Source organism: Glycine soja, chromosome 10, assembly GCF_004193775.1.
Source record: "Glycine soja cultivar W05 chromosome 10, ASM419377v2, whole genome shotgun sequence".
NCBI classification, from domain to species: Eukaryota; Viridiplantae; Streptophyta; class Magnoliopsida; order Fabales; family Fabaceae; genus Glycine; species Glycine soja.
In genome coordinates this window covers 16,661,520-16,733,608 of record NC_041011.1, presented here as the reverse complement: position 1 = coordinate 16,733,608, position 72,089 = coordinate 16,661,520, and the positions used below count along the sequence as shown (strand labels likewise).

The window sequence follows — 72,089 nt, the reverse complement described above, 5'->3', positions numbered from 1 at the left end:
TTTTTTCTCATTTCTTATTATTTTATTATAAACTATGCCACATGTCTCCATTTGAGTGGAGCAAGAAGGGCCCACTTTCCCTTTTGATTGTGACCCATACTCAGCCACAAAAGTGAGGAAAATCTGGCCTTTGAAACGCTAAAATCCTGCCTCGGTTTGCATGTCGTTTCTCTGGTTCCAGTTCCTCGTGTTTCTCTGCGTCCGTCGGGGCCAGTTTTTGAAAGTACGCAACATATATATCAAAACGCTCAGAATAAAACCCCGAGCATGGTTCAGAGGTTGGTTTCGTTAAATTCTAAGTTGCACGCAAAACGATGATTTTTAAACTAATTAATTAAGAATTAACCCACAACCTCCCAGTTATGGATTTCTCTTCCTTAATTAGCCTAACCCGCGTATCTTGCCCCCACTACTCCTATTTCTACCAAGAACATATATGCATATACACTGAATAATACGTATATATATATAATCATTCAAAATACATCGTTTCCAAAAATTTCGGGTAGAAATTTCCAGGATGTTACACTAGGCCTACAAGCTCCAATGGAGCTTGCATCATGTGGTATCAAGAGCATCTTCATCTAGGTGATGTTCTTTTGCTTCCTCTATCTTTTTGTTCGGTGAATTCTCTTTAAATCCTTGTTTTTCATCTTATTCTCCATGTATATCCTCCATTATCTTGTGGTTTGGTGCTGTTTAGAGTAGATTCAAAAAAAAAAACCGATTAAATCTTAGATCTACACTAGTTCTTGCATTTCTATGGTTCAAATTTTGTAGATCTACTCTTGAATCTTGTTTTTGTGTTGATTTTAGGTTCTATCGATTTTCATTCATAATATTCTTGTGCTGAACCTTTAGATCTAAATTTTGTTCCAAAATATTGATTAGAAAAAAAAAATACAAAAATCTAAGTGTAAATCACTTAATCCATGTTGTCTTAGAGTCATATTTAGTCATAGTAATTGTCACATTATGTTCTAAGTTTGTGTTGAATTTTATTTTGTTGATTGAATTCTAGATACATTTGTTCATGTATTCTTGTCATTCTTAGCCTATCTTTTGAATTTTGAGTCTAATTCATGCATGATATTTAGTTCATAACATGTTCTAAATCAATTCCTAGAAGTAGTCTTGTTCTTGAACTTTTTTTTTTTTTTTGCTTTTTAAGTTTCCTACATGATGCCTATGATGAAGTTGAGTTGTGGTGCTGAGTTGTGGCTGGATTTGTGAATCAAAATAAGTCTTAAGCTCTCTTTAATTGTGTTATTCAAGATAATTGAGCATAAGCAAACACAAATTGTAACTATCCAAGCCTTAAGCAACATAAACACTACTCTTGATTTCTAGGCTGAAATCGCTGGTGCTGGCAGCTTGAACATACGAACTTGTATAAATTACTGGGAACTGGTCACTACGTTTTTTGAGCTGAAACTCTTACTGAATTTTCTAGACATCTGGACCAAAATTATAAAAAAAAAGAAACAAGCGATTTGGATTAAAGGAAAAAATAAGAAAAATCTCACAAGTTGGCAGAAAAATCAGTGTCCAAGAAAAAAAAAAGAAAAGTGAAAGGAAAGTGTGCTTGTTGTTTTGGCTCAAAATTTGTTCTATAATTGGTGTCTATTTTATACCAATCCTAGTTCTGAAATTTCAATTGAAAATTATTGTGAAAACAAGTGCCAAAACTAGAGGTTTCTTGAGTCTTTTTTTTTAGAGTTTTTCTACTCTACTCTAGAGCCATTCTAGGTTTCTCTTTGAGTCCTAGCTTGCTTTTTTGTGCTTTTCATTGCTTTAATGGTTGAATAATCCTTGGAAATTTGTCTTGTTAAAACTCTATTGGTTTAGCTTTCATTTAATTTTTTTTTTGGTCTTTGGTTATTGCTTGTCTCTTTGTTTCCTTGCTTGTGAGTTGCCATATAGGGAATTGGAAAGGAGGATTGGTGCCATATCTTGAAGAATTTGAGTCAAGAAGCAAGGGGCCAACCACCTTAAGAGCTATTGGACTAAGAAGCACTCCAAATTGAGTGAAACACTAAAGAGAGAATAGCCACCACAATTGAGGACTTTTTTCTTTGTAATTTTGTAATTGGCAATTTGCTTTGCTTTTAAATTTTGTAACAAAAAGGCCTTTCATTGGAAGTAAGTTGGGCGCCTCCGCTAGGTCACCCTACTTCCATTTGTGTGTAATAATTTTAGGCAATTTCCCCTTAGGATAGTGAGTGTTTTGTTGGGAACCTTAAATGAGGTCATCCAAACACTCTTAGGATCCGCCTAGTTTGCATTTCTTGCACTTTAATTTCTTGCTTATTTTCATAGCTTATTTCCTTTACCCTCCATTGTCAAACCGCCTAGATAGCTTGCCTTTTACCAATTAGTTTTTACCTTATCTTTCACACCTCTTTTAGTGTTATTTTGGCTAGTTTCAACCATAGTTTCTTTTACCTTTTGTTTTCAAACCCCCAACAAGAAAGAACCATAACTTAGGAACCAACATGAGTCTTCATTCTTCATCTAGTGTTAATGGTGAGGGTTCTACTCCTAAGGACCCCTTGTATAAGATATTAGATGAGTTGAGATCCCTTAAGTTGTGGAAAGAAAAACAAGAGAGAAAAGAAAAATGTAAAAAAAGAGTGGAAGAAATAAGTTAAGATGAAAGAGAGAAAATAAGAGGAAGAAAGAAGAAAAATAATGAAAGAAATGAAAAGAGAAAAACATGCCTCCTATAGTAGTCATGACTCTTGCAAGAGTTTAAGTGAAGAACTTAGCGACTATTATAGAGGGCGTCATAGTTCACATACTAAACATCACTCCCAAAGAAGAGAAAAGGATAGAAGGCCTCAAGAGGTTAACATTAGCCTCCCATATTTCCACGGAAAAGATAATGTTGAGGCCTACTTAGATTGGGAAATGAAGGTTGAACAACTCTTTGCTTGCCATCATATTAGCGAAGAGAGAAAAGTTCCATTGGCTACCCTTAGCTTTCAAGGGTATGCCCTCTATTGGTGGACTTCCCTTGTTAAAGAATGATGGATTCATGGGGATCCTCCAGTAGAGTAATGACCTTAAGAGTGCCCTTAGGAAGAGGCACATTCCCTTCTACTATGAAAGGGAGCTTATGGACAAGCTCCAAAGGCTTAGACAAGGGAGTATGAGTGTTAAAGAATATAGACAACAAATGGAACTACTCCTTTTAAGAGCTGGACTTAGCGAGGAGGAAAGAACAAGCATAGCTAGGTTCCTTAGTGGGCTTAATATGGAAGTGAGGGACAAGGTTGAACTCCTTCCATATAGGGACCTAGATGAGCTAGTCCAACTTTGTATAAGAGTGGAGCAACAACTTAAAAGAAAGCCATCTTCAAAATCTTATGGCTCTCACTCATATCCAAGGAAGGACCAAGCCCATGGAATTTTAGGGGCTGCACCTTCAAAACCCAAGGAAGATAAGGGTAAGACCATAGAGAAATACACCCCTAAGACTAGTTCCCAAGAAAGGACTAGCAACATTAAATGCTTCAAATGTCTTGGGAGAGGTCACATTGCCTCTCAATGCCCCACAAAGAAAACCATGATCATGAGGGGTCAAGACATTTATAGTAGTCAAGAGGAGACTACTTCTTGCCCTTCCTCTAGTGGAAGTGAAGATGAAGTAAGAGGAGAAGAGTCTAGTGAGGAAGTCTACCCCCATGAAGAAGGTGACCTCTTAATGGTTAGAAAGCTCCTTGGAGGTCAATCTTGTGATCTATCTGAATCCCAAAGAGAGAACATCTTTCATACAAGATGCAAAATTTTAGATAAAACTTGTTCTCTCATTGTGGATAGTGGATCTTGTTGCAATTGTTGTAGCACAAGATTAGTTTCCAAGTTGAACCTCACTATCATTCCCCACCCAAAACCTTATAAACTTCAATGGCTCAATGAGCAAGGGGAAATGATAGTTAACCAACAAGTGAAGGTACCTTTCTCCATTGGGACATATAAGGATGAAGTTAATTGTGATATAGTTCCCATGGAGGCAGGACATATTCTTTTAGAAAGGTCGTGGCAATTTGATAGGAAGATCATTTATAATGGCCTAACTAATGAGATTACCCTCACCCATCTTGGCACTAAATTTGTGTTGCATCCTCAAACACCTTCACAGGTGGCCAAAGATCAACTAACTATGAAAGATAAGAGGGATGAGGAAGAAAAATTAGAAAAACAAAAGAAAAAGAAGGATAGTAAGGCCTTGTCTTCAAAGGCCAGGGGGAAGGAAAAAGAGGGAAAGGATTCCTCCAAGAAGATTGTTAAGAAGGAAAATCATTTTGCAACAAAAGGTGATATTAAAAGAGCACTCCTTCTTAAACAATCTTTCTACCTTCTCCTATCAAGGGAAACACTTAGCACTGCCACAATTCCTACATTTGAGACCTTACCCCCAAAGGTCCAAGAACTCTTACATGAATTTGGTGATATATTTCCCAAAGAGATACCCCCTGGGCTACCTCCTTTAAGGGGAATAGAACACCAAATAGATTTAGTCCCAGGAGCAAGCCTTCCTAATAGGCCAGCCTATAGGACTAACCCTCAAGAGACTAAGGAGATAGAGTCTCAGGTTAAAGAATTGTTGGAGAAGGGCTGGGTCCAAGAGAGCCTAAGCCCATGTGCTGCGCCAGTGTTGTTGGTGCCCAAAAAGGATGGTACATGGAGAATGTGTACAGATTGCAGGGCCATCAACAACATCACTGTAAAGTATAGGCACCCCATTCCTAGACTTGATGATTTGCTTGATGAGTTGCATGGTGCCAATATCTTTTCAAAAATTGATCTTAAAAGTGGTTATCACCAAATCAGGATGAAAAAGGGTGATGAGTGGAAAACTGCTTTCAAGACCAAGTTTGGTTTGTATGAATGGCTAGTGATGCCTTTTGGGCTCACTAATGCACCAAGCACCTTTATGAGGCTTATGCATCATGTCTTAAGGGATTTCATAGGTAGATTTGTAGTTGTTTATTTTGATGATATTTTAGTGTATAGTAGGAGCCTAGATGATCACTTAGGACATCTCAGACAAGTTCTTTCAGTCCTTAGGAAAAACACCCTCTATGCAAATATAGAGAAGTGTACCTTTTGTGTAGATAATATAGTTTTCTTAGGTTTTGTAGTTGGTAGAAATGGGGTCCAAGTGGACCCTCAGAAAATCAAGGCCATCCAAGAATGGCCCACCCCAAAAAGTGTGGGAGATATTAGGAGCTTCCATGGGTTAGCAAGCTTCTATAGAAGGTTCGTTCCTAATTTCTCTACAATTGCATCACCTCTCAATGAGCTGGTGAAAAAGAATGTGGCATTTACCTGGGGTGAAAAACAAGAGCAAGCCTTTGCTTTGCTCAAAGAAAAGCTTACTAAGGCACCTGTTCTAGCTCTTCCTGACTTTTCTAAAACTTTTGAGCTAGAATGTGATGCCTCTGGAGTGGGAGTTGGAGCTGTATTGTTACAAGGTGGGCACCCTATTGCTTATTTTAGTGAAAAACTTCATAGTGCCACCCTTAACTACCCCACCTATGATAAAGAGCTTTATGCCTTAATAAGAGCCCTCCAAACTTGGGAACATTACCTTGTTTCCAAGGAATTTGTCATTCATAGTGATCATCAATCACTTAAGTACATTAGAGGGCAAAGCAAGTTAAACAAGAGGCATGCAAAATGGGTAGAGTACCTAGAGCAATTTCCATATGTTATCAAATACAAAAAGGGAAAAACAAATGTGGTAGCTGATGCCCTCTTTAGGAGACACACATTGTTTTGCTCCCTAGGAGCTCAAATTTTAGGATTTGATAATATTAGGGACTTGTATGCTTTAGATGAACATTTCTCTCCCATTTATGAGAGTTGTGGGAAAAAGGCCCAAGATGGATTCTATTTGGCTGAGGGGTATTTGTTCAAAGAGGGAAAACTTTGCATACCCCAAGGATCCATTAGGAAATTACTTGTGAAAGAGAGCCATGAGGGTGGGCTCATGGGCCACTTTGGGATAGACAAGACCCTTGTCTTACTCAAAGAAAAGTTTTATTGGCCTCATATGAAGAAAGATGTCCATAAGCATTGCACTAGGTGTGTGGCTTGTTTACAAGCCAAGTCTAGGGTGATGCCTCATGGGCTATACACACCCTTACCCATCCCATCTGCACCTTGGGTAGACATTAGTATGGACTTTGTCCTTGGGCTTCCTAGAACCCAAAGAGGTGTAGACTCTATCTTTGTGGTGGTGGATAGGTTTAGCAAGATGGCACACTTTATACCATGCCACAAGGTGGATGATGCTTCCCACATCTCAAAACTCTTTTTCAAGGAAGTTGTGAGACTCCATGGTTTGCCTAGGACCATTGTGTCAGATAGAGATGCTAAGTTCCTTAGCCACTTCTGGAAAACCTTATGGGCTAAGCTAGGAACTAAACTTCTTTTCTCTATCACTTGTCATCCACAAACTGATGGGCAAACAGAGGTAGTGAATAGGTCTTTATCCACCCTTTTAAGGGCTCTTCTGAAAGGCAATCATAAGTCTTGGGATGAGTATCTTCCTCATGTAGAATTTGCCTACAACAAGGGGGTTCATAGAACCACCAAGCAGCCCCCTTTTGAGGTTGTCTATGGGTTCAATCCCCTAACACCATTAGACCTCATTCCCCTCCCACTGGACACTTCTTTTATACATAAAGAAGGGGAATCTAGGTCAGAATTTGTAAAGAAGTTGCATGAGAGGGTTAAGAACCAAATAGAGAACCAAACAAAGGTGTATTCAACTAAAGGCAATAGAGGAAGAAAAGAGCTAGTTCTTAATGAGGGTGACTGGGTTTGGCTCCATCTTAGGAAGGATACATTCCCTACTAAAAGGAAATCCAAGCTTAGCCCTAGAGGGGATGGACCTTTTCAGGATTTGGAGAGGATCAATAACAATGCCTATAGGTTGGACCTCCCAGAAGAGTATGGAGTTAGCACCACTTTTAACATTTCTGATTTAACTCCTTTTGCAGGTGGAGCTGATATTGAGGAGGAGGAACTAACAGATTTGAGGTCAAATCCTCTTCAAGGGGAAGGGGATGATGCAATCCTCCCTAGGAAGGGACCAATCACTAGAACCATGAGCAAGAGGCTCCAAGAAGATTGATTGGGCTAGAGCTGCTGAAGAAGGCCCTAGGGTTCTCATGAACCTTAGGGTAGATTTCTGAGCCCATGGGCCAAGGTTGGGTCCAATTATCTTTGTACATATTAGACTAGGATGTCATTATATTTGGTCCTTGTATTTAGGGCTCCATATTGTAGGTAGGGTACCCTAGAAATATAGGATTTTTCAGCCCTCGTATTTTTGGGCACCTAGACTAGTTTTTGTATTAGGGGTAGTTTTGTAATTTCACATTCACTAAGTGGATATTTGATGTGTGTGGTTGGAAATAAATTTAATTGAATTGGTAGAAGCCCAATCCAATTAAATTTTAGAGGGGGAGTGAGCATTTGCTTACTACACCCCATTGCCACATCATATAGTCACACTTTGTGCATGTCCTTCATGCTTTTCATGCCTCATGACACCTAAGCACACTTAATGGAGAATCTTGGAATTGATCTTGGATTAGTGGGCTGAACCATAACTAAAATTCACTAATCATAATTAGTGAAATTTTGGCTCCAAAGTTTGGCTCTACAAATTCAATTTCAAATTCAAGTGAAATTTGAAATTCCCTCCAATTTTGTGTGACACTTAGGCTATAAATAGAGGTCATGTGTGTGCATTTTTTTGGAACTTTGATCATTTGAATATTAACTTCAGATTTCAGAGCTCTTTTTTAGCACAAAATTTCGTTCTCTTCTCTCCCTCTCCCTTCATTCATCTCCTTCTTCCTCCAAGCTCTTATCCATGGCCTCCTATGGTGGTGAGCTTCTTCTAGACTCATCTTCTCCTTGAAGTGGCGTCTCCTCTCTCTCTTCCTTCTCCATTCCGCTGCCATTTATCTTCCAAGAAGCAAAGGAATCCATTGATGAAGAAGATCCTAGGCCTACAAGCTCCAATGGAGCTTGCATCAAAGGGCACCAATTAAGAGGGTTCCAATGTGGCCCCACAAGCCGACACAGGCTTTGATAAACACTGTTTCCAGAGCGTGGAACATCAGTAGAGTTTCGAGGCCATCAAGGGATGGTCATTCCTCAGACAGAGACAGAGTCAACTGTGGGATGATGAATTTCCGCACTTCCTTGGAGGAGGTGGAGCCATACAGCCAGGATCGCCAAACTTGTGATTTATCCTTTATTACTACTTTCAGTTATTTTCTTATTTTGTTATTTCCCTTGTGATCTGACATTATCTACTTCCAATTATTATGTCCATTGTGATTGAACTGAACATGTTGTTATTTGTCACATTGTGAGTAATTTACCGCTTTTGGCATATGGTCGTACTTACTTTACGATGATTTGTCCGAAACGGAAAAATGTGTGCAAGTATGGTGTACTTTCGTTCGCACGCCTTTTTTCAATAAAATGTAATCTTGGGTATCAACTGTGCCCAGGTTATGAGCTGTTTTTAATCTTTTGAAAAAAAAAGGCCGAAACAAAAAACAACAAAAACAAATAAGGACAAAAAATATATTTTTTTGACTAAAAAGCCTAGACTCTTTCGAAAGGAAATAAACTCCAGCTCTTTCTTTGAAAAGGATTCACCGATCAAAACACAAAATGGTTTTGTTGAAAAAATGTGTATACACCTGAAGGGTGAATGCTGTGAAAATTTTCCTGAACACCCAAAATGGACTCGGATGAATGCATGAATTGATAAAAGAGCATGTTTTGGAAACATTGGGTTGACTTAAATAGGGAAAATGAATCCTGAGCCCTAGTGTCACATGACCATAAAAACTTGATGCTTGAGTGTCCACATATGTGCATGCATGACCAATTTTGCATAAAATTTCTGAATCATCATTATTGCATATGTGTCATGGAAATAATGTGGGACATCCCCTTTATCCCTGAACCACTGGCCAAACCAACACCTTGGCATACATCATGTCCGGCCGTTCTACATGCCTTGAGCCAAAATCCCAACTCACCATAAACCTTGACCCAGGATGAGAATTTCTATCCTTGCCTTCAGAAGAAGGAACGGTGGGGTCTCCTAAGAAAGAAGGGTCACTCATTGTTGAGCTGCTAACACGTTTCAAAAATAAAAAAGAGAGAAGAAAGTTCTCGATCAAAGATCGGAAGAAAACAAAAGGAAAAATAAAGTTCCCGATCAAAGATCGGAAGAAAACAAAAGAAATGTACAGAAGGGTCTTCGGATCAGACAAATATCCAAACAATACGGAATATTCACAACCAAATAAGGAAAGAAAGGAAACCACGACTTGAAGTGGTCCTTTCCCTTTGATTGCCAACTCAAATCCTGTGTGCTGACGACTTTCTCGTCCCACGCTAAACAAAAACAGAAAAAGGGAAAGGCCAAAACACTCAGATCCAAATTTCCCACCAAAACACACCATTCCCAAAAAAGTCCTATTGATCCATGATCATGCATGTAATCTTTGATTTGATAGGAAATGATTTGCAAAATCAAGTCATGACATATCTATGGTTCGGAATTAGGATAAAACACTTACCTGTGTGAGATTGATACACTTCAAGTGATTTTCTTCTATTTTGTTGGACCCAGTGTTTCCTCTAAATGGTTGTTTAGAAATGAAATGCTAACATCCAAAATCTCATTTATGGTTATGAGAAAATGTCATCAGCGTTCTCTCCTCCCCCAATAGACACATTGTTTTTCACCAAAAATTATATGTTGCTCTGATCAGTTAGAGGTTTTGTTTCTTTACTAAAGCATGTTCGCATTTTAGTGAAAGAACACTGAGACTATTTTAGTCTCACAAATTCAAGAACTACGTAGGTCTGAGTTCCTCATCACGAATTGAGGATACGTAGGAGCAAAAGCCTCGCTTTTGTCGACCACCCCACCTTTTGCTATCATGACCTGTGGGTCCGGTGGCAAGCGGAGACGCCCTATAGGGTAACCCGTACACACTCGTTTGCTATTCGTCAGACTCAAGAGTCCGGTAGCACGCAGAGACCAATGTGGTCATCTGCACCTTTCCTGGAGATGTCAGCGTCTTCCGGTCGAGACTGCGAAAAAGTCTCGTTTGCTATCCGTTAGAATCAAGGGTCCGGTAGCATGCAGTGACTAACGTCGTCATCTGCACCTTTCCCGGATATGTCAGCGTCTTTCGGCCAAGACTGCGAAAATGTCTCGTTTGCTATCCGTCAGACTTAAGGGTCCGATAGCATGCAGTAACTAATATCGTCATTTGCACCTTTCCCGAAGATGTCAGCGTCTTCTGGCCGAGACCGTGAAAAAGTGTCATTTCTACCGTCAGACTTAAGGGTCCAGTAGCATGCGGAGATACCTTCAGGTTATCCGCACCTTTCGTCAACTAGAGGCAAGCGAGCCCGTTGACACGCAGAGACCAATGTGGTCATCTGCACCCTTCCCAAAGATGTCAGCGTCTTCTGGCCGAGACTGTGAAAAAGTCTCATTTCGGTCGTCAAACTCAAGGGTCCGGTAGCATGCAGTGACTAACATCGTCATCTGCACCTTTCCCGGATATGTCAGCGTCTTTCGGCCAAGACTGCGATCGTTTGCTATCCGTCAGACTTAAGGGTCCGATAGCATGCAGTAACTAATATCGTCATTTGCACCTTTCCCGAAGATGTCAGCGTCTTCTGGCCGAGACCGTGAAAAAGTGTCATTTCTACCGTCAGACTTAAGGGTCCAGTAGCATGCGGAGATACCTTAGGGTTATCCGCACCTTTCGTCAGCTAGAAGCAAGCGAGCCCGTTGACATCCAGAGACCAATGTGGTCATCTACACCCTTCCCGAAGTTGTCGAAGTCTTCCGGCCAAGACCGCAAAAAAGTCTCAATTTCGCTATCATGATCCAAGGGTCAGGTAGCACGCGAACACACCTTATGGTTATCCGCACCTTTCATCAGCCAGAGACAAGCGAGCCCGATGACACGCAGAGACCAATGTGGTCATCTGCACCCTTCCCGGAGATGTCAGCGTCTTCCGGCGAGACTACAAAAAAGTCTCATTTCTGCCATCAGACTCAAGTGTCTGGTAGCATGCAGAGACACCCTATACGGTAATCTGCACGCATTTCGAAGACAAAAATGTCTTCAGCCATTGCATGCCTTCAAAAGGCGACAATGACCCTCATTTACATTTCGAAGACAAAAATGTCTTCAGTCATTGCATGCCTTCAAAGGCGACAATGTCTCCATTTGTATTTCGAAGACAACAATGTCTTCACCTCAAAAACTTATATATCCTTTTCCCCTGTGCTTTGTAGGACTCGACGTCCTTTGTTTGTACGCTTTTTTTTTAAAAAAAAGGGAGAGTTAAAATGAAAATGAAAATGAATTAAACGAGAAAAGAAGGAATTTCAATATCTTCATGCCTTCACGGGTTTTACTGCTTGGATTTGCGCTAGTAGCCAGTCGGGTAAAAATTCAGCTCGAACGAAATTAGTGTCTTATCTTTACTTCCATTTTATCTCTAATAAAAGATAAGTAAAGAGGGACAACTGTCATAACCTAATTTGATCCGGGGACCATTGTTTGTCGGCATGCGACCTTCGTTTGACCACCTCCAAATGTTTAACACCCATCGTTGTGGAGTCCATAAAGTTTCGAGATGTGTCGGGAAGAAACTGATCAAAAACACGAAAACAGGAAAGTAATTAGCAAAGTGGGGTGTGTGTAAATAAACTATCATACCCTAATTTTGTCCGAGGACCATTGTTGATCGCTTCGGAAGGCTTAACACTCATCACGGCGGAATCTGTAAAGTTTCGTAAGATTTCAGAAAGAAAACAGCCAAAAACATAAAAATGGGGGGTGAACTTATCAAGATAGGGGTGTAAATAGAAATTCGAATCTAGGCCTTTCCGGAACATTTTGGAAGTTGGGTTGCTTAAGGAGGAAGCAACTGGGCGGCAAGCTCCTCCACGTTTTGTTGAAAAATGGTTTCTGGGGATTCCGGGGATTCTATGGCTTCCGTAAAATTTCTGAAAACCTTGGGTAAGCATATTTTACTTAATAATTATGAAAGGGAAGAGAAAAAAAGAGGAAAATCAAATCTGAAACACTTCCGTAAGGTTTCCTTAACTTTTCCGTAGAGTACAAAAAGGGGGGGTGAACTTAGTAATTAGGGTGCACTCAGAAATCTTCCTCAAGAAGCCTCTGGGCAGCAAGCACCTCCCTTTTTCCCTATAAATAGGGGAAAGGAGGGGTTGTTTCAAAAAGGTTCATGACCCCTAGGTCATGCATTTCGACTATTTTGGGTAAAAAAAACACGTTTTTGTGAAGAAAAATCGAGTCGAAGTCCTTCCGTAACGCTTTCGAGGCGTTTCCGTGAGCAAATCTGTGAAGATTTTCCTCCGTTCTTCACCGTTCTTCATCCTTTCTTCGTTCTTCAACCGGTAAGTGTTCGAATCCGAGACTTTCAATTCATTTCTTGTTTTGTTTGCTTTCATCTTCATCTCGTTCACTTTTGATTTTCTTTTCTTCCATCTTTAACGTGTTTTAACCGTTTATTTAAGTTATTATCTCGCCTAATAAATGATAAAATGAATTTCTACCAATCATTTGTGTTGTAATGCCGTTTAATCATTATTAAAGCAAAATCTAACTGATCGTTCACGCTGTAACCTCGGTTAAATAAAAAAAAAATAATAATAAAATAATCAAAATATCTTGAAAAATAATAATATAATAATCAAAATATCTTTGAATAAAATAATCAAAAAAATCAATCAAACGTTTTTCTTTGGAAGTTTCCTTGAATGAATTGACTAACAACCAAAGTGAAACTAAGGCTAAAGTCAACTCACAAATCAAGCTTTGTCCGCAAAAGTCACTTAAAACCGTTTTAAGGTCCAACGCCTTAAACAGTCCTCTTTACTTTTATCGATTAACATGGACCGTTCAAAAGCATAAAATCAACCCATAACTTTACCGCTTTTGCAAGAACTACGTAGGTCTGATTTCCTCATCGCAATTGAGGATATGTAGGAGCAAAAGCCCCGTTTTTGTCAACCACCCCAAGAGATTGTTAATGGTCCAACGCCTTAACGTTTCTCTCCTTTCAAAACCAATTTCACAATCAAGAGATCACTAATGGTCCAATGCCTTAATGTTTCTCTCCTTTCAAAAGAATCAAAAGATCATTTAATGGTCCAACCCCTTAAATGATTTTTTCGGTTAAAATCTATCTCGCAGAAAAAGATCAAAACAACTTAACCAACGTTTAGTTCTAAAAGAACTACGTAGGTCTGATTTCCTCATCGCAATTGAGGATACGTAGGAGCGAGGGAAACACCCTTGTCGACCACAAAAAGATAAAAAAAGTTATAAAAAGACCCATAAAAGTTGTTAGACCACACCTTCCCCGTGCATAAAAACAACTCCCGAACCTTTCACACTTAAAGTTGTTAGACCACACCTTTTCGATTTTTTTGGCGTTTTTCTTAAATAAACGTTAGTGGCGACTCCGTGCGCCTTCCTCCCTTGGAAGACGAACCCATGAGCCCTCGCATCGCCCTCCCATCGAAGGGTAGGTTGCGACAGACTCTTGTTCCCAAACCTAAAACCAAGAGCATCATTGGAACAAAATGGATATTCAGAAATAAACTGGATGAACAAGGAAATGTGGTAAGAAACAAATCTAGGTTTGTAGCTCAAGGCTATAACCAACAAGATGGAATTTATTTCACTAAAACCTTTGCTCCTGTTGCTAGAGTTGCATCTATAAGAATCATGTTTGTCTTTGTTGCTCCTAAAAGCATAAAGCTTTTTCAAATGGATGTTAAAAGTTTTTTTTAAATGGATTTATTGAAGAGTAAGTGTATGCCAGACAACCTCCTGGCTTTGGATATCATACACTTCTAGACCATGTTTTCAAACTTCAAAAAACTTTGCATGGTATGAAACAGGCACCTCGTGCTTGGTATGCCAGACTGAGCTCTTTCCTCTTATAAAATGGTTTATTGAGAGGCAAAGTAGATACAACTCTCTTTAGAAGAGAAGTTGGTAAGGATTTCATTATAGTTTAGATATATGTTGATGATATTATCTTTGAAGCTACTAATGAATCTCTATGCAAGGGCTTCTTTGATCTTATGAAGAGTGAGTTTGAAATGAACATGCTGGGAGAAGTTAAGTTCTTTATGGGGCTTCAGATCAAGCAAGAAATCAAAGGAATCTACACATTCACCAGTAGAAATACACTAAGGAACTTTTGGGGAAGTTTAAAATAGAAGATGCTAAGCCTATGAAAACTCATATGCATGCTTCCACTCCTCTGAGCAAAGACGAATAAGGTAAACCAATGGATCAAACAATCTACAAAGGTATGATCGAATCTCTTCTGTATCTAACCTTAAGTAGACCTGATATTATGCATAATGTATGTCTGTGTGGTAGATTTTAGTTTGATCCTTCTGAATCACATATAAAAGTTGTAAAAAAAGATATGATGATATCTAGTAGGTACCACTAACCAATGTTTGTTTTATAAAAAGAATCAAGATTTCGGGTTAGTAGGATACTAGGATGCAAACTATGCAAGAGACAAAGTAGAAAGAAAAAGCACGAGTGGAGGATGTCAATACATTGGACCTGGCCTGATATCTTGGGAAATCAAGAAACATTGCTTCATTGCTTTATCTACAGCTGAAGCTGAATATGTGTCTGCTACAAGCTGTTGTTCACAACTATTATAGGTAAAGTTTCAGCTGGAAGATTACTCTAGTTTTGAAAACAATATACCACTATATTGTGACAACACTAGTGTAATCAACCTACCTAAAAATCCCATACAACATTCAAAGGCTAATCATATTGAGATAAAATATCATTGCATTCATGATTATGTGCAAAATGGTGTTTTTTATATAAAGTTAAAGACACAAATCATCAATGGGTTGATATCTTCACTAAGTCTTTGTGTGAATAACACTTTGTTTATAAAAGGAAACATTTAAATATGACTAGTTTATCATATTAATGAAATATTTCTTTTTAGATGATCGCATCGTCTTAATTTCTTATCATTAATCTGTTGGACTAATGTTTATTGAAGTATATAGACAAAAGAGGAAACATGTTCACAAAGACAAACGTTTCAATATTTAATAGGATTTGAGCCGTTACATCAATCTCTCTTTCCTCTCCTTTCTGAAAAAATATAAAAGGAAAACACGGGAACTTGTAGAAGTTCTTGGAACTTTTTGAGCTCTCATAAGTATTTGTGTTTGCGCAAATCATCATTTGAGAACTTATAAAACTTTAAAACTTTCTCTGGTTTCCTTCTCTTCAAAAATCTGTGAACAATGACACCTCCAAGGAAGAACAAGTCCCCGACATTCCCATCATCAACAACATTGTAGATCCCATTCAAGTTTTCATTGAAGACGGGTTTATCCTTAGGAAGTGCATAAACTTTCAAAATCTGAAGGAAGAAGGCTTTGATATGAAGGGACTCCTTGACAGGGTTGGCTGGACACGCTTTTTGGAGAAGTTCAGTACTTGACATTATGGTCATATGCCCTCTTTTCGGGGAACAACAAGACAAGATGGAGTCAACATCAAGGGGATTGTTGCTGAGGCTCAGGTGGTGATCTCTCCTATCACCATTGTTGTTGCGTCTAGATGTGCTCTGAATGGTCTAACAATGAGCAAAGGCTAGGAGAAGGAGATAACCCAAAAAACCGTGGACAAGCTGCTTTATGGAAAGCCTCACCCAAACGAAGGTGACAAGAAGGCTCACAACCAACACCTAAGCCTGCTTCACCCCCTCCCAGCAAGCACAAAGTTGTTGCCATTACCAAGGCCAAGCAATGCTCTCTTATAGATGCTAAGAGAAGAGCAAGAGCAAAGAAGGCCATGAAAAAAAAGGTACAAGAAGAAGCTGCAAAGAAGGCTTTCACCCTTAAAGGACATGATTCAAAAGATATTTCTGAAGAAGTCATTATTGAATCTTTGGAGACCTCGACAAGGGAAGAGGAGCTAAGACAGGCAGTTGCTAGTGATCAAGTACCTGATGAAGTGAGGCTTGAAGCTGTCAAACCTGCATATGAAAAAGAGCTACAGAAGGCAAAGTTTGATACCAGAGTGTAATTAGCCTTGGAAACAAGTGCTAAAATATTTTTTGTAGTGTCTACTGAAAGAGACTCATAGCTCCAACCAATTATTGTACAAGAAGAAATAGCTGAAGAAGAAAGAGAGGCTCTAGATGCTACAATACTTTAGTCTGTCATTAAAGTGTCATTGCAAGGGTCTGATGTTGCTACTAATTCAAACTTTATTAAAACAGACCCTGGAGTTGCACCTTTGCACTCTCATCCAGTCGCAATTGATGATGAACTTGTTGCTAATGCTCTGCTTTCTCAACCTATGCCAGAAGTAGACATCTCAAGACTGGAAAGCATCTATGGAGCTACTGAGTCTGTGTCCTTTGATACAATAAAGGTAAGATTGGAAATCAGGAAGAATGAAGATTATTGTTGTACCTCAACTCTTAACTGATATTTTCAACAAATTGCATCAACGTCTGAGCAGACTAAACAAAGACTCAACTGATTGGTTGTTGCCCTCAAGATCTCAACCTCAGACTAAACCTAAGCTAGTGCCTGTTTCAAACGGAAACGTTAGACTTTACCATGGCTTCAGGGGATACAAATTGTCTGAAGGGAAAACAAGCAACCAATCATGGAGAGAGAAGATGGATATAGGCACCCAATGCTTAAACCCAGAGATGCAAAAGATTGAGCTTCAAAAGTTAAATCTAGTTAAACTATGGAAAGGTGTGCAAGGGATTGATCATTTCTCTTATTCATCTATTGAGACCCATAGAGAAGAAAAGGTCCATGCTCTATCCAATTACATTGGAAGAGCAAGTCATATAAGGGAATTTACCTCTCCTCCAAACCTCCTCAACAACATCATCTTCGAACACACACCATTTGAGAGGAAGGTCTACCCTCCAAGTGCTATAGTCTGGAGAAGAAGGGAGGTTGCCTTTGATGAAATGCCTTTCTCCACTCCTCTAGACTTACAACAATTTCTCGATCTAAGCGTCTAACTTGAAGATCCTAAGCTAAGTCCAACCTTCTTAGAGTAGAAGTTCTCAGACTATGGCCCGTAGTTGTGTTTGTGCCTCAACTAGTATAAGGAAAGAAGTAGGGCAAGGCAAGCTTCCTTCAGATGACTACAATGACTAAATGTGCATCTACCTTTCATGTTAGGCTCTCAATTTCTATGTCTTGCATCCTCTAGAACTAAGTTCGAATTAGTAGTGGACAAGCTAGTTTTGATTCCTAAGGCAAACTTCTACAAGGACAAGGAGAATATGATTGAAGATGATGAAGATGCACCCCCAACATGCTATGTTAAAGCAAGACCAAACAGGCTCTTCAAACATTAAGTAGTTGCTCTGCATTAAAAATGGAAACTTACAAGCAAGGATTGGCAAGCTCTACAAAGGTATTATAGACTTGGAGCCCATTTCTCTGGTCTGGAACTTGAGAAGAAGCCACCACCAAATGGATTTCATCATAAGACAGGTTGCTGCTATCAAACAATCAATCAATCACAATCCTTTTGTGGTTGATTCACCATCCAATCACATCTGTTAATGGAAGAGAGACTTTGTTGCTATGTCTGAGTGCAATTTCTCTTTTACTGTTGAGCTTCCATACTCCACTTTCATTCATCACATATAACCTATCATTGAATAAGTTAATTTTGATGATGAGGTCCTTGCTGCTGCTGATATGGCCACAGAAGTCTACAACAACCCTCCTTTATCTCGAGAGTATGTTAGATTTCTTAACACAATTCTGCTCAAAACATAAGAGGGGCTTGCTGAAGCTCTTCATGATTGGGCTCATTGATCGAGGCCGTACCCGAATCAAATAAACATGAAAATGCAGTAACTAGGAAGTGATCCTAGGTCGTTTCCCAACGAGCAGTGACAAGCCAAATGTTCATAATATACTTGCAGTAACAGTAACGATGGGGGGGGGGTTGGTTGTTTGGTAATTAAAGAGCAGAACAAATAAAATGGAATACGAAACTACTAATATTAAAAACGGGTTGTTTCCTCTGATTCAGAAGCCACTCTCTTATCCTGGGTTATGGAGAATTCGTCCCTAACAGTCAACCACTTAATCCAACCCTATTTCAATTTACTAAGCGAAAATCAACTTAGGGTTTTCAATACGTGATTAGGCACCACATACACCAGTTAGCCCTTCGTCCATTAAGCATGAACGCAAGTTAGGCTCAGAGGCAATTAATCGAACACGAAGCGTGCACTGATTAATATTCACGAAATTGGGATAACTGGTGAAGGGAAAACTGTCAGGAAACCACATTACAAACGAAACCTCAAAGAGAGTTGGGCTTCGTCCTCAAAAGGAAACAACACCAGAAAATCTAGCCTTCCATGGATTCAAACAGAAAACGCAAATGAAGAATCAAGCAGAAACGTAAATGAACAAGAACGTAAATGAACAGAAACGTAAATGAACAGAAACGTAAATGAAAGTAGAAGAAGAAGCAAGAGTGAACTCGTAATTAGAAGTAGAAAACGGAAATTTGCATTAAGAACGAAAGTTGTAACAAGGGAACAGAAAAATGTGAAAACCTAAAACCAAAGCTCTGAATAATGAAAATATCATAGCAGAATAGAATGCCCTGCACGAATCCCAAGGCAGCTATTTAAAAAGAGTCACTCAAAGTCACTGGGCCCTATTACAATACTCTGGCCCAAAACGAAATAAACACTGAACAACATAAAATAAAATTGCGAAATTTCCTAATTAGAAATTAACTAAGGTAAGCGCTGCTTTATTTGCCCTCTTCAAGTCCACAACCAAAATCCGGATTAAGCCCAATGTTTCATTAATTCCTGAAATTAGATTAAAAACATCAAATTAGCTAAATGAGCCCAAATAATAAAACTGCCTAATTAATTGACAATTAAGACCAATCAATAATTAAAATGGTGCAAAAAGGGTTTAGAAAATAGAAGAAAATGATGGCACATCAAAACCCCCCATACTTAGCCTTTTGCACTCCTGGGCAAAATGAAACAAAGAACAAAATCCAAGGATATCAAAGGGAGACAAACAAAAACATTCACATATTTCTCAATGAACATCAAGGAATGAAAGGAATGGGTAACATCTAACATAAGGAGATCCAAAAAGTCAAGACATTCATGAAAATCATCCAAGCAACCCAATCATGGCAAAATAGTTAATCAGCTCAAGAATGAAAAGTGATAAAGCCTCACAAGATATACACTCTATCTCTCAAGTGTCTAGGCTACTATTTACCCTCAAAGCACCCATGAAAGCAAACACCACATAAACTTGGCAAGATTCTAAAATTGACAATCAACCCATAAACACAAGCACATGAGGATCAAAAGGTCTTTTAAGGTTGTAATGGGGCCAAGGACAAGGTATGGAGAAATATGGAATAAGTGGCTAAATCCCAAAGGAATAGAGGAGCAAAGGGGAATAAGTGCATATTAAGAATAAGAAAATAAAAAGAAGTAAAGATAAAAATTAAACATGAAGAGTAGAACCAAGAGTTTCATCATTCTTGTGGCATTTAAGATCTTATTCACTCAACTTTATTGCTTTTCTTTTTCTTTTTTCGAATTTTTTTTTTCGATTTTTTTTTTTTTTTACTCTTTAGCCTTTGAGAAACAACATTTCATTCAGCATGTCCAACATTTAACCAATATACAATGTACATCAAGTATGGCCCAAAATACATCATGAAGCATAGCCAACAAAACAAGTTGTCCAATGAAACAAAAACCCCCCACACTTATTCCCAAAACAATTCCAAAGCTCCAAAATTCCTTAAGGATATGGTAATATCATGGTTTTTCACTTAAGGCTTGTAGTGAGCTTCAAAACAAGGAAAGGGAAACAAGGCTCAAAAGGGCTATCAAAGGAATTAATTCAAGGTAAGTCCATTTGGCTAGAAGCTTATAAGAACAAAATTGCCTTAATCATTTCCAAATATGCATGTGAATTAGGACGCATCAACAAGAATCAAGCCAAGGCTATTGTGCAAGCAATCAATGAGGCAAAACACACCAAATGATTATAATGATGGATGGCTCAAATTCTCACAAAGGTAAAATCATCACTTTCAAATTGAGCTTTCAAAACTATCATGACATGTAGAGAAGAATCAAGGATTTCAAGTCACAAAATGTCAAGAACTTTTATTTTCAAAACAATTACCCATTTCTTGAACATATCCTATAATTCAAAGAAAAACATGCAAAGTCGTACGTGCACACGAAATTGACCCAAAATATTAAACTGAAAATCCGACGAAACTAACAACATTAACAAATTAACACAACTAACAAATTAGCAAAACCAACAAAACTAGCAAAACCAAAGAACACTCCCCCCCCCCCCCCATACTTAAACAACACATTGTCCTCAATGTAGCACAATTAACAGATTAAAAACAATTAAATCATCAAAGAGAATCGGACAAGTGTAATAAAAGCAAAGAAGGAGATAGGAAAAGAAAAACTCCCTAAGTCATGGTGGAGGAAGAGTAGGGTGGAGTAAGGAAGTCTCTTCCACCACTACGTCCACTAAAGAAGGGTTCGTGAGGAATGGCTTAAGTCGATGTCCGTTGACCTTGAAGCTCTTGTTTGTGGAGTCGCTTTTGATCTCAACTGTACCATAAGGAAAAACATTAGTAACAACAAAAGGACCAATCCACTTAGACCTCAACTTACCACTCATGAGTCCAAGCCTAGAATTATACAATAACACTTTTTTCCCAACCACGAAGTCTTTTTTAACTATCATGCTATCATGGAACTTCTTGGTCTTTTCTTTGTAGAACTTGGCATTCTCGTAGGCTTCTAGGCGGATTTCATCTAACTCACTCAGTTGCAACTTCCTTTCCTCGCCAGCTTGATCCATAGAGAGGTTGCAAGTCTTCACTGCCCAGTATGCTTTGTGCTCAATTTCCACTGGAAGATGACATGCCTTTCCAAAGACAACCCGATAAGGAGACATTCCTATGGGTGCTTTGTAGGCAGTCCGATGTGCCCAGAGAGCATCATCAAGCCTGGTACTCCAATCTTTCCTGCTTGGCTGCACAATCTTCTCTAGAATTCTCTTGATTTCCCTGTTAGAAATTTCTGCCTGTCCATTAGTCTGGGGGTGGTATGGTGTGGATACCCTGTGTACCACCCCGTACTTTTTAAGCAGGGCATGCATTGTCCTGTTGCAAAAATGGGTTCCTTGATCACTAACAATTGCTTTAGGTACTCCAAACCTGCAAAACAGATTAGACCTGACAAAGTCTGTGACAACTTTAGCATCATTAGTTCTAGTGGGTTTGGCTTCCACCCATTTTGAAACATAATCAACTGCAAGGAGAATATAAACATAACCAAAAGAGACAGGAAAAGGACCCATGAAATCTATACCCCAGACATCAAACACCTCACAGAATAGCATAGGTTGCTGAGGCATTTGTTGTCGCCATGTAAGTGTATTTCCTGCTCTCTGACACTACTCACAAGTGCTGCAGATCTTCCACGCATCTTTAAAGATGGTGGGCCAATAAAAACCACAATCAAGCACTTTGCGAGCTGTCCTTTGAACACCCAGATGACCTCCCGGTGTGGAAGAATGACAGAACTGCAGGACTGAGTCAGTCTCATGATCTGGAATGCACCGTCTAATGACCTGATCACTGCACAATTTCCACAAGTAGGGGTCATCCCAAATAAAATGCTTAGCATCACTTTTAATCTTATCTTTTTGGGCCTTAGATGCTAAGGGAGGAAAAACAGAGGCAACTAAATAATTGACAATGTTAGCAAACCAGGGAGTAGAAAGAGAGTCAGAAATACTATACAATATATACAAATGATCATCCGGGAAATCATCCCGAATAGGTGAATCTGCATCAGAGACACGTTCGATCCGACTCAAATGATCAGCAACTAGATTTTGTGCTCCGCTCCTATCACGGATCTCCAAGTCAAATTCTTGGAGCCAGAGCATCCATTGGATCAACCTAGGCTTAGAATCAGCCTTCTTCAACAAGTACTTTAGAGCTGCATGGTCAGTATAAACAATAATGCGAGTACCAAGCAAATAAGATCGAAATTTTTCAAGAGCAAAAACTATGGCTAGAAGCTCTTTCTCAGTAGTAGTATAATTTGCTTGGGCAGCATCTAAAGTCCTAGAAGCATAATATATTACCCTGGGCAATTTATCAATTTTCTGAGCAAGGACAGCCCCCAATGCATAATTTGATGCATCACACATAAGCTCAAAAGGGGCTGTCCAATCGGGTACCTGGATGATGGGGGTGGTAGTCAACGCTCTTTTGAGGCAATCAAAAGCCTCTTTGCATCTGTCATTAAAGTCAAACTCCACCTCCTTTTGCAACAAGTTGGACAGTGGAAGGGCTACTTTGCTAAAATCCCTTATAAAGCGCCTGTAGAATCCTGCATGACCCAGAAAAGATCGCACCTCTCGCACACAAGAGGGGTAAGGCAATTGTGAAATAACAGAAATTTTTGCAGGATCTACTTCAATACCCTTATTGGAAATAATGTGGCCTAAAACTATACCTTGCTCAACCATAAAATGACATTTTTCAAAATTTAGAACAAGGTTAGTTTCAATGCATCTATTCAAAACTTTTTCCAAACTATTCAAACAACCATCAAAAGAGGATCCATATACAGTGAAATCATCCATAAACACCTCTATGCAATTTTCTAAAAAATCACTGAAAATACTAATCATGCACCGCTGGAAGGTACCAGGGGCATTGCACAAGCCGAAAGGCATCCTCCTATAAGCAAAAGTGCCGAAGGGGCAGGTGAATGTGGTCTTTTCCTGATCCTCAGGAGCAATAGTAATTTGCATATAACCAGAAAAACCATCAAGGAAACAGTAGTGGGATTTACCTGCCAGGCGTTCAAGCATCTGGTCAATGAATGGCAGGGGAAAATGGTCCTTTTTGGTAACCTGGTTCAGCCTCCTATAGTCAATGCAGACTCTCCAACTGTTCTGCACCCGAGTAGGAATCAGCTCCTCCTTCTCATTTCTGATCACTGTGAGGCCAGTCTTTTTCGGGACTACCTGGACGGGACTCACCCATTGGCTGTCGGAGATAGGATAAATGATTCCATCTTGCAAAAGCTTGGTTATCTCCTTCTTCACTACATCAAGAATCACCGGGTTGAGTCTTTTCTATGGCTGTCTTACTGGTTTAGCTCCATCCTCTAAATTTATTCGATGCATACACGTGGATGGGCTAATACCAAGAATGTCTGCCAGGGTCCAGCCTATAGCCTTCTTATGCTTCTTGAGAACTGACAACAACTTCTCCTCTTGCTCATCAGCAAGGGAGGCAGATATAATCACTGGAAAACTCTTGCTATCATCCAAGTAAGCGTATTTTAAATTTGATGGCAGAGGCTTCAATTCTGGTGTGGTCGGCTGGACAGTGGTAGAAGGAGATGGTTTCTCAGCCTTTACCTCATAAAGAAAGTCAGAGGTATGTGTACTTCCTGAAACATGGTTAGTCCTATCTGACTCTATAAAATCAATCTCAAGAGGTAAAACACCACCACCAGGCATGCAATCAATATCACTCTCAGATTCACTCTCAGCATCAAATTCAGACATATGATCAAGTACAATTTCAGACTCAATGCATGAAGAGTGAGAGGCATGCAGATTAGAATAAAGATCAGTCATGTATTCATCAACAACATGGTCAATTATTTCAGCACGAAATACAGAAAGATCTTCAGATGGGTATTTCATAGCATCCAGAATATTAAAATGAACAGTTATATCACCAAACTCCATGGACAGTGTGCCTGCATAAACATCTATCTTAGTTCCAGCAGTTTTCATAAAGGGTCTGCCTAGAATGATGGGAACTGATCCTTGAGAAAATCCATCTTCCATATTCAAGATATAAAAATCAACAGGGAAAATCAGTTCACCAACTCTAACTAAGACATCTTCTATGAAACCAACAGGATAGGCAACACTTCTATTAGCTAAATGAATTACCACATCAGTTGACTGCAAGGGACCTAGAGATAGAGAATTAAAAATCGACAGAGGCATAACACTAACAGAGGCTCCTAAATCTAGCATGGCATTGTCAAACTTACTATTCCCTATAATACAAGGTATGCTGAATGTACCTGGATCTTTGCATTTTTTAGGAATTTGAGGAACAGATTTACCAATCAATGCGGAGACATTTCTGCCCATGCTAATTCGTTCACTTCCTTTAAGCTTCCGCTTATTAGTGCACAGCTCCTTCAAGAATTTGGCATATCTTGGAATTTGCTTTATTGCATTCAACAGAGGTATGTGTACCTCTACTTTTCTAAACGTTTCCAAGATCTCTTTCTCTGCCTCTTCCATTTTTTTGTTGGAAACTGCTCTTGGAGGGAATGGAAGAGGGGGAATGTGCTGCTTCTGCAAATCAGAATTACCTGTGGAAGAAGATTTACCTGCACAGAAATTGTTAGGTAGATTTTTGTCATCACCTTTTTCTGGAATAGAGTGAAGTTTGGCAGGTTCATTTGCAGATGAGGAAGGTGCTACGGGTTGAGGTCCTTGACACTGCTTTCCCGACCTCAATGAAATGGCACTGACATTTTTGGGATTTTGGACAGCTTGAGAAGGCAGCTTGTCAGAATTCTGGGACTATTGTTGATTCAATTGGGTAGCTAATTGTCCCATCTGATTGGTTAAGCTCTGAATGGAGGCTCTGGTCTCTTGCTGAAACTGCATGTTCTGCATAGTCATTTGCCTCACAAGTTCTTCGAGGGAAGGTTATGGAGGGGCCTCAACTGTTGGCTGTTTCTGGGGTTGTTGCTGTTGTTGGATTGGTGGAGGAATGTATGGTCTGCTTGGGCCAGCAGCATTTTGGAAGGAAGGAGCAGGCTGTTGTTGTTGTTGCTGAGGGCTGGACCATCTGAGGTTAGGGTGATTCCTCCATCCAGGGTTGTATCTGTTGCTGGAAAGGTCATAATTGCTCTACTGTGGTTGATTTTGCTGCTAAGGTTGAGGAGGTCTATTGTAAATATTTGCAGCATAAGCTTCAGGCTGCTCAATTGCTCCAGGTTGCTGCATGGAAGGGCAAAGGTCTGTATGGTGGTCAGCAGAGGAGCACAAACCACAAACCCTTGCGACAGGTACAGATTTCTGATTCAAGGCCAGCTGGGTTTACCAAGTTGACCAACGCATCCAGTTTGCCTTCAAGCTTCTTAGTTTCAGATGATGCAGATGGGTTTGTAGCTACCTCATGCACTCCTCTAATGACTATGGCATCATTTCTGGCGCTAAACTACTGGGAGTTGGAGGCCATCTTCTCAATTAAATTTCTGGCTTCAACAGGAGTCATGTCTCCAAGGGCTCCACCACTGGCAGCATCTATCATACTTCTCTCCATATTACTGAGTCCTTCATAAAAATATTGGAGAAGAAGCTGTTCTGAAATCTGATGGTGGGGGCAACTCGCACATAGTTTCTTAAATCTCTCCCAGTACTCATACAGGCTCTCTCCACTGAGTTGTCTAATACCTGAGATATGCTTCCTGATGGTTGTGGTCCTGGAAGCAGGGAAAATTTTTTCTAAGAATACTCTCTTAAGGTCATCCCAGCTCGTGATGGACCTTGGAGCAAGGTAATACAGCCAGTCCTTTGCCACTCCCTCTAATGAATGAGGAAAAGCCTTCAGAAATATGTGATCCTCTTGGACATCTGGGGGTTTCATGGTGGAGCAGACAATGTGAAATTCTTTCAAATGTTTGTGCGGGTCTTCACCTGCAAGGCCATGAAACTTTGGAAGCAAATGAATCAGTCCAGTTTTAAGAACATATGGGACATCCTCATCAGGGTATTGGATGCACAAGCTTTCATAGGTGAAATCAAGTGCAGCCATTTCCCTTAGAGTCCTCTCACGAGGTGGAGATTGTGCCATGTTCTCAGAATGTGCAAAATCAGAATGCTCAGAATCAGAATGCTCAAAATTATAATGCTCAAGATCAGGATGTTCAAAATCACCAATAACAGAATGCACAGATTCACCAGTTATGGAATGCTCAGAATGATCAAAAGGTATAAAATGATGTCTAACTAATCTATGAAATGTCCTATCTATCTCAGGATCAAAGGGTTGTAAGTCAGATGGATTGCCTCTAGTCATACACTACATTCAGCATGCACACAACTAGTTGCCTTGTCATGTAAATAAAGGTGTAGGTTTGAACTATAGCTACCCTCAAATGATATCCAAATGACTTGAAATTTTGTGAGCAACCTTATAAAATGATGAGAAGATAGCACAAAAAATTTCAGACAAAAATTCAAAGTCTAACTATGAAAGCTAAAATTGGTAGGTTAAGAAAAATAAGTGAATAAAACTTGAAAAATAAAAAACTTTTGACAGAATCGCTTTTTTTGGACGATGGAGACCTCAGCCGGCCATAGGTCGGCTACCACGGCGTAGGAAATTTTTTTCTACCCCAAATGCATATATAATAATTGCGATTCTGATAACCGGAGCAAAAGTTATGGCCGTTTGAAGTTTTGACAAACACAAAATTTGCTAGTTTTTTGGAACTTTCAAATCTGACCAAACTAAAGGCTCTAGCTATTTTTCCCACAAATATGGATTAAAAGAAGTTACCACAAAAAAATTCAGCCAAAAATAACAACCCTAGCTACTAAAACAAAAAAATCCCAAATAATTCAGCATGGGTGGTCGCTAAAATCCGTCTCTAATTGATTTCTATTACTACTCTGTTTTTCCGCAAGCTAATTTCTACTACTACTCTGTTTTCAAGCACAATCTTCACAGCAAAACATCCAAGACTGAAACAGGGGAAACACTTAATGGGAAAACTGAAACAGAACACACATTAAACAAAATGCCAGGACACTAAACAACATTAACACACATACTAACACAATACTAACAATTAAACATAAAACACGAAAGGATTAAACACACAACACTAGCTAGCTATTATGAACCTTTGCACACTGCTCCCCGGCAACGGCGCCAAATTTGATCGAGGCCGTACCCGAATCAAATAAACATGAAAATGCAGTAACTAGGAAGTGATCCTAGGTCGTTTCCCAACGAGCAGTGACAAGCCAAATGTTCATAATATACTTGCAGTAACAGTAACGATGGGGGGGGGGGTTGGTTGTTTGGTAATTAAAGAGTAGAACAAATAAAATGGAATACGAAACTACTAATATTAAAAATGGGTTGTTTCCTCTGATTCAGAAGCCACTCTCTTATCCTGGGTTATGGAGAATTCGTCCCTAACAGTCAACCACTTAATCCAACCCTATTTCAATTTACTAAGCGAAAATCAACTTAGGGTTTTCAATACGTGATTAGGCACCACATACACCAGTTAGCCCTTCGTCCATTAAGCATGAACGCAAGTTAGGCTCAGAGGCAATTAATCGAACACGAAGCGTGCACTGATTAATATTCACGAAATTGGGATAACTGGTGAAGGGAAAACTGTCAGGAAACCACATTACAAACGAAACCTCAAAGAGAGTTGGGCTTCGTCCTCAAAAGGAAACAACACCAGAAAATCTAGCCTTCCATGGATTCAAACAGAAAACGCAAATGAAGAATCAAGCAGAAACGTAAATGAACAAGAACGTAAATGAACAGAAACGTAAATGAACAGAAACGTAAATGAAAGTAGAAGAAGAAGCAAGAGTGAACTCGTAATTAGAAGCAGAAAACGGAAATTTGCATTAAGAACGAAAGCTGTAACAAGGGAACAGAAAAACGTGAAAACCTAAAACCAAAGCTCTGAATAATGAAAATAGCATAGCAGAATAGAATGCCCTGCACGAATCCCAAGGCAGCTATTTAAAAAGAGTCACTCAAAGTCACCGGGCCCTATTACAATACTCTGGCCCAAAACGAAATAAACACTGAACAACATAAAATAAAATTGTGAAATTTCCTAATTAGAAATTAACTAAGGTAAGCGCTGCTTTATTTGCTCTCTTCAAGTCCACAACCAAAATCCGGATTAAGCCCAATGTTTCATTAATTCCTGAAATTAGATTAAAAACATCAAATTAGCTAAATGAGCCCAAATAATAAAACTGCCTAATTAATTGACAATTAAGACCAATCAATAATTAAAATGGTGCAAAAAGGGTTTAGAAAATAGAAGAAAATGATGGCACATCACTCATGTTGAAAGATAAGCCAAAAGATGGAAAGTCCTTAGAGAGCACCTTTTCAAGAAATGTGTTGACGCTCTCTTTGACTGTTCATCTGATGACGAATTTGGGGATGAGTTCTTTCGTAAGCTTGAAGAAGAAGAAGAAATTGCCAAACAAAACAAGGAGAAGAAGTAAAAAAAGATGAGTAAAAGATGTACAAGCTGAGGGAGAGTGCATCATCTAAGGGGGAGATTTATCTTAAATCTTTAAACTCTTATGCTTTTCTTATTCATTTATTATCTATGTAATATGTTTGTGATGAATAAAACAAGATTTTTTTATGAAAGGACTATATCTCAAAGTTTTATGATGCATGATGTGTTATATTTTCTTATATTGCATCTGATAAGAGTGACATTACACTTAAACTGTCATTATATATATCATAAATATGTTTTCAACGTTTGTATCTCTATTTGTTTGACATCATAAAAAAGGGAAAGATTGTTAAGTCAAAAGATATTTATGTCTTAAAGATGAATCAGGAGTCCTAATTATTATGATTAGATACAAATAAATACAAATGATAAAAGTTGTGTTTTATATGATTATGATATGTCTTTGTGCATCTAAGTTTTAGACAATGCACCCATAAGACAATATGATAAATTTAAGCAGTGCATTTAAAGCTTTCATTTAATACTCTATGTCTAAGATTCTTTCATGCAAAAAACATTTTCCTAGGCTCTATCAAAGTCCTATAAAGAATAAATGAACCCCACAATCTAGAAGACGTTGATCCTCATCAAAAAAACATGCTTTATTGTTGCAATCATCTAACAAATCTTGTTGATTTGTTTAGAGGCAATGGTGACTTGGTAGGACAAGAAATACAAGGTTTAAGTCAAGCTTGGGGTAGAGCTTGCAAGTGTAAGAGCCAAAAATGATAGTGGACAATACTTATGACTTTGATAAGTTAGTAGAAACTTGGTGATTGCCAATAACGGGACAAAGTCTTGAGGTTGTGACAAACCAGTATAAATTATTTGTGTGCTTTCTTATTCGACAAACAAAGGATTTTTCAATTTTTTTTTAGATCTCACATCTTCTTTTTAAAGAAAATTATTTTTCTCATCGTCTGATCTATTTATATTCACTAGACGATAAAAGTGTTTTACAATCGTAAGAAAAGTTATAAATTTCTAAAAACACAATTCAATCTATTTTCTTGTGTTATTTTCTTCTTTACCTTTTAATAAAAATGATATAATTTGTTTCTTTAGATAACAATTTGATTATATGAAAATATATTCAATATTTATATAATAAAAATTCAATTTCTCTTGTTATCTTTTGTTTATGTGGAATAAAATACGTAACTAATTAACTAAAACAGAAATCTTATAAATATATTTTATATGTATATTATTATTATTATTATTATTATTATTATTATTATTATTATTATTATTATTATTATAGGTTTTTTAAACTTTAAAAAAAAATATGCTGATTTTAAACTTAATTTTTTTTAATTAAACAAACTTTAAAAAATTTCATAATCTAACTTGTTAAAAATTAGCCTAGAACGCATTAAAAACAACCCTAGAATAATCATTTTATATGTTTTTCTAAAATATTTATATGTATTTTAAAATGCATATATAAATAGATTTTAAAATATATACATAATAATTTATTTTATATATTATATATAGAGTTTAATGATCATATCATCATCCAATGACAAATCATTATTGATATGACTTTTAAAATAATTACCATAAAGTCAACAATCTTACCATCTATAATGACTAATAATTAGATGATGGCATAAAATATTTTATATTGTTAGTATATAATCTTTTTTATTTTAAATATAATATAGTTTACATAATATATTTAAGAAATAAAGAACCAAAAAAAAAGTTGCATAAGAGAAAAATGGGTGGGTCACGTTACCACCTTAAAAATCAATAGTTTTAGTTATAAAAAAAAGTTCAGAAGAGAAATGAATAGGTCGGACTCATTCAGTTTTACTTTAAAAAAATTAAATATATTTAAAAATACATATAAATATATTAATAATAATAAAAAATACATATAAAGTATATTTATAAAAAAAATCATTAGTTAGTTATAAACAAAATATAACAAAAAAATGTAAATATTTAATAGAGAAAAAGGATTATACGTTAATAGTATAAAAAAATTTATATCCTCTAATTATAACCCACCACATGATAAAATTGATGACTTATGATAATTACTTTAAAAGTCATCTCAATGGTGATTTATAATTGGATGACACTATATAACTATTTTAGACAGTAAGTACATGACCATTAAACTCTATTTAGTATATCTTCATAGGATCACATTGTTCTTTAAAGAAACAAATTATATCATTTTCCTTATTAAAAAGAATCATATTAGTTCCAATAAATGATAAATATTTTTTCTTTTATTTTATTATTTGTTAAATTTCTATTGGTTGTGTATAAGAGTGAGGTGTTAGATTTATGTTCATCCAAGAATATTAGGAAAAATATACTTCCTTCATCTAATTTATTTTAGTTTTTGAATCATTTCACTTTTCTTTCTCATATTAAATTTGTCGTTTAACTTTTTTTTATTCAAATCATCTCTTATGGTTAGAGCGGTATCGTTTTGTTAATTTACTGCAAATACCACACAAAAGTAATTTAACAATGTTGTTAAGGTGAGTTAGTTTCTTATTTTATTGTGTTTTACCCCATTTTGTTAAAACACGAGATTGGTGTTAATTTTTATTTTTTTTTTGGTATTAAGGGAAAGTAAAAAAAAAATCATACTAGGGTATAAGAGTCAAAAGCTAGAGAAGCTAAAATCCCAGTGGGTGGATAAGCCATGATTGAATCGTTGGGGGTATAGAGGAACCCCATCCCGCAAGTGTGTTTGCCACATCGTTTGCCTCCCTAGGAGCAATAACAAGAATTGGTTGCCAATTTTTTCATAATAGAACATGAATATTATTAACAACATCTGCATGCAGGTGCACTCTACCTTTGCTAGCTTCATGATGTAAAATATCATTATAAGCTTCTCTACCGTCTGTTTCACAAGCCACATCCTAAAACCCATAATTCCAAGTTGCACTAAGCCCCTCCTTAATAACTAGCAGTTCAACTCTAACATAATGTCCATTGGGAAATGAATTCACAAATCCTTCCACCCATATTCTTGCATGATCATGAAGAACACCTCCAACCCCCATGCAGCTATTGTAGAAGCTTCCATCAAGGTTGATTTTCACTTACGACTCCCTGGGATATTTCTAGTAAAACTCGTTTCTAGTAGCAAGAGATCCAATTGTAAATCTGGTGCAATCAGCTACATAAGACCTAATCATACTACATATATGCCAGTGTTAGGACTCAAAAATGAAATTTGATCTCCATCTCCAAGCCCACCAACACATTGTGGTCATTAAGATCTCCTCGTTATGCTTCAAGATTCGAGTAACCCAAGTGTGGACATCCATTCCGATCATGATGTTGTTGCATGACACTCCTAATTCGAGCCATAATTCCCTAGAGTGGGGGCAATCTCTGAGCAAGTAGGATAGATTCTTCAGGAATTGAACACCTAGGGTAGAATGGGTTAGATGTCAAATAACACGCGAAATGCTTGTCATTGCTTGGAATGGCATTTTGGTAAATCTTCCAGAGAAAGAAACAAAACTTCCCAGGCAGGGGCGCGTGCTAGATCCTCCACCATAAAGAATTAGCTTTCCCTGGTTCAAAGGTTTTTAACCATCCGTAGGCAGATAGTGAGGAGGAAACCCTAGAGTGGATCCCTACCCAGCAAATGGTATCCTTTCTCGTTGGGTTTTGGGGAACTGGAATACTTAGAATATGTTGGACCCATTCTCGAGGAAGAAGTCGGTGTAAATGAGCCCCCCCTCCAGCCATTGTTCTCACAAAAATTTGCAACCGTGAAGTTGGTGTCAGATATATGGACATAAGGTACCTGATTGCACAACAAGCCTTTACCTGTCCAATTTGAGTGTGAAAAAGAAGATTGTCCCTCCCCTAAGTGTGGTTTAAATCCCTTTAGTAAACTATCCCAAGCCTTTAAAATACTCCTCCAGATATACAGTGATCTCGATTTTACTGTAGCTGGGAGTATAGACTCACCCTTCAGGTGCTTGTCTTCCAAAAATCAGACCTAATGCTTATTAGTTGAATGAAGCATGTTCCATGGCATTTTCCCTAAGAGAGTCGTGTTTGTTGCTTTAGAGTCTCTCATTCCTAGTCCCAAGAGTTTTGGGTGGGTTATCATTGCCCATGAAGCCATATTCCAGCATCTCCTGGCACCCCTTTAGGGACCAAATCATAAATCTACAGCTTTGGTCAATTAGTTGACAAGTAGCATTAGGAAACCACATGGTTTGTATTGAATATATCACGATAAGAAACGATGGAGAAAAACAAAGAAAGTGTGCATGGCCAGGGTTCGAAGAAGCCTCCTGATGAAGGGGGTAGTGATGATACACAAAAGCAGTACTTTAAGGAGAGATTAATAAGGAAAACCTCTATGCCCACAGAGACTAAAGAACCACTCAAGAATGGAATGACACACTTGGACTATGAAGGAGGAAGTCATCTACTTCCAAATTTTATGCTAACTCCCATTGCTTTTGAGCAATTGTGTCTTCCTTGGAAGCAGTGTTTGATCGTGAAGTTACTAGGGAAGAACATTGGATACTTTGTTAGATATTAATTAGAAAAATAATAATAACAAGTTTTATGAGCCTTAAATTGTGGAAGATGAAAGTTGTAAGGTTGTAAGTTATAAAGTCTTGAATAAGCAATTATGTGAGCATTTAGTATTCTTGAATAAGGAAATTATGTGAGTGGTCACTCTATTTTAGTATAAATAGGGGATCATACTCTTGTATTTTGTGTGCCAAATGAATAAAATCTTCTTCTTCTTCCAACAAAGTGGCATCAGAGCTTGAGTTCTAGAGTGTTGAGAGAGAAACACTTTGTGAGTTGAGAGATGGCAAGCAATGGCTTGAGTATGTTTCAATTCCCTCGTCTTACCAAAGGGAATTATGATAATTGGTATCGTCGCATGAAAGTTTTGTTAGGTTCTCAAGATGCATGGGAGATTGTAGAGAAAGGTTATACCCAACCTCAAAATGAGGCTATTTTGTCACCAAATGAGAAGGAGACTTTGCTGAAGTCGAAGAAGAAGGATCAACGAGCACTTACTTTCATTCATCAAGGTTTGGATGAAGCTATGTTCGAGTTGGTGTCAAATGCAACCGCATCCAAAGAAGCATGGGAGATTTTGAAAACCTCCCTTGAAGGTGTTGATAAGGTAAAAAAGGTGCGCCTACAAACTCTACGTAGAGAGTTTGAATCATTGCATATGAAGGAATCCGAATCTATCTCAGATTTTGGCAACAAGGTGTTGGCTATTGTGAACCAAATGAAGCGTTATGGAGAAAATATGGAAGATGTTCGTGTGGTGGAAAAGATCCTTCGCTCCTTAATTGCTAAATTTGATTATGTGGTTTGTGCTATTGAAGAGTCTAAGGATTTAGACTCAATGACCGTAGACCAATTGATGGGTTCTCTTCAAGCCTATGAAGAAAGGTTCAATATAAGACATGATGAGCCATTGGAGCAAGTCCTCAAAGCCAAAGCTTCTTTGAAAGAAAATGGAGGAGAAAGTAGTCAAAAAGCATGTGGACGTGGAAGAGGACGTGGTTGTGGACGTGGTCATGGCCAAGGAAGAGGAGGAAGAGGAGATCGTGATAATTTTGAAAATAATGAATGGAGGAGCCATCAATCCACTAGAAGTCGTGGAAGAGGAAGAGGAAGAGGTAGAAACAATTATGAAAAAGCATATGAAATGAGGTATGATAAATCTAATGTTGAATGTTTTAATTGTCATAAATATGGCCATTACTCTTGGGAGTGTAGAACAAATGTTGAAGAGAAGGTCAATCTTGTTGATGATAAAGAAGATAAAGAAGTTGAAGAGTCAACACTACTACTATCACTTAATAATGGTGAGAAGGAAGACAAATGCTTATGGTATCTTGACAATGGAGCGCAATCACATGTGTGGATGCAAAGAGAAATTTGTGGAACTTGATGAGAAGGTGAAAGGAAATGTTTCTTTTGGAGATTCTTCCAAGGTGCAAATCCAAGGAAAAGGTACCATTTTAATTTCTTTAAAAGATGGTGCTCACAAATTAATCACGGATGTTTACTATGTTCCTAAACTAAAAAGCAATATTTTGAGTTTGGGACAACTTGTTGAAAAGGGGTATGAAATTCATATGAAAGATTGTTGTTTATGGCTTTGAGATAAAAATTCTAATTTGATTGCCAAGGTGTTTATGTCAAGAAATAGAATGTTCACTTTGAACATTAAAACCAATGAAGCAAAATGTTTGAAGGCTAGCATAAAAGATGAATCATGGTGTTGGCATATGAGATTTGGGCACTTGAATTTTGGAGCACTAAAATCCTTAGGAGAGGAGAAGATGGTGAAAGGGATGCCTCACATCAACCATCCTAATCAATTGTGTGAAGCATGTCTCCTTGGAAAGCATGCAAGACGGAGTTTTCCAAAAGAAGCTAATTCAAGAGCAAAGGAGCCTCTCCAACTTGTTTACACCAATGTGTGTGGCCCAATCAATCCTCCTTCATGTGGTAACAATAAATATTTCTTGCTTTTTATATTGATGATTATAGTAGAAAGACTTGGGTTTATTTTCTAAAGCAAAAATTTGAGGCATTTGTAGCTTTTAAAAATTTTAAAGCTCTTGTGGAAAAGGAGAGTGGTTATGTAATCAAAGCTCTAAGATCCGATAGAGGTGGCGAATTCACATCAAAAGAATTTAACGAATTTTGTGAAAAATATGGGATTCGTCGCCCTCTAACGGTTCCTAGATCTCCACAACAAAATGGGATAGCGGAGAGAAAAAATAGAACTATTCTTAATAAGACTAGATGTATGTTGAAGGCTAAAAATATGCCAAATCAATTTTGGGCCGAAGCTGTTGCATGTGCCGTTTATTTGTCCAATCGCTCCCCAACAAAGAATGTCAAAGATCAAACACCACAAGAAGCATGGAGTGGAGTGAAGCCAAGAGTTGATCACTTGAGAGTATTTGGGAGCATTGCATATGCTCATGTACTCGACCAAGGAAGATTCAAGCTTGATGATCGGAGTGAGAAACACGTGTTCATTGGCTATGATGCAAGCTCAAAAGGCTACAAATTGTACAATCCAAACAATGGAAAGACAATTGTGAGCCAAGATGTCGAGTTCTATGAAGAAGGCACATGGAATTGGGAGGAGAAAGAAGACACTTATGATTTTTTCCCATACTTTGAAGAAATAGATGAAGAAGCCTTGACTCCAAATGATTCAACTCCAGCACTTTCACCAACTCCTTCAACCAATGAAGCCTCATCATCTTCCGAAGGGAGTTCAAGTGAAAGGCCAAGAAGAATGAGAAATATTCAAGAATTATATTATGAAACTGAAGTTATAAATGATTTGTTTTATCTTTTTGTTGACAGTGAACCCTTAAACTTTGATGAAGCAATGAAAGACAAAAGGTGGAGACAAGCCATGGAAGAAGAAATCAAAGCCATTGAGAAGAACAACACTTGGGAGTTATCAAGCCTTCCCAAAGGTCATGAAGCAATTGGAGTCAAATGGGTGTTCAAAATCAAGAAGAATGCAAAAGGAGAGGTTGAGAGACACAAAGCAAGACTTGTAGCTAAAGGCTACAAGCAACAATATGGAGTTGATTATGATGAAGTGTTTTCACCGGTTGCCCGCATGGAAACCATTCGTCTTCTTATTTCCTTGGCAGCTCAAATGAAGTGGAGAATTTTTCAGCTTCATGTAAAATCGGCATTTCTAAATGGCTATCTTAAAGAAGATGTCTATGTTGAACAACCAATGGGTTTTATTCCTTAGGGGATCATACTCTTGTATTTTGTGTGCCAAATGAATAAAATCTTCTTCTTCTTCCAACATACTTAAACATGTAGTAGCGTCTCAAGTCCATCTGGAAGCCTGAGGGAGATTTTGACCTAATTGACATCTCACATGGTTTTTTCATGATTAAATTTGATCTTAATGCTGATAGAGAAAAAATGGTGAGTGAGAGACCTTGGGTGATATTTGACCACTACCTCATTGTGTCCATGGACTTCGAAGTTCATACCGTTAGAAGCAACAATGAACAAAACCTTGGTATCGGTTCATTTCCTAGGCCTTGGAAAGGTCTATTATGAAGAAAATGTCCTTTTTACGATTGCATCAGCCATTGGTACACCCATCAAGGTGGATAAAAGCACCTTGAATATGCATCATGGATGATTCATGAGACTTTGTGTCCAGATCGACTTGAGCATCGCTGTGGTGGGGAAGTTTAATCTGAATGGAAGTTGGTACTACGTTGAGTATAAGGGATTGCACATTCTATGTGTAGAGTGTGGCTGCTATGGCCATGTAGCAAGGAATTATACCAAAGCTGAAATGAAGACGCAGAGGATGGCCATGGGAGTGATGTTCTGCCATTAGAAAGGCCAAACCCTAGTAGTGGTACCACGTCAGCATTTGCGATTAAGGGCCCCAATGATGTCATGGCCCATGGGGATGTTGGAAATAAGGCTTTTTATGTTTAGGAAAAGTGTTTAAGAATACTGGAGACTTTGAATAGAAACTTGATAGGAAGGAGAATTCTTTATGGAGGAGAGAACTTTGTATTTTTGCTTGATACAAATGTGTAGGATTACATCTCTATTTATACTACTCTAAGGAGAACTCTAGACACACTAATTCTAGAGAGTTCTCAACTCTAGAGATCCAAAGAGTATTCTAGAAAATATTACAACCATAAGAAGTATCTAGACACTCCAAACACTACAAGAATTCTCTAGAAACATGACCCATAATTACTTAAGCCCAAAATAACTAAATCCAAGGAACCAAATAATTAATTTAGGCCCAAATCAAGTTTATATTTCAACATCCCCCCTTAAACTTGATTTGTGACTCCAAGCATACTCCTTAGCTTCACGAAAGTTTCCAACTTGAGTGGCTTTGTGAAAATGTCGGCAGCTTGATCTTGAGACATCACATACTTCAACTTTACCTCCTTCTTCTCAATGCATTCTCTTATGAAGTGGTAACGGGTGTCGATGTGCTTACTTCTTTCATGAAAGACTGGATTCTTTGCCAAAGCGAGTGCTGATTTATTGTCAACACATATTTCCATAGGTTCTTCTTGTGGCATTTTTAACTCTTTCAACAAGTTCCTTAGCCAAATTGCATGACAAACACATGATGTGGCAGCGACATAATCGGCTTCAGAAGTTGATAGTGTGATTATTGGTTGCTTCTTTGACATCCAAGTGAAAGCAGTATCTCCCATAAAGAACACAAAACTAGTAGTGCTCTTTCTATCATCCAAGTCTCCACTCCAATCGCTATCACTATAGCCAACAATGTTATAATTGTCAGAAGAGTAATAGTGCAAGCCAAAGTTTGTTCTACCTTTGATGTATCGAAGGATTCTCTTTGCCGCCTTGAAGTGAGTTGTGGTTGGAGCTTCCATGTAGCGACTTACTACTCCTACAGCATAGAGAATATCCGGCCTTGTACATGTCAAGTAGCGTAAACTTCCAACCAAACTTTTGTAAAGAGTTGGATCCACATTCTCTCCTTTTTCATGCTTCCTCAACTTGCTGCCACATTCCATCGGGGTGCCAACTGGATTGGCATCATCCATCTTGAAATTCTTAAGGACTTCTTTGGCATAGCCTTCTTGGGTGATGAAAATTCCTTTGTCTTCTTGTTTTACTTCGATGCCGAGATAATATGCCATGAGCCCCATATCCGTCATCTCAAATTCATTTGACATATCTTTCTTGAACTCTTCGAACATGCTTGGATTGTTCCCTGTAAAGATCAAGTCATCTACATACAAACACACAATCAAAATATCTCCACTTTACGCTTTGATATAGAGTGCATGCTCATATGGACACTTGATGAAGTTCTTGTCTTGAAAGTACTTGTCGATTCGAACATTCCAAGCTCTCAGTGCTTGCTTGAGACCGTACAACGCCTTCTTCAACTTCAAGACTTTTTCTTCTTGCCCCTTTACTTCATAGCCCAGTGGTTGCTCAATATAGACTTCTTCTTCGAGAAAACCATTCAAGAAGGCTGACTTCACATCCATTTGATAGATCTTCCATTTATTTTGGGCTGCCAAAGAAATGATCAGTCTAATAGTTTCAAGACGAGCAATAGGAGCAAATACCTCATCATAGTCAATTCCTTGTCTTTGACTATAGCCTTTAGCCACCAATCTTGCTTTGTATCTCTCCACATCTCCTTTAGCATTCTTCTTTGCCTTGTACACCCATCTTACCCCGATTGCTTTGTGTCCTCGTGGAAGTGTAGTAAGTCCCCACGTATCATTCTTCGTGATTGACTTGATTTCTTCGTCCATGGCGTCTTTCCACTTTATGTTTTCCGCCGCTTCTTGATAGCTTAGAGGCTCACAATCACCAAAAAGACAAAAGAGGTTAATGTCGTTTAGGTTTTTGGTTACCTCATAAATCTCTTCAATGCTCCTTAGTCGCGGTGTCCTCTCACTTGAACTTGTTTCATCCAGCCTTGGTGTCGGTGAGGCAGGTGGTGTAATATGTTCCTCTATGATTGGTTGTTCAATTTCATCATCTTCTTCAAAATAAGGAAGAAAATCATACTTATCTTATTGAACACTCCAATCCCAACAATCTTCTTCGTCGAACTCCACGTCGCGACTTATGACGATCTTTCTACTATTTGGATTATAGAGCTTGTACCCCTTGGATCTTGAGTCGTAACCCACAAACACGTACTTCTCACTTTTATCATCGAGCTTTGTCCTCTTTTCGTCTGGAACATGGGTATAGGCAATGCTTCCAAACACTTTGAGGTGAGAGATTCCGGGCTTCCTTCCACTCCATGCTTCTTGTGGTGTCTTCTCATGCACGCTTCTTGTTAGGGAACGGTTTGTTAGGTAAACTGCACATGCCACTGCTTTAGCCCAAAACTCCTTCAGCATCTTCTTGCTCTTGAGCATGCTTCGCACCATGTTAAGTATGGTCCGGTTCTTTCTCTCTGCTACTCCATTTTGTTGTGGCGATCTTGGCACTGTCAGTGGGCGACGGATTCCATGGTCTTCACAATATTTGTTGAACTTATTTGAAGTGAACTCTCCTCCTCGATCAGATCTCATGGCCTTGATGGAAAGACCACTTTCTTTCTCCACGAGGGCTTTGAACTTCTTAAAGTTTTCAAACACTTCTGATTTCTCCTTCAAGAAATAAACCCAGGTTTTTCTGGAATAATCATCAATAAAGAGGAGAAAGTACTTATTCTTACCAAATGAATTGGGTTTGATTGGTCCACAGACATCGGTGTGTATGAGCTCTAGCGGCTTTGTTGCTCTTGTTGTTGATTCCTTTGGAAAACTTTTACGAAATTGCTTCCCAATTAGACATCTTTCGCAAAGTTGGTCTGGGTGGTTGATGCTAGGCAAGTCTCTCACCATCTCCTTCTTCGCTAAACGTTCTAGACCGTCGAAGTTGAGGTGCCCGAATCGTAGATGCCATAGCCACGAAGAGTCAGTATAGCAAGCCTTGAGACACTTTCCCACATCATTTTGAATGTTCAAGAGGAACATTCTATTCTTTGACATAGGCACCTTAGCAATCAATTTATGTCTACAATCTCTTAAGAAAAGACTATGTTCTTTCAAATGGATGTCATATCCTTTCTCTAATAATTGTCCCAAGCTCAAAATATTATTCTTCATGTTAGGCACATAGTAGACATTGGATATGAATTGATGACTCCCATTCTTCAAACGTATGAGAATTTTACCTTTGCCTTTGACTGGTATCTTTGAGTCGTCTCCAAATGAGACATCGCCAGTTGCCGCTTCATTGATCTCCACGAACATGCTTTGATCGTCGAACATGTGATTGCTTGCGCCGGTGTCGAGGTACCACTTGTTTCTTTTCTCTTCAAATTTGTTTTGGCACACGAGTAGCAAAGTTTCTTCTTCTCCGCCTTTTCTTCTACAAAGTTAGCTTTCTCTTCAACCTTCTTCGAGAATCTACACTCGGATGCGTAGTGACCAATCTTGTTGCAATTGAAGCACTTGATTTGTGATTTGTCATACCTCGACCATGAATTTCCTCTTCCACGACCTCTTGTTACTTGTGGATTCCAACTTCTTTCTCCATTGTTAAATTTGTTGGAGTGGTTGTTGTAACCACCTCTTCCTTCTCCTCCATGTCCTCGTCCACGTCCACGATCTTGGCCGCGACCTCGTCCTCTTTGGCTCTTGTAATTTGCATAGTTTGCTTCCTTTACGTTGAGTTGTAGTAGTTGCTTCGTAGCCTCCTTTTGTTTAATTTTTATCTTTTGTTTTTCTTCGTATGCTTGTAAGGAACCCATGAGTTGCTCAATAGTCATGGTCTTTAAATCCTTGTTTTCTTCAATGTTGGTAACAATGAAGTCAAAACTTGGATTTAAAGTTCGAAGTATTTTTTCCATGACCTTCACCTCATCAACACCTTCACCATTTCTTTTAAGTTGATTGACTACGGCCAATACTCGAGAAAAATAATCAGAAATTGACTCGGACTCCTCCATAAACAAACGCTCAAAGTCACCTCTAAGAGTTTGAAGATGAATCTTTTTTACCTGCTCAACTCCTTTGTTGCAAGTTTGAAGCTTATCCCATGCTTCTTTGGTCGTCGTTGCGTTGGATATCTTCTCAAATGTATCTTCATCCACCGATTGATAAATGAGAAAGAGATCTTTCTTGTCTCTCTTTCTTGACTCCTTCAATGTCTCCTTTACACCTTGGCTTAGCGAGGCTTCATCTTGCTCCTCGAAGCCATTCTCTACGATATCCCACACATCTTGAGCTCCTAGTAGCGCCTTCATCTTGATACTCCAATTATCATAGTTGTTCTTTGTGAGCATCGGCATTTGAAAAGGAAAACCTCCATTCGCCATCTTTTGAGGATCTTGAAGCTCTGATACCACTTTGTTGGAAATAAGGCTTTTTATGTTTAGGAAAAGTGTTTAGGAATATTGGAGACTTTGAATAGAAACTTGATAGGAAGGAGAATTCTTTATGGAGGAGAGAACTTTGTATTTTTGCTTGATACAAATGTATAGGATTGCATCTCTATTTATACTACTCTAAGGAGAACTCTAGACACACTAATTCTAGAGAGTTCTCAACTCTAGAGATCCAAAGAGTATTCTAGAGAATATTACAACCATAAGAAGTATCTAGACACTCCAAACACTACAAGAATTCTCTAGAAACATGACCCATAATTACTTAAGCCCAAAATAACTAAGTCCAAGGAATCAAATAATTAATTTAGGCCCAAATCAAGTTTATATTTCAACAGGGGAATGGTTGGTTGTTAAACGAAAACCTAGGAAAAGTGGTGCAAATCCTAGGGTTGCTATGGGAGATTCTGGGAATTAGACTAATAAAGGCAAAAAGGTGGAGGAAATCTTGATATTCAATAAGGGATATCTGTTTTTTTTTTTTTTCATAAGGGATAATATCTCCTTAAAATCTGCGCTCTGAATATGAGATTGTTAACAACGTGATCTCTAAGGCTTTTTCCCCAAGTCAAGCTCGTGTCTTCAAGAAAAATGAAAAGAAACAAACATGTGTGGATACAAGCACACGTGGCAAGTCTGCTATGGACACAACCAAGGTCAACATATCTGAGTTAGAAAGTCTCACAATTGAGAACACTTAGGTTTGCACCCAGGTCCACAAGGCTATGCAAGGGGTACGTGACAACGAGGCAATACATGCTAGGCCCTCTGAACCTACTGCAGAGACTCGTCAAAGGATGGACATTGGGAAGCCTCTCTTGAGATTTATCTCCTTGGCCTATCCCAAATGAATTGGTCACCACATCTAATAGAGTTTGCTATGCACATTGATCCAGTTGATGGGCCACTTCACTTACTCAAAAGAAATAGTCTTCCTTGACTCAAGTGATTGTTCCTCCTCAAGACATGACCTTGCACTCTTAAGAAATCACCCCCTCACTCTCATAGTTATTTATGAATGTCTTCAATGTTGTTAACATTGTGCCCTGGAATATCCGGGGTGCAATTAATGCGAAAGAGAAACGTCGTATTAAAGAGCTGGTGCAATTGTATAAACCAACTATCTTCATCTTAATGGAAACACACTGCCTCTTTGCATCTGCGAAAGTAGTCCTTGGGCAAATTCGCCACTTGGTGGAAGCCTCGAGTCATTCCAGGGGCATCTGGATTTTAGTAGACAATCAGAGCGGTTTGAATACTTTTGACATGTATAGCTTTCCCCAAGCTATCACTTTTGGCATTACGAGAGACGCTTAGAGGTGGTGTTGCATCGATGTATATTCTAATCCCCAGTTTACACAACGATACTATCTTTGGTATCATCTTATGTCCATTAATTCTAGTATCTCTGACCCATGATGCTTATTGGGGACTATAACAAGATAGTGAAGCCATCTAAAGTTCTAGGGTGAAATTCATAGCATCAAGAGCCGACCTTATGTTGGATATGACGGATAAGTGTTATCTCTTGGATATGGAAGCTACAGGTTTGAAATTTACCTGGTACAAGAAACAGGTGGGGAAAATGATGGCCAAAAGGCATGGTAGGGTGTTAGCAAATCAAGCTTGGTGTATTGCCTTCCCAGAAGCCTTTGTGGAAAACTTACATGAAGTTTATTTCGATCATTGTCCCATGCTTCTCTAATATGCAGATATGAGGGATACCCGTGGGGAGTGCCCTTTTTGATTTCATGTGGCTTGGGTCACCCATAATCATTATGGTCAGGTAGTTCGTTCTTCATGGGCAAAGACGTCTCTAAGTTACTAGATGCCTAAAGCAAGTACAAGACAACTCCCTAGTTTTTAATCAAAACGTTTTTGGGAATATTTTTCATAGAAAGAGGCAAGTTCAATCCAGGCTTAAAGGGGTGTAGCTTTCCTTATAGAGGGGCGAAAACGAGAGTCCCTTGAGGCTTAAGGAGGAGTTCACCAAGAGCTGAATGACATCCTTCTTTGGGGATAGGAACTCAACTTTCTTCCATACCCAAACCATTGTCTGGAGGAAGCAAAACAAAGTTCATGGGTTATTTCTTGATGATGGTCTTGAAACTTTGAGCCAGAAACCCTTAAGAAGGAGGCTACTAGGTATTTTAAAAATTAATTTTCAAATGATATTGCAAGCACCTCCTCTTTTCCTCAGGGTATCATCCTCCCTCAAATTCCTGGTGAGGCAAGGGAAGCACTTATTAGGTTAGTTTTGAAAAAGGAGGTTCATCGTGTGGTGATGAGTATGAAATCCTTTAAGGCCCTTAGCCCTAATGGATTTCAGCCTTTCTTCTTCAAACACTATTGGAATGTGGTTGGGGGGAATCTCTGGTTAATGGTGAGGGAGGATTTCAGATCTGGATCTACTGAGGATAGTCTTCTCTAGACACTCCTTGTTTTGATCCCCAAAGTTGATCAATTTGATTGCCTCTAGGAGTTCGATCGGGCCTATTAGCTTATGTAATATCGCTTACAAGGTCATTACGAAGGTTTTGGTATCCTGGATTCGCTCTTATCTAAATGATATAATGGGCCTTTCCAAGATAATTTTATACATAGACGAGACACTATAGAAAATGCTATCCTAACTCAAGAAGTTATCCATTCGATCTCCAGATCCACAATTAAGAAGGGTTATGTTGCTATTAAAATTGACTGAGAAAAGGCATATGATAGGGTCAAGGTCAATTGAAATTTTCTGAGGATAACGCTCATTGACTTTGGCTTCCTACCCTCCATTGTCAAGCTAATTGTATGGGATGTTTAGTGTTCTCCCTTTTAATTATTTGGAATGTTATAAAGCCGGGGAGTCTTAGCCAATGCCTAAGGCAAGGTGATCCCTTCTCACCTTACCTTTTTCTATTATGCATGGAGAGATTAATAGTGAGTATTCAAGACCAAATCAAGAGGTGTGTGGGAGCCCATCCATGTCTAGGGGATGTTTATCGGTGTCCCATCTTCTATTCGTAGATATCGTGTTGTTATTTTGTAGAGATTCTCATGAACAAGCCAAAGTGATGATTGACGTCCTTGATAATTTATGTGTTATCTCAAGCCATAAAGTAAACCTCCGCAAATTGAATTTTGTCTGCTCGAAGGGAGTTCCCCCAACCATGAAGGATGGGATTGAGGGCATTATGAGCATTAAATGTACCTCTTGTATAGGCAAATACTTGGTATTTAATCCTGTTATAGAGTGGGTCACAGCCGGGGATTTTAACAATGTGGTAGTAAAAATTCAGTCCAAGTTTGCCTCTTGAAAATGGAAGTTATTAAATAGAGCTGGACGTCTCCGCCTCACCAATTCAGTGCTTGCGTAAATGCCAAACTATTTGTATATTGTATTAATATATAACTTTCTCTAAGTAATTAGTCTCTAATATTAATAATATGCATTTTTTAATCATTTTAATCAATGGTTAATTATGCATATTTCTTAAAGATTTGAATATATTAAAATTTATACTATTAAATTTTTTTATTTTAATTTAAATACACTTGCAAATAAATTTGATTTTAACCGACGTATATACAATATCACACCCCCAAATTCAAAGTTCCAGCTATTAATAGAAATAATCAGACAACAGCATTCACATTACATAATACAAATTAAAGTTAAAAATAACAAACTTATTTTTTGTTTTTCATTATATTGAGATAAGTGTAAAAACAATAATACATATACACCCGCCTTTCTAACCAATAACATTAAAAAAGAGAGAGAAAAAAAAGCCACAGATATAAAATACAAACTTGATAAAATGAAAGAATTGGACCTGCCCACTGTCTAGTGTCTTCATTGCTACAATATGCAAACATTGCAAGAGGCAACAGCAAAATCTAAAAGGAGAAACTAAAAAACACTCTCCATGCATGCGGCGTCACATTCAAACTTGGACACTAACCACAGCTACGCCCATTATATAGGCCGAAAGCAAAACGCTATGATAAGAACCCAAACTATGGTATATACCCAATAAAACCACACTATCTCAACAGATAAGAGCATTTTAAAGATAACTGAGGAAAGGTATAGCAGCTAAAGAAGCAGACGTCACTCTTTCATTTCAAGTTTAGAACAATTCGTATTTCTTTTTCAGCATGTCTTGCTTCCATCTTGGCAACTTGTAAAATGCTTCTTTTGCCATTCCAAATACAGTGTTGAACTCATCCTCTGACAGATAGGCCTGACCGACAAGTGGAGAAGAAAGAAAAATGGTATATCAATCTAAAGCATAAAATTGAAAGATAATCTAATTTTGTTAGTTTGGCTTAGGGGAATGCAAGTAAAGATGATTTAATAAAATTAAAGGGGTGGCGATTGTCAAAATTTCAAGAGATATTTCAAAATAAAATTAATATAATATTAAATTAAATATTAGATCAGTACAAAACAAGACTAACCTCTCTCCGTTTAAGATCAACTCCAGGCACATTATGACCAGATTTAGTCTTTAATTGCTCATAACTGAACATCCTTTGACCATCATTTCCTTCCTCCGCATTCTCTTGTTTTAGTTCCAAATCCCCATTGCTACCGGTCTCAGGGGGAAGTTCCTCTGTTTCCTTGGCTTCTGCAACTTCTTCAACTTCAGAGGAGTCACTTTTAGTTTCTGCACCAAGAACTTAAAACTTATAATATGATCAGACGCAAGCACAAACAATTTTGTGCGAACACTGGTCAGTTATGCTTTTTAATGCAAAACTGGCATTTATTTCAATGATTCCTATTGAGGGAAAGAAAAAACCTAAAAGTTATTAAATTGGCATGTGTTGTTTCTTCTCTTGATCTCAATAAAGCCACAGGGGTTTCTAAGATGCTATGAGAATGTAGTACAACAATGTAGCGCTTAGGCTTCCAGTCTTAGTAGTTTACTAGCAGTATATATTATTATGATTAAAAAATATCAAATAATTAGAATTAAACAAAAAGGATTTATATTAATTATTCAAATTTCAAAAGAAAAACACATAAGTAATAGGGTGTAGTAAAATATTCAACCCAAACAACCCATTGTATTCAGGGAATGCAACATCACATTTAGACAAGAACTATTTTGCTTACCAGTAGCACTACCTTCAGTGATAGGACTCCTGCTAGCAACAGGAGAACCATCCGGTGATTTTTTCTTTTCAGCCATAAGAACTTGTGAAAGAGCAGCTACTGCTGCAGCTCTTTGTGATCCTTGACCTCTTCCAGATGGCCTAGGAGTAAAAGTCTTCGTCCCAGATGATGAATTAAATGCAGAGTTTAAAGCGGCTAAAGCTTCTGCCCTTTGCCTTGGTCCCCCTTGGCCTAACCCATTCAATCTATCTTGTGCCTGCAAGAAGGCAAAGGGTTAATTGAGAACTGATTATAATAGAATAATGGAACAGAATAATGACAACACAACCACAAAGAAACAATAATGAAGGTTATAGGAATAAAGAACCATATAAATGAAAAATGTACAGAATACAACACAGATGATCTCCACTTAAAGTAATTTTCTTTAATGCAGCTTCCCCACTCGAAAATTACTTTATTCTCTCTGATCCATTCAATCCTCATCTAGGCTACTACAGGTCTTCCTCGCACATGCCTAAACTACCTGAACTGAGGCTCAGCCATCTTTCTCTCTAGTGCATTCTATCCTGATCGTATCTTGTCTAATACGTCCCCCTTATCAGACACACCATTATCATCTCTATTGCATAGAATTTATTCCCTTGATAGCTTTTAACTGCTCAACATTCATTTTCATACAACATTGTAGGTTTTATAGTGCTGCAATAACATCCAAAACCCTCCAATTCAAACATCTAGCTTGAAGCCCATGTCTATATCTCCATTGTTTTGTATGATGAACACAAGATACTAAAACCATGAGGGTTATGATATGGTGTGGCCTCCAATTTTCACTTATAAGTCAGGATTGATGTGCCTCCAGCCGACTTCACATTCCATACTCCATCTTATTTCTAGCAAAAGTCATGTGCTCCCAATTCTTGTCTCCAACCACGTGTGAAAAGGCATGCATCATCGAACCTCTTGGACATGCTCAATAAGTGCATCCGAGACTAAAGGTAGAAAGGTCAAATTTGACCCTCAGTTTAGCCATATAGTTAGAGGAAAATCTACTGTGACCCCACCTTGTGTTATCAAATATCACCCTAGTTGTGATCCCCTCATACATATCCTTAATTGTGTAAATATAGGCAATATGAATTTGCACCCAATAGTAAAAAGGCTACATGTGAGGGGGTTTAATAAGGAATAGAGGGAACTCACAGAAGAATGTAAAGAGACAACATATAAATAAAAATAATAGAGTCAATTAGTTAGTTAGGCATTAAGTCAGGAGTTCACTAGAAGAGGAGGGGTTGCTCCTGAAGTTGCCAAAGGGATACACCTGTAATCTTGTTTGTTCTACTGAGGAAGATTTCTTGGGTCTCTTTCTGGATTCCAATTTTGCATTCTTTTCTTGCTTCAAGCACTTCGATAGCAGTTGAATCTATTATGCAAACTTCTTTTTCTTTAGGGCCTTCCATAATATCTATCCTTGCATTTTACTGCATGTATTTTCCAAATTAATGAAGAGCACGTGAGTCTTTTAGATTCCTCTAATATTGCTCCATCAATCGCCATAGCAAGTATAGTGCTTCATTGGTTGCCCTCCGCTCCCCTGGTTTCCTCATCAAAATACCACTTACACTTTATTCTCCAAAGTGCACCCCTCTTTAAACTAAAGGAGCCAATTTGGGTTAAAATTCCTTGTAATAATTCCTATGTCCTATAGTCAAGATAATCTACTTTTGGTTTAAACATCATTGACTATAAAAGTATAAAATAAAAAGGTACTGAATTTTCTATAAGCAAGTAAGCATACCAAACCGGATGCTTTCTCAGAAGATGAACCAAATGCATTAGATAAGGCAGCCAAAGCTTCTGCTCTTTGTCTTGGTCCCCCTGGACTTGACCCATTCAACTTTTCCTGTCACCAAAATCAGCAAAGCCTTGTTAAGCAGTAGAGGAATGACAACAAATTAATTAATGCAACAACAAAGTAAGACATGATATTTAACACTGAAAGTATTGCATCTACACAACTTGTAACATAACATTGAAAAAGAAAAAATAAATATAGCTCAACAAGTGTGGTAAATCATTTAACTAGAAACATAAGAATCATAGTGTGGAGGGCTTTGAGGTTGGTTCTTAAGATATAATTAAATCATGGGTAACAAACAGAACCAAAGGTCTATAATTAAATCATTGAACTTCAATGTTAATTAAAGAGAAAAGAGGCATTTCTATAAGTAATTCATAGTTATGAATATTCTAAAGCATTTCTGCATTACCATATCAGTTGTTGGATATATGAAAGTAAACACATTGTTTATTACAGTAGTTAAGGTTCACGTGGTTCGAACATAAAATATGATACAATAATCTGTAAATTGGACTACTTTGCATGGTTCAACATCGGCTTTCCCAATTTAAAATTAGAAGCTGAGTCATAATACCTCCACAGCATGGCCAAGTCCAAAGAGTAGTGACACCTTTTTCTGAAATGAGTTCCCCATAACCTGCATTGCACATTTAAAATAAAGCATGAAGAATTAACAAAATAGCTGTTTCCCAAACAATAAATTTTGAATGGCTTGAGCATTTTGTCTCGTTATGGTGAATTTCTTTAAAAAGTTCTCTCAACCACTTCACCATTTTCTGAAATCTCACAAATTTTTGATCTACTTTTACCATGTAAATAGACTGACAGCACTAACTAGCACTGTTTCATGCATGGGAGCAGTACTATGTTACATTCAGAATTTTGTGAGCCTATAAATAATGATAATAATATAATGGGATTCCACTAAACTTGCCACTCAGCCAATAATTATGGTCTCTTCTCAACCAACAAGGACATGCAAAAATTTAAAACTTTACAGCTGAAGATAAAGAGTGAAAATAATTAATTTTCTCAAAGAAAATAGAAGTGACAACAAACCAGAAAAAGGGACATTTTTATGTTGTGGTACATACCATAGCTTTTGCATGATCCCATGAAAAGTATGTTGTGAAAAAGCAAGGTTCATTCCCTTCTGTTACTTTATATAGTGGTACATGTGGAGATAGCCCCTCCAGAGATGCAACCAAATCTATGTATTTCTGAGGGAAATTTTTGAGTAAGCATCAAGAATATCAAGTAGAAGGCAATATAGGAGATAAAAGCCATAAATTGTTTAGCATGTTTACCTGGCCAATTTCAAAAGCATTTCGCTTTTCTTTGGGTTCCACAGAATGACCAATCCAAATAAACACTTCTGCATGTGTGTCAAGTATAAGGATATCCTCCGGCAACAGGTCGTCCTGAGAGAAGTTGTAAACCTCCTCTACCTGCAGAGTAAAATATAAAAATAGATTTAGAAGACATTCAGAACCTCCTGTGGTTACTATTTCCTAAAATTAAGGGGAAATTTTATATAATGAAGGTGCAGTCACAAAACTCACATTGAACTTTCCTGGTGGATCCACAATGGAAAAAAACAAAAAAATATCAGAAATGGTCAGTATATCAGTAAAAAAGTATGCAATTGCATAACAATATTCTATAATAAGAAGTAACATGACAAGAAATGCAACCTTTGTTAAATGATAAAGTGAACAAATGTGGATCTCTGACAACCTCATTAACAACTTTCTTGCTGGTGTAACTTTGTTTTCCTCCTAGTGCAGACCAGAAAGCTGAGCTTTCTGTTCCTTCTTTAGCATGCTTTAAAGTAGCTCCTGGCTGAACATGGACATGTATCTCATAAGCAAATAATGTATAGAGCAAAACTACTATTATTTTAACTTCATGCTAAAATCACTTTGTTTGGATGGAGGTAAGATATAAAAGAAGGAAATAAAAAAGAAATATAGTAGAAGAAGTATATTGTTTGGATGAATATAAATAGGAAGGAAAGAAATAGACAGTGTATATTCAACAACATTTTATCCTTTAAAAGATTTCTTTTAAAAAAGAGAACACACATGAACCCAGCAAAGATTCTCTGCCACCCCCACCCCACCACCATGTCTATTCTTCTCTGCTATAACATAGAATGAGATTTGGGGCAAATGTACCAAAACAAAGATACTTGTTTCTGGCACAGTTGAAGAATATGGCACTGTAAAAAAAATCAGGGCATTGTCCAAGTATCACCAATCACCAAGTTAATTCTCTGCTGCACTGCTCTGATTTTAGGACAAATTTGTCACTGTTAAGCACATTTTCATTCATCCACCAAAACAGTGAGCTAAACTTCCAAATGAAGCTTCTCAACTCATAATTCATTTCTAGGGGCATATTGTGTGTCTCCACACCACTCTATATTAAAACAATGAGCATGGGGACCACGAGCCTTCCAGTTCCAAGGTGTTCAACAATGGTAATTGATCCAACAGCCTCCACGGCAGGCATGAAGAAGCCTCAGATGCTCTCGCTACTCATCTCCAAGAAGAAAACAAAAGAGAGAGATAGGGTAAGAATATGTTCTCCTACTTCATCATCTCTTCGGAAATATTGCCTGTCATGGAGAAAAACGTGTGTTGTACCCAACCTCAGTTTCTCTCCTTCCACCTTCCCATGCACATACAAACAACTGAACTATGATACTTCTCCATCTTTTTTATTTTTTCGATTTCTTTCCTCTCTAATTCTATTAAACCAAACAAATCATAAAATAAAAATTAAGTCGAGTCCCATGTAGCTTCAAGGGATGCACTTTAGTATAACCAGAAGATTATATCACCACATCATGTCAGTTTGAAAGATTTGATCTTGAGGTAACAAGTTCCATAAATATAAGTTCAAAACTTGACTGAAAAAAATACCCACAGGTTCAAAGTTTTCATGTGTAAATTGAACTTCTCTAAGTAGAAAACTGAGAATTGGTTATTCTTCAAATTTTTATGAGAGCCATAGATCTTACCCGTAAAAAATCAGCAACCTTTGCTGCTAGCTGTTGCTGCTCAAAGGAACACTGATTTCCATGCCAAGTGAAAATTGTAGAGCCAGATTGCAGGACAAAACACTCAGTGGAATTCAATGATGATGGCACCTTAATAAGAATAACATAAGTATTAAGGGCTAGAAAAAAAATATAAACCCTACCAACATACTTGTAGAGGAAAAATAAGGAATACTTTCATGAGTACATACTGCATCAACTTGTACTGATTTATTGTTGTAAATAGAAGTTCCAGAAATTCGAATAAGTGCAATACTCTCTGCTGTGTATGTCTCATCTGATACTCCTTTGTCTGCTATTAGTTTCTTGTATCCAGAGCTGAACCCTCCCTAAAACAGGTGTATATTAGTTAAAAAAAGAGTTAGCTTCTCTAAGCTATACTATATATTATTGAAAACACCATATACTTTTCCTCATGATACCTTGAGAACCACCATTGGTTGGAAAATAGCAACAAACTGTGGCGGCTCTTTGCCTTCAAATATGCGACCCTGCAAGAAACTACTGTAAATTATACACATTTTCCAAGCAACATCCTCAACTTGACATTAGTATTACAATACCTGTACAGGTCTACCCTTTAATGAGGTAGACATTGTATTGGCCAACCTAGTAGCCGTTGTTTGGTCCTCCTGAATAGGAAATTTAACCCAAGGTCAAAAGCATTCAAAACAAACTTATTTGATTCAACAAAGTATTAGTGCAGAAAATACAATTTGAATTGAAAGTACAGATAAACAATTATGTGATTGGGCGAAATTTCCAAAAAAGAATCCTTAGTAAAAGTATTTTCAGTTTAGGAATGACTAACCACTTAAGGGGTTGATTAATATGTGATTACTCACCATTCTTTGAACAATGTTAATCAGTAAAGTGGTGAATTACAAATATTCCAACACCTTTCCTCTACTCAAGAAGAAAAATTGAATGTAATAACCAGTTTGACTTTTAATATTTAGCAAAAACAACACTAGTTCTGTATAGATGAACATTCTAATTTATTATATTCTTAAAGAGGAGCTAACACATGTTCAATTAAGCTTATTTTCATAAAATAATTTCTTTTTTTATCGAATCTTAGAATTTGGGTTTGGGTCTAACTCAACCCCAAAACCTAGCTTATGGGGAGGAGGTTGCGCCCCACTTAAATACATTATCTTGGCACCATCTCTAGACAATGTGGTGGGACTTTGGACTTGGTGCATGGATAATATGGTAGGTGATTCAATAACAAATCTATAATAGGCTCTAATAATTTGGGTTAAGGATTGCCCCCCCACTTATCCTGGCACTATCTCTAGTCAATGTGGGACTTGGATTTTTCCCAATATGAAAAATTTTAATCCTCCCATAGTACATACTCCTGCCCTTAAAGTAGAAGCACCCACCTTTGTATGGTTATTTTTTTCCTAATTTAATTTTTTAACTAAAAAATATTACCAAATAAAGTTGACTGCAAAGGAACATATACTACAGAAGTACGGAAAATTTACTCGCCTTTAACTTTAAGGCCTCTCTATGATGCTCTGTTTTTTTTTTTTTCTAGAAATATCAGTTCGAAAGATATGCAAAATAGAATGGAAGATGACATTGATTAATGAACCTATTTGCTTTCTCCTATGTTTTACTTTTTTGCCCTGGTTGATGCACACAGCCATGTGAAAGGGATAAAAGGAAAATATTTTACCCTACTTGTAATCCATAATTCCTAATTATATAAGCTAGTTATTTTTCTCACCAAAATTGTGGGTTGTTTTTATGATTTTTTAAGAAAAGAAGGAAGTTATTAAGACAAAAGAAAATTATAAGGAATCTGGGGGATAAAAAAATTATAAGGAATTTTAATGCCTATACACGAAAATTCTAGATCAGTCCTAATAGTGTTGGAACCAAAAAGTGAATGTAATGTGCATATATATCTATAGATCTCAAATCAGAAAGAACATAAATTACCTCAACACTGTCTTTGCCAAACCAACAGCACAAGAAGTAGTCTTCTTTCCGCTCACCAGAGTGGTAGGTGTACAGTACAATGTAACAATCTCCACTATAAAATTTACCGATCTCCTCCTTTGGCAATGCATTCTTGGCATTTCCATTGATTCGCCATACCTACAAATTTCAAATAATATTAAGTGTTTACAGGTGTAAATTAAATAATGCTAAGGGAAGTAGGAAAGTTTATAAAGAAAATTATAACCCCACCTCTATCTTTCCACCTCCTTCAAGCAAAGGTGGAATTTCCTCATTTACAGGGGTACTTTTTGTCATTCCTTTGACACCCATGCCTTGTTGCTTAAGCAATGCTGACAGTACATCAAATAGCTCACTTGTCAGTATGGCTGGCTACACAAAATGGCAAGTCAAAGTATAAGAGAGAACAAATGATATACACCTGCAACTTTTCCTCTTCCTTCCTCAGCACTGGTACTAGCAGATCCTGATGGCCAAGAATCAAAGTTGGACTTAAATGAATGTGGCTCATAACCTTGAATAATCCGGGTTATCCTTGTAGACTTTGGCCTATTTTGGCTTGCAACAAACTCCTGGAGGTATTGGTAGAATTAATGAATCCAATTTAACAAACAAATGGAAATGAATTAGATTATAGATTCTACAATGGCCTTACCTCAACGGCTTGGCAGGCTGATTTTCGTTCTTCAACTTGTGTCACACGACCAACCCAGACAAACACCTCAGCACCACAGTCCAGTAAATAGCATTTGTTGTTTTCCAACAGTGATTTAGAAAGTTCACCTTCCACAGGCTTGATCTCAACATCAACAATACTGGCAGGACAAGTCATATGAAGTTATTCTTCATTTTAGTTATTGGAATAAAGCATTGTCAGTGACCATATGCAAACTATTGATATGCTAATCAACACATGATGAAGTGATCATATCCTCCAGGTCAATAAATTTAAATGCCTAGGGCACACATATAGAACACAAAGAAACATAAACTTCATTTGAATTTATATTGGTAAGCTTATTAATGAGAAAAGAATATGAAAATAAATATTTAACTATGTGACAATAATATTATTTAACCAAAATAATACTGTCCTGAGCATAATTCAGCAAGCAGAAACAAAAAGACATCTTCATTCTTCAGACAGTATTAGAGGAATTCCAAAGCCCATAATTCCAATCAAAATATCCTCATGTCACATAAAAAACTCAGACATTGAGCATAAACTATATGCATGCATATTTCAAATCATAAGATTTAGCTATCCAAAATTGTATTTAAAGATTTTTAGTAATATAAATGACAATGGGCTCTTTGAGCCAAATTCTCAATATATGTATATATATATATATATATATATATATATATATATATATATATAAAGAGAGAGAGAGAGAGAGAGAGCAAGGTCCTTTTGATAGCATCTCTAAAAGTTATATCTGATTTATTCTCTCCTTGTTAATCAGACTATCTTCCCTCATATCCATCTTTTGCATACTTGCTATTAATCTTCTCCTCACATTGACTAAACAAGAGCTTATTGTATTTTTATTTTAAAAAAAAAAGATAATAGAGCAAAAAAAAATTGATCGGCAAATGTTATTAATGTTATGTTAGTGGGGGGATTCAAACCTAGATAATATAGCAATTGATTACATATAACTTTTCTAATTGTCTTAGATCTTACATGCAAATGAGGTTATATGGCAATCTTTAAAAAATTATATAGTAGCTGACAATTCATTTGTCTTGATGGTATTATTTGGGTTTTGTTAAAAAATGACCAAAGACTCTCTAATTATATCACCGTTTCAAAACAAAAATGCTTCAGGTAAAATATGGAGTGGGGGAAGGGACTTAAGGACCACGAAACCAAGATACCTGTAAAGCTGAGCAGGAATTGTCTCTGGAATAATATCATCCTCACTGATTACCTTCTTCCCAATGGGAGCAAAACCACCAAAGAGGACCCAAAATTCACCTGAGTCTGACTCAGTGTCTAATTTTCCATCGTCTGCAATGTGGGATAGATTTTATGAAGTAAAAAACAAATGAATGTGCATTGGAAGAACAGAAATACTGAAATACATAATAGGAAAATTGCCTTACCAACAATTGCAACATCACATTTCCCTTCATGGTATTTTTCTTTCAGAAACTGTATGACTTCCAAAGCCTTGGCTCTTTCCTGAATATTGGAATTTGCACCATTGAATTGATAAATCTTGTTCTCAGTATCTAGTATGAATACATCTTCATGGTTCAACGAAGACCTTGCAAAAGGGACCTGTCAAAGCAAAATGTCAAACTTCATGCGTACTGAATTAATGAAGTTCATGAATAACAGAGAAGACTATACCTGTCTCAATCTTACAACTCTTTTCCCTCTGCATACATACAAACGTGTTTCAAACTCCTCTTCTTCAGGTTTTTTAAACCCAGATGCAACTCCACCCTCTAATGGTATAATACATGGTTTAAAGTATGACAAAAACTTGTCGGACTCATGTCCTTGGATTTCCCTGTGCTGCACTGCACGCCCTCCAAGAGCAGCATCAAGTTCAACAGTTTTAATGGCTGCAGTTCCAGCCTCATCCTAGAAGTAAAATCAGTGTCAGCCAAGATTATTATTTTGTCAAAGCAACTATGAACCCTCCTAACCCCTGCCCTTTCCAAATAACTCAACACATCTAAATACTAGTTAAAAAGGAGTCAGGAAAGGGGGGAAATAGTGAAAGTGAATGGAGACATAAAACAACCATGAAATAGTAAACTTTTCAAAAAAGCACAATTCTACAACATTCTACATGCCTCTTCATTCTAAGAGGGAGAAAAAAAAGTAATGCAAGATGAATTAGGCAAGACATGGGATGGAGAAGAAGGAAAGCAAAGTCCAGGCTTACCTGACTTGTATCCTTTCCAATCCAAAAGTGTAAATCATAAAAATAAGTGCCTCCTTTGCCTTGAGTTGTCTGTAGATACAATACACACAAAATAAACACAGTTTTTTTAAATGGAAGAAAAAGACAACAACCTATATTTCACACTTAATGAAATTATGAACAGCAACACCAGATACATTCATATATATATGAATGCATCAAAGGTAATATTGGATATAGCTCAGACCTGCAAGATGATGTACGAATCTCCCGTGTAGAATTTGCCATACTCAGATTTGGGCAATGCAACTGGCTGAAAATTCTCAATCCTCCATATTTCAGTTCCTCTACAGCAAGTTAAGTTTAAAACCTCTCAAAGCATACAGTATATTCAATATTCAATATATAACACAATATAGCATGAATGCTAGACATAAAATCATCCATATGTCTTAACTCAACAGCTCTTTTGAGTAACAAATTCATGACATGGAATCGGAGCCTCTATAACCGTGTGGTCTAGAGTTTGATCCTTGTCCCCCATTCTTAAAAATAAAAGTTAATTTTCAACACAGTGAAGGTTCAAGCATGTTGATGTGTTTGATATAAAATCATTTTATGTACCTTCACCCAACAGCTCAAGCTTTGGGAATATTTGGTTCACGATAGTGAATAAGCCATGCTTAGAGCTGAAGATTAGTTGCATATGTTTGATGATTCTATCAGCAGTAAACGTTTATCATACTTTTCACTTTTACTTTATTCATAAAGATAATTTTATTCACACCCATTACTTAAAGGATACACTCTTTGACCAACTCCCTGGAATGCAGGATCCAAAACTTTTGCTGAGCTAGACATGGCTAAAAGTTCCTTCTAGAGTATCCTTTCTTTATCAGCAAACACAATTTCTGCAAATGTGAAAGTAATCCAATGCATGAAGAAAACAAAGTTGAGAAAAAATAAACATGAGAAAATCATTCATTACTATGCAGATAAAGTAGTTGCATATTCTCCTAGAATAAAATATTGTGCATACGAGTGCATGATTAAAACTTGATAAGTATCAAGTGATGTGTAGAGAACAGCAGCATCAAAAGCCTGCACAGAAAACATGAAATATTTTCTATATTTTTCATCTAAACCATGGCCAAGGCAGAATGGTTTTTATATGTTTTTGGAGAATCAATCATAGAAAACTCGCTTTCCAACAGATAGTTATGATATAAATTGACTTTCTATATCCTCTATACATCATTATAATCACAAACAGCTAACAAACTGCTGGTTTATAAATAAGGAAAATGACTAAAGCAGACCACAGAACAACTTAGGCTTACTATGATGGAGGACCTCGTATTAGAAATAATATGCTCTTCTTAAAAAGATGGAGAAATAAAGCAAGGATTTGCAAATCAAGAAAACTGCCCACTTTTTCATGTTATAAAAGCATCACTTGATTCACTTCTGGAATGCAAACAAGTTTCTAGCAATGGGAGTACATTACTTCTGGAAGCACATATATTTCAGTGATGATCACAGTTTGCAATGACCTAAATAATATCATTTTAAATATTGCATGCTAACACAATTCCAAAGTACCTTCCATAACAAGGTTTGGCCAGTCATTCTATTCAGTAGCATGAGTTGTCTTGTCAGTTTTCAAAAGCAATGATCAAGATGGTAACAAAATGAAATCTTTTAAAGTAATCTTTTAATATGCAAAATAATACAGCCAGGACCAGCCTTCCATAGTTGCACTATTTTCACTATAGATTACTTCTTTAACCAACGAAGCAAATAACAAGCTCCTTGTTACCAGAACAACCCCATCTCTGCCATGCATGTCCCAAGCTTCCCAGTTCTTTAATTAGGCAGATACTGTAAGCCGAGAACAACATTAAAAGCTTAAAGTGTTATTGCTGCAAAGACTTCAGCAAATAATTGCTCTTCTACAGCTTGTTCCACCAAAACTTCTCTCAAATCAAATTCACTAATAGCCAACTCGGGAAAGCATTCCAATATTTTTTCCAAAATCAGATAATTTATCAAAGATTACATTCAGAGTTATGCACTTAAAAGCCCGTGGAATTTTGAACACTAACTTGATCAGAGCTAAGAATCAAGCACTAATTAAAAAAAAATGAAGGATTTTAAACTTAGAAACTCCAAATACGTTAGACTTGAACACTAAAGATCTACCAGCACTGTTCATCTAATGTTCATTCAACCAATTGATCAAATTAAAAGCAAACAGAAAAATACGCCAATTGATCAAAGCTCCAAAAGAAAGAAAAAAAACCACAAATCACAGCAAAAACGCGAGATCACCAAAAAAAAAAAAAAAGCACAAAACGACGAAAAAATCGAAAAATCAAAACCGATCCCAGACCGTAAAAAAAACGACGGAGACAAACATATCACGGAACTCAATAGAATTGGAGAAATAACAACGAGAACAAACATCGAATCGAATAGCACAACAGTTACAACGAGGAGAAGGAGTAAGATCAGCGATTACGGAAGGCGTTAAGAGAGCACAACGCGGAATTGAATTGACCAAAGCCAAATTGAATTGACGTATACCTGAGATCTCAACGGCGATGATGATGATGAGTTTCAGAGAGAGAGAGATAGTAGAGAGAGAGGGAAGGATATAGTTGGAAAAGAAAGTGAATTATTGCTGTTTCTGTGCGTGGTGGTCTTTCTCTCTCTTCTAACTTTTGAGGCTTTTGAGATTTGCAATTTCAGAGAGAAAGAAAAGAAAAAGAAAAGGGGTGTGTATCGTGTGTGGATGAATTATGACAACGATGATGGTGGAAAAAGGGCGGTGAGATGAACAGAATCAAAAAGGAAGAAAGAAAGAAAAAATAAATAAATAAAACAATTATAACAGATATAGACAGGGAAAGGAGGCTTAATGTTATTGTTGTTAGTATTTTTTTATATTTTATTTTATTTGTTTGTGAAGGTTGTTGTTGTTAGTATTTTTTTATATTTTATTTTATTTGTTTGTGAAGGTTGTTGTTGTTAGTTATTTGTTAAGACAAAAAAAAATTAAGGCAATGGTTCACAGTTTTTTTTTTTGCTGATTTTTTTTTCTGAATTATGGTCTGTTCACAGTGCCACCGCCCATGTTTTTTGCCTTTTTCTTTGCGTTTTCTTTAATATTTTTATGTTTTGTGTTTTTTATCTTCTTTTCTCTTTCCGTTACTTATAAGATTTGTTGGGTTTGCTTGTTTCATTGCGCCTTAATTGGTGTAATGGATAGAACTAAACGTTTATTCTAAATTTAAAGTGTATTTATTTTTATTCGTAAGAATATATGTTGAACCAATTGAGACTCATTTGATTAGTTTAAACTTTAGACCTAAATTTATTAAAAATAAATTATTAAAAAATTCTAAGCATTTATTTTGAAAATTTAGATCGAACTCCTAATCAGCAATTGATTTTAGAAGAAAAGAAAGTTATTTTAATAATTAATAAAAATTAACGGCTAATAGTATGTGTATATAATAACAAATTATGAATATATTAAAATATTAACGTTGATTGACTCATCATGAAATTATTCATTTTATGCTTATTTACTTTGAAAGCAATGAAATTAAAAAAAAATCTATTGAAAAGAGAATTTGTTTTTTTTTATTGTAACTATGTTGTTCATGTTAAATATCTATTAGGTCTATTGATAATTGATTTTTATAAGAGAAAATGATTCACAAATTACTTTTAGTGGAATATCATTTTTTTATTATATTTTTTTACATGCACAAAATTGAAAACATGAGTAATTATTTAAGGAAATTAAATGTAATTTCACTCAAACAAATAACTTATTTATTATCATAAAAAGAAAGAATTGTTCACAATAGAATAATTCTTCTAAATTAAATTCGTTAATAACATGGGTATTACATTGTGATTTTTTAATATGAACAATAATAAAGTTATGATATTTATACATCTCAACTTTTTATAAGTCACTTATACCTTATTTTTCTCTTCATCTCTATATCTTTTTATTATATCACATATCACATCTATTATTTCTCTTTACCATTTCATTTTTTTCACTTTATTTCCCTAAGGTGGTTCAGTCTAGAGAATCGTCATTGTTAGCGCAATTCATATACCCATGTGCGCGGGTCGTCCTCTTCATCACTTAGCTTGCGTCCGATTCTAAGCCTGACTTATCGACATCGTCGCACTCCCGTGCCGGCCCACCGTTGTGCCTTGACCCTACTGTGGTCCCGTCGTCATCGCCACCCTACGGTCTCAGCCCTAAGCTTTGTCGCGTTGTCAACATTATTTCATAGTAATTTATTTCTTTTCATTTTCCCTTCTGTACTTGGTTTGCATTTTATTTGGGATTAATTTCCACATAATGGTGTCATAATTCATATGCAGATGAACTTTATGAGCTTCATGGAAGAAAGTCAGTGTTAATTTCTCACGATCCATCTTCACCAAGTACTTTGTTAAGGGTAAATATCATTGCATGTTAAGGCCATGATTATCCTTGTGTAAAGACTTAAGATCTGTTAGTTTTGAAAATGCATATAGAGAAATGTTTTAGTTATGTTGTTGTTTTGAAAATGCATATAGAGAAACTTTTGGAAAGGATCTGTTTGTTTTGAAATAATATTTGAACAAGAAAAAGGCTTTAAAGCCTTCAATGCATCAGTGTAATGATGGTGCTACTACTTATAGTACATTTTGATGTTGTGGTAATATAGGGCAAAAATAGAATTCATCAAGACAATATTACCTTTGGGATATCTCCAATTCGAATAGTGTTAGCAGGGCAGTTCTGTGGCTGGTATAAATACCTGGGTGGAGCTAAGAAGGGGTTGCAAACTTGAACAACATTGACAGTTGATGTTGCTTGCATGACTGATATGTTTGCATTCACTTGGACAATGATCAAAACCAAAACATCATTCCTTCATCAAAATGCCAATATTGTATAAACAACAATATAGTGCAATAGTAGAATTGCAACACCAAAACATTAGTCCTTGATATTATGAAAAAAATAAGTTTAGTCCCTCACTTTGGCAACTTTTGAGACAATTTGGCTCTCAACATTGGTGTTGGTTATTCAGTTTGGTATTTGATAATAGTTCTCGTTGTTTTCACATTTTTCTAAGATTATACCCTTTTATTTATATCTTTTGTTCTTTGATATAAAATGCACAAATATACTGAAACTCGTGTTTTTCAGGTGATACATGCAAGTGCAAAAGGAAACTTGGGGGCGTTTCATTAATCATAGTTGAGATCCTAATTGTCGGACAAAAAAGGTCAGTATTATACTATTATTACTTTCTTTTTTTGTGGTTGACTAAAGAAAGGTTATGATAGTAGAGAACCTTTTTTTTCCTAATACTGTTATTGGGAAGTATATTTTTGCTAGCTTTAAATTTTGCATTCTACCAATTTCCCCATTCCGATAATACAAGTAATTCCCCATTCCGAGAAGGAATTGTGAGAAACGTAGTGAGCATGGGAAACTACTAATAAGCCAGGCACAAAGTGATAATAATAAAAGGGTGCTTCATGAATGAGTGAAACATAGGATTGGCTCATAATTAATTAGTTAAGTTAAGTAGCACCACCAATACTATCACAATAGATGGTGGATAAGGGTGACTTGTGTTGTGGAAAGAATGTTGGGTTCTTTGTGAAGCTCACGTAGCCAGTGGAACACAATTGCAGTAGAGGTTATGGTGAGGTATCATCTTTAAGCCACTCATGGAGATTTGTCAAGATGTTGACTAATTAATAAAAAAGAAATTAATATATACAATAAAGGATAAATATTTGGATTATTGGAAAATGAATGTGTGTGTATTTGTTTCTTAATCAAACTATATATATACAATAAAAGGATAAATATTTGGATTATTGGAAAATGAATGCGTGTATTTGTTTCTTAATCAAAGTATATATATACAATAAAAGGATAAATATTGGAAAATGAATGTTGTGTGTGTGTGTGTGCGCGTGCGTGCGTGTGTGTGTGTGTGTGTGTGTGTGTGTGTGTGTGTGTGTGTGTGTGTGTGTGTGTGTGTGTGTGTGTGTGTGTGTGCGTGTGTGTGTGTTTGCCTTTTCTTTATCTACATTTGATAAAGGATCTGAAGTAGTGATCTAAAAAGGGCATATCAAAGAGGAGTGCATTAATACCCATAATAGGGAGATAAAACTTTGAATTAGTGATTGACAAATCCCAACCTATGATCTACGCAAAGCTCATAGCTAAATAAAAAAAAATCTCCATATATGAGATCAGGATTGAGTCACAGTGTTAGAAGACTAAGCTACACTAAGATAAGTAAGAGTTAACTAATAAAATTTTTTCTTGCCCATTTTGTTCAATTATCCAATTTATATAGAGATGTTGTAGGTGAATACTAAGCCAATCATTGGCTTGATTACAATAGGAAAAATTCTGTTATGGGAGAATAACAACAATAGGTAGTGTTGATAACTAACTTAGTGCTTCTAACTAATTGACAAAGCAAGAATATTCTGAAGTGAGTGGGAAAGATCACTCATAATCCTCGAAATGGGTAAGCCTCCCAAGTGTCCTCTTGGGCATGCTGCTGAGTGCTTGGGTCATATTGCTATCACACAACAATAATGCCATGTTCATCAATCATCATAAAAATTTAATAAATGAAAAAAATGTTCTTTTTTCCTGTGAATAACAAAAAATAGAGACAAAACTAAGATTTTATGACATTTATTAAAAAAAAGAGTCATACAACTTGATGGCATGTTTTAGCTTATCACAAGAGCATATCAATCCTGAATCAATTCAGATTAGGTCCGTGACACATCAGATAATGGCCCAACCTCTTCCTGAGATAGACCAAATGAAGTGTTCCTAAAGCAGTCCACACTAGGTCGTTAAGCCCCACGAAAATCTCCAATATCCCACTCATAACCTGAATAACAACAATGATACTGTATTCATCCTTAGAATTTATAATTATGAAAACTATAAATGTTTAAAAACAAAAATATAGAGATATTTAAAAATATGAACTGAAGATATCACCTAAGAGCAGAAGAAACAGATGCTAGGTCAACCCAGTCTATTCCAACATTTTTCATACTTGTAGTTGCACAAGGGATACTCCATGTATGTTAGTCATTGATAGGCAGTTCCATGAGTGTTATTTCTAATATAAGTATGTCCAGATTAGAACTAACGTTAGAACCACACCCTTACCCCTTTTAGGTAACATGCAAAGACAAGACATGTTTACCAGTTAAGGAGCGAAATCAAGTTCCCTTTCAGATAGGCAATTACAATGAACATATCATTTGTAACATTTTGCCCATGAATGTTGCTTAGGTTGCCCTTGATTATATGACTAATGTCCTTATGTTTGTTTTATTCAAATCTTACTTTCCAATGCACATAAACAATGATGCAAACACACCCTTAATCATGGGAAAGAGTATACTTACTCCTTCCGTCACCACAGGGAGAACATTATGATATTACCTGCCACACCTGAGTGACAAAACACCCAATCTCCACCTTGGGTAACCTGTAATTCAAAGAGGAAGGTATAGACTACATAATTAACTATGACATTAGCTATCCAAAGGCTCAAGCTAACATTTTTCCATTTGGATCATGTCATTTCAAATGCCACCTAGTTTGAAGCACTTTGATCAGCTCAATAGTCAATACTATCTAATGGTATCATTTCTAACATTTGAACTCTCTGGAGAAGAGTTTATCTCAATCAAGAGGAATGGTGTAGATTGGATAATTATCTGGTTAGTTACTAAGTAGGGATTTTTTTTTATTTCATCATTGGGGTTTGATTTGAGATTATTTTGGATTCTAACTTAATTCGGAATTTGCGTTATCTTTTGGATTTGATTAGTTTAATTAGATTGGACTTCATCTTGTTTAGGCTTTGTTGGCCTATATAAAGATCCTCATTGTAAATTTTATACATTTTGGCTATTGAATAATAATTATTTTTTTAAGAGAGTATGAGTTGAGTGGAAGGAATACCTCGCAAGTAGAGGAGTACTCTTAAGATTTCTTTCTAACCCCCTTGTTCTTGAGTAGTTCCTTAGGAGACCTCAAACTCAATATAATTATTCCAAGCCTAGAGCATTTGACTTATATGCTCCAAAATGAGTGACATTGTACCAATAACAAATTTTCTATTTTATTTCATTTATTCCTAGTAAATTGTAGATTTGAGTAAATAGTATGTATCAAGTGTGTACTTAGGCAGTGTATTGGTGTCAATCATTGTAATATAACTGACATGGAGATGACTACAAAAAATAAAATTAATTTTTTTTAAAAAATACATTCTAAGACGGTTGTCTTTAAGACCGTCTTAGAATGTGTTTCATTCTAAGACGGTTGTAAAAGACCATCGTAGAATGTATAACATTCTAAGACGGGTTCCTGCCCAGGACCGTCATTAGAATGTGGTATATTCTAAAAGCGAAATACCGGTGATTTCATTCGGGGAACAACTAGAGCGAGATATTGGTACTAAATATTATTCTGACTTCAATGGATTCTTCTTTTTCCTGAGAAAAAAAATATTATAATATATGATCCTTCTTAACTAAAAGAACTCTGGAAATAGGACAGTATTATAATTTATAACTACATTATCACAGCTTGATGTTGTTTTGCATTTGCATATGGTGTTCTAACTACAGTTCAAACATTGGCATCCACTTCAATATGTGGCATTATACACTCAATCCTTGGAGGGCAACCTTTGCTAATTTTACGGGTGGCAGAACCTACTGTGATCATGTACACTTTCATGTTCAATTTTGCAAAAGAGAGACCAGAGTTGGGCCGGGATTTGTTTCTGGCATGGACTGGATGGTGAATAAGTTTTTGTTTATTTATGTATTTATTTCTCAATGTTTTCATATGGGACCCTGATGCAATTGTTTTCGAGTACTATTCATCTTAGTGTGACTTAACATTGTCCTATTTTCTTTTTCAACTTGACTTTGTAGGGTATTTGTGTGGACTGCACTATTGCTATTCTTGTTTGCCATCTTAGGGACTTGTTCTATAATCAACAGGTTTACCCGTATTGCAGGAGAGTTGTTTCTTGTTTGGCATACTCATTGCAATGCTCTTCATGCAGCAAGCTATCAAAGTAAGAACATTTATCAAAGTTTACCTTTGTCATTCATTTGTTGTTGCTTGATACCAAGAGTTCACATGATATATTAGTACCTGAATTAGCAATGCACTTAAACTGTTAAGTGAAGACACATTAATGATTTTATATTACATCTCTTAACACTATGAATTTGTTATAGGTTGGCTTCGTAGCCTAATAGCTGACTATGGTGTGCCACTTATGGTCCTAGTTTGGACAGGTGTGTCCTACATGCCGGCAGGAAGCAACTGGTACAAAGGTAGAGGCCACGTCACTATTTGAAAATTTTCACCAACTCAAAAGCAGGTGCTGGGTAAGAAAATTATCTCATCTCATAAACTGTACTGTTTAGTTTATCAATAGACAAATCAATCAAGTTCTTCAATGCCTAGCAAGAACATCTAGATCGTTTGCCTGGTCATATGGTTTTTTTTTAGTCCAACTTGTAATGAGCCTAATTTTGAAAATCACAAATTAATTTTAACACAGATTCTTATTTAATTCAATGCTCAAAATTAATTCTATGAAAATCAATTTTACCTAATTTTTGAGACAAACGACCCCTCTAGTCTTTAAAAGCAATCTAATCCAAACAGTCTATAATTGGCCGTTCCTGAACAAAATTTATATGCTCCCCAGAACTTGCATGTTTTGTGCTTTTCCTGTTAATTATCCTGAGTTGCATATTATTCAAATTTATTAGGTGTTGAAGTGGGTAGCATTTGCAGAAGCCTTCCCTGTGGCCCTTGATGCATGCTTTGAGAATCTCAAGAGATTAAATGATGTTATAGTGTATTCAACTCTATACCAATAATAACTTTGTTGCCGTAGTGAAATTGCACAAGGTACTCATACTTAAGAATAGTAACAACCTCTATTGCATCACTTGTCCCTTAAGTCAAATATTTAATATAGTTGTCCTTGATTTGAAAGCATTCAGAATTTTATAATGTCTTGTCTGGTTAAGGTTTATGGCTCTTGCATCAAACATTGATATTTGATATTACTTTGGTGAATAATAGGCAAAGGTTAGGGAACCTCTGGGGCAATAACTCATGGGAGTCAATTTTAAATAAAAAATTGATCAAAGTATATTAAGTGAGTTTTCATTTTTTTTAAATAACTTCTGAAATACAATTCACCGTACTACCAATTTTAGACCATTAAAAAAAGTTAAATTCAGATTTATACAAACTTTACATTGCATGAAAATATATTTATCATTTAGTATTAAAATTATGAATATATAATGTTATAAATTCAATATTTTATAGAGTTTATCAGAACATCAAATTTGTGATAATACAACTCTTAAACAAATGCAATTTCTGTCTTGGCAACTAAACTTCAAATATATTATATTGTCATTACAATACTTAAGATTGATTTTGTTTGATAGTAATGTTTCTATTAAAAGATAATGTACTGCTTTGGGTGCATTGTTTGGATTTGAGGTATTTTTTTTAAAAATAATTAAAGTTGTTAAGTAATTAATTATATATATGAAATGATTTTTATTCATCTGAATATTAAATTATAATAATATATGATATTTGTTTGTAAATATGAGTTGTGATACTTAGTTAATATCCAAAAAAACTACTGAAGCTCTGGACCTTTTATTTGCATGTCATCACTCATGGACGACTAGATAGACTAAAAAAATGATGATATTCTACGAAAACAAAGACTATATTAAGAAAGTTTTCATTGACTCCCAGATGCCTTCTGGCAAAGGATATAAAAAATTCTAACTCTTTTAAATAAAATTGCTATACCATCAAATTTAATTTAGATAAACTGCTAAAGACCAAGCATTATGGCATTATTATTAGCATAAATTTACCAAGTATATTAAGTGAGTTTTCATTTTTTTTATCAATAGATAGGTGGAAAAATAATTATTTTTCTTTCATTTTTATTAAGGCTCTATTTATTTTCATTTTCTTACTTTTTATTTTTTGGAGGAGAATAAATGATGTGAATGGGATGGTCGTTTTTCTTTTACTTGAAGTTTTCAATTTTGGAGGCAACTCCAGTTGTCTTGCAGCAAAGCTAATTACTTCAATTTTCCCCCTGCAAGAGCTATGCATAAAAAGCAACTGAAGCCTTCATATGATGCAAAGTCAGAGGCTGCCCAATTGGTGAATGGTTGCAATGGATACAGTGTGTACTCAGGACCGGCACCAGTCTCGGGATACAGTGTATACTCAGTACTTTTTTAAAAAATATTATTGTTGCTTTGAGAGCATGGTTTTATTATTATAGAGCTGATTGGGATCTTTATGCAGGTTCTCAAACTATTGGATTTTCTTAAAATTTATTTTTTGAAGCTTTCATATTGACTTTTTAAAATACTATACTATAACTTCTTTCTTATAAATAAGATCAAGACCGAGGTAGTATTATATATACAAAGCCCCCTAGTATTATACATGAAGGAAAAATTTATCAACTAAAGCTGTTTTGTGATAAAGACTACCCAAAAAAGCCTCCTAGTGTTCGGTTTCATTGACGGATCAACATGACTTGTGTTAATCATGAAACAAGAGTAGTATCATTTATAATTTTCCACATGCTCTTGTTTTATAAATATTTTTTGATAAGTGCATGCTAGGACATATAAACTGCGGTAATAATAGTGTTTTCCATTTTAATTTTACAATTGTGATGATTCGAGATGTCTGTTATTAGAGATCTAATCATACCGGTGGTGATAACTCTTTCATATATGATCATGACTTGGAAAGGTAATAATTCAGATTTTATTCTCCTATATTTTAGCAAGATTGATGTATTTGAAGGTTTACGTCTTTACGATGCAGTAATTAGGATTGGAAGCAAAAGTATTTTAATTGAAAACTGCACGAGTATACAAATTTTTTGCAAAATTTATTTCTGCTTGCATAGCTCTATAGTTTTTGTCTCTCATGAAAATGAAGCACTAATATATGATATTCTAAAAAGTGTCAAGCATCTGAAACTTTTGTAATTCAACTATTGCTTTCTAATAATGCCATTTCATCTTTCATGAGTTTATATAATTCTTTTTCAGTCTGAAGAAGCAGAGAGGTATTGGTTTGCTTTCATTTTGTACTCTCTTAAGAAATTGATCCAGAAAAATGAGAAGGGTGGGAAGGAAGACATTGAGAACACTGGGCTTTGCTTCTTAGCAGATACCTTGTCTGTTACTTACCATATTCCTACATTGAACACAAAGGATGCAAAGAAGGTAAACATATTCCTACACTGAACAATGTGTACACTTAATTTGTGCTTGTCCCGTGTTCCAATTACATATTACTAGTAGAATATCGGTTGCTGTTTTGACTGATAATATTTCTCCAGTTATGGATGAGGTTTTATTTATTTCTTATACTTTTGTCCATGTCTTTCAAAATGAAGGTGCCTAATTTTGTAAAGTCAGGGAATTAAATTGTTAGGTTACTATTAATTTAATTTGCACTATTTTTTCTATTGGAAAGCAGAGGTTGGCAAAGAACATTGATTGCATGATGATATTGGTACTTATTCTCACTTTGTTATTTTGTGTTCAATTTTCATTTTTGGATGCCTATGATGAAGCTATACATCCTCTTAAATTAGTTTCTTCACCAGCAGTTGCTAGCAGACAATGAGGTTCTTGTAAATGAATTTCTTCACGAGCATCACTATAGTGTTACTCATCAATTTCATGTCTCTCATCATTGAAAACAGTGTTGAGGTTAGTACCTATCGTATAAATGTTAGCATTGACTTAATGGCTAATCTAGAATCTTTTCATGTTGTTTCTCTGGTCTTTGATGTTCTTTCATGTTGTCTCTCTGGCCTTTGATGTTGATCTGCTCATGTATATTATCCCACCAAGTATGAAATGTATGCCTAATCTAGAATCTTTTCCAGTTATTTCCAATACTAAGTATTACTATAGAAAGCAGTAACATGCATTAAATTTACTGACAGCTGATGACATGCTAATTTTAGTTCTGACTTCTGTTTCCCATGTTTTTATGTTGCAACGAAAAATAAAGCAGACAATGGACAAGGTCTTTTGGGATGGTATCATGGAAAATGAAGCAGGCTTTGCATCATATTTTTCTAATGACATGGGTGGTCAATTATGAAATTTATCCCTTATGGTACGGTATATGTAGGAATATGTGTTGTATATAACTTGATTTGTAATATTGGAGTAGGGAATTAAGTATATATAGATGCGGACAAAGGTAATAAAATCATTGAATATAGCTATTAGATCATAACTACATATTTGTATATATACCTTGTATGTGTGAAATGACAAATTATTTAATTATAAGTTTTTTTTTTCTATTGTACTGCTAGCTACTAAAACATATATACAAGTAAGGTAGACGCCACAAAAATTTCGTGAAAATAATAAAAAAACAACATTTTTACATTGGTTATGGAGGTACAAATGATGTAGAATGTGAGCATTTTACATCGGTTCTGAAGGTACAAATGATGTAGAATGTCAACTTTCTACATTGTTTGTATCTTTAGAACCGATGTAGAATATCCATATTCTACATCGTTTGTACCTTCAGAACTGATGTAGAATGTCCACATTCTAAGTCGTCATCAAACCGATGTTGTAGGGCCTCGGGTTTTCAACGACATCGACTACAACCACGCGTTGTAACCGATGTAGAAAGACCCTCAAAATCGATGTAGAAGGCTTATTTTCTAGTAGTGACAGTCTTTAGCAAAACTAAATTACATGCCAAATAAACTAAATTCGTATGCGTTTGAAAAATACAATGAGTCAACGGAGTTTCACAAGAAGACATGTGATTGCGAATTGAATTAGTTGTGTTCTGTTATGCAAAGAAATAGTTAGTAAAATGTTAACAAGTGTGTAATTTTTTAATTAAACTTTTCTTCTTAATTTTTTAATAATATAATGCTATTTTTTTCCTTCAAAAGGAGCAATTAGCAATATACATTGGGCCTTTAGCAATTCATTTAATTATTTATCATTTATAAAAATGTAACTAATTAAGATAAGATGTTACTTATGAATTAATATTATATTATTTTACACGTTTTGTACAATACGTTTTTATAATTTATTTTTTATGTCTCTTTATTACATTACTCATTTTATCTCTTACGTGCCACTCTTCTTTCTAAGTTACAAAATTGTATAAATATATCACAAAAATAAAATAATTGTACAAAAGTATTATAATTGCAAATAACAATTTTTATTACTTATTATCAACAAGAATTTATTTTTTTTAAAAAAACTTATATTTTTGCCTAGGACATTTCAATAATATTATATCAATTTTGCCGAGCTAGTAGCTACCATGGAAAGGAGATGCTAGTTATTAGCATTTAGCAGATAAGACAGACACGCCTGCTTCTATTTTAAATTACAGTAAGCTATTAGCAGATAAGTCAGGTTCACTAATGTGCTATATATATATATAGGCAAAGAATTCATCAAAGCCAAAGAAACTCTTTTACTGTTTATACGTTTAAAAATAGTCAAAGAAAATCACAGCTTCAATATTTAGTTATTAAACCAGACATCTAAGTTGTAATTTAATGAATTTAATTATTCTGTTGAAAAAAACACTGAAACAAGAATGATTTTATATATATATATATATATATATATATATATATATATATATAAAGAGAGAGAGAGAGAGAGAGAGAGAGAGAGAGAGAGAGAGGCATGTAGGACTTGAACATAATTCTTTATACAAGAAAATGGGAGGAAAAAAATGTACGTGTCCTATGATGGCAGCCCAAAAATAAAAAATTGATCAAGAAGGGTGCAAAGAGTGTGACTATTTTTTTCAAAGTAAAAGGTGAACATACATGAATAATGAAAAGTCAATTGATGCGTATTTGACTAAAGACTGCTTAATTATATGGTCATTGTATTAAATTTAGAACGTTAATTAATAGCACTGAACGAACCGACACCATCTCAAATATGTTCATGAATCAGCAAATTGAAAGACTAGCATAACCGGTCAAAGACACTAAAATTAAATAAAAGTTGGACAACGTTTTGCTGTTTGTAATCAAAGACGACTTCCTCTAAAAAAAAGAACGATGGGGAGGATAATAAAGTTAAAAGCTTTTTGTTGTTCATTTATTTTTCCTTCCTAAGCTCTCCAAGAAATGGAAAAAATAAAGTCAAATGATTTTTCAAGTAACACCTGATCATAATTATTCCAACTACTCAGCTCCCAGCATGCTCCCCTAGGGTTTTGCCTAGGGTGTGCTGTTAGGGTTTCTCAAATCCCAAGGTTTCTTTGGGCTTTCTCACGTACATGCAATGTTACCTAGGATTTTCCATAACATATTTTTTTCCCTTAGCTGGGATCATTAAGGGGTGACAAGGAGGTGGTGGTGTAGTTTTTGCTTTTCCCACATTTCTCATGGATCATGGAAAAAGCCCAAACGTAACAGGTGAAGGAGGTAATCAAGATACTTGAACTACCT

At 36.4% G+C, this 72,089-nt stretch overlaps 3 protein-coding genes and 1 non-coding gene across 7 annotated transcripts in view; 3 read left to right on the top strand and 1 right to left on the bottom strand.

Moving 5' to 3' along the window:
- Window positions 1-6,022, top strand: part of LOC114371473 — a gene marked incomplete at its 3' end in the record, with an annotated part of 26,120 nt that extends 20,098 nt beyond the window's left edge. The window contains exons 2-4 of the mRNA XM_028328899.1: window positions 4,421-4,976; window positions 5,139-5,218; window positions 5,645-6,022. Coding sequence (XP_028184700.1) covers window positions 4,421-4,976; window positions 5,139-5,218; window positions 5,645-6,022 — 1,014 coding nt within the window. The remainder of the gene's footprint in view (window positions 1-4,420; window positions 4,977-5,138; window positions 5,219-5,644) is intronic.
- A 19,610-nt stretch (window positions 6,023-25,632) lies between these two features.
- Window positions 25,633-25,739, top strand: LOC114372720. The gene has a single exon (XR_003658288.1). It is a non-coding gene; the product is annotated as a small nucleolar RNA R71 (small nucleolar RNA).
- A 7,649-nt stretch (window positions 25,740-33,388) lies between these two features.
- Window positions 33,389-34,495, top strand: LOC114371472. Its single transcript, XM_028328898.1, has one exon. The coding sequence runs from the start codon at window positions 33,389-33,391 to the stop codon at window positions 34,493-34,495; it is 1,107 nt and encodes a 368-aa protein (XP_028184699.1).
- Window positions 34,496-45,178: 10,683 nt separating this feature from the next.
- Window positions 45,179-59,279, bottom strand: LOC114369303 (villin-3-like). Of its 4 annotated transcripts, XM_028326510.1 has the most exons (25): window positions 59,008-59,278; window positions 58,024-58,302; window positions 57,227-57,332; window positions 56,669-56,768; window positions 56,443-56,511; window positions 55,899-56,135; window positions 55,649-55,826; window positions 55,421-55,553; window positions 54,195-54,354; window positions 53,961-54,111; window positions 53,771-53,871; window positions 53,519-53,677; window positions 52,129-52,197; window positions 51,988-52,056; window positions 51,757-51,894; window positions 51,527-51,655; window positions 50,196-50,343; window positions 50,064-50,074; window positions 49,809-49,949; window positions 49,596-49,721; window positions 49,076-49,138; window positions 48,439-48,543; window positions 46,635-46,890; window positions 45,974-46,182; window positions 45,179-45,756 (listed from the first exon to the last, which is right to left on the bottom strand). In XM_028326510.1, the coding sequence occupies exons 3-25, from the start codon at window positions 57,280-57,282 to the stop codon at window positions 45,643-45,645; spliced, it is 2,922 nt and encodes a 973-aa protein (XP_028182311.1). In that variant the 5' UTR covers window positions 57,283-57,332; window positions 58,024-58,302; window positions 59,008-59,278; the 3' UTR covers window positions 45,179-45,642. The 4 variants fall into 4 exon arrangements, with proteins under 4 accessions (XP_028182311.1, XP_028182313.1, XP_028182310.1 ...); XM_028326512.1 differs by lacking the exon at window positions 58,024-58,302 and having other exon boundaries at window positions 46,647-46,890; window positions 59,008-59,279; XM_028326509.1 differs by lacking the exon at window positions 58,024-58,302.
- Window positions 59,280-72,089: the final 12,810 nt, after the last annotated feature.

Coding starts and splice junctions, on each gene's coding strand:
- LOC114369303 (XM_028326510.1), bottom strand. CDS start 57,282: ATGTCTAGCTCAGCAAAAGTTTTGGATCCTGCATTCCAGGGAGTTGGT. Junction 51,895..51,987: donor AACCAATGGTGGTTCTCAAG/GTATCATGAGGA, acceptor CACCTGTTTTAG/GGAGGGTTCAGCTCTGGATA. Junction 45,757..45,973: donor TTGATCTTAAACGGAGAGAG/GTTAGTCTTGTT, acceptor CTTGTCGGTCAG/GCCTATCTGTCAGAGGATGA.
- LOC114371472 (XM_028328898.1), top strand. CDS start 33,389: ATGGCAAGCAATGGCTTGAGTATGTTTCAATTCCCTCGTCTTACCAAA.